The sequence below is a fragment of the Salvelinus namaycush genome, chromosome 12, assembly GCF_016432855.1.
Source record: "Salvelinus namaycush isolate Seneca chromosome 12, SaNama_1.0, whole genome shotgun sequence".
NCBI lineage: Eukaryota > Metazoa > Chordata > Actinopteri > Salmoniformes > Salmonidae > Salvelinus > Salvelinus namaycush.
Genome location: NC_052318.1, coordinates 41691220 through 41762890, shown reverse-complemented (window position 1 = coordinate 41762890; position 71671 = coordinate 41691220). Strand labels below are relative to the sequence as shown.

The window sequence follows — 71671 nt, the reverse complement described above, 5'->3', positions numbered from 1 at the left end:
TAATTATAGTAAAAATTCCCTGTCTTAGGTCAGTTAGGATCACCACTTTATTTTAAGAATGTGAAATGTCAGAATAATAATAGAGAGAATGATTTATTTCAGCTTTTATTTCTTTCATCACATTCCCAGTGGGTCAGAAGTTTACATACACTCAATTAGTATTTGATAGCATTTCCTTTAAATTGTTTAACTTGTGTCAAACATTTCGGGTGGCCTTCCACAAGCTTCCCACAATAAATTGGGTGAATTTTGGCCCATTCCTCCTGACAGAGCTGGAGTAACTGAGTCAGGTTTGTAGTAGAGGTCGACCGATTAATCGGAATGGCCGATTAATTAGGGCCGATTTCAAGTTTTCATAACAATCGGTAATCGTCATTTTTGGACACCGATCATGGCCGATTACATTGCACTCCACGAGGAGACTGCGTGGCAGGCTGACTACCTGTTATGTGAGTGCAGCAAGGAGCCAAGGTAAGGTGCTAGCTAGCATTAAACGTATCTTCTAAAAAACAATCAATCTTAACATAATCATTAGTTAACTACACATGGTTGATGATATTACTAGTTTATCTAGTTTGTCCTGCGTTGCATATAATCGATGCGGAGCCTGGCCATTTATCATTGAATCACAGCCTACTTCGCCAATCGGGTGATTTAACAAGCACATTCACGAAAAAACACCTACTTGCACCAATGTGTACCTAACCATAAACATCAACGCCTTTCTTAAAATCAATACACAAGTATATATTTTTAAACCTGCATATTTAGTTAATATTGCCTACTAACATGAATTTCATTTAACTAGGGAAATTGTGTCACTTCTCTTGCGTTCTGTGCAACAGAGTCAGGGTATATGCAGCAGTTTGGGCCGCCTGGCTCGTTGCGAACCGTGAAGACTATTTCTTCCTAACAAAGACAGCCAACTTCGCCAAACGGGGGATGATTTAACAAAAGCGCATTTGCGAAAAAAGCACAATCGTTGCATGAATGTACCTAACCATAAACATCAATGCCTTTCTTAAAATCAATACACAGAAGTATATATTTTTAAACCTGCATATTTAGTTAAAAGAAATTCATCTTAGCAGTCAATATTAAACTAGGGAAATTGTGTCACTTCTCTTGCGTTCATTGCACGCAGAGTCAGGGTATATGCAACAGTTTGGGCCGCCTGGCTCGTTGCGAACTAATTTGCCAGAATGTTACGTAATTATGACATAACATTGAAGGTTGTGCAATGTAACAGGAATATTTAGACTTATGGATGCCACCCGTTAGATAAAATACGGAACGGTTCTGTATTTCACTGAAAGAATAAACGTTTTATTTTCAAAATGATAGTTTCCGGATTTGACCATATTAATGACCTAAGGCTCGTATTTCTGCGTGTTATTATGTTATAATTAAGTCTATGATTTGATATTTGATAGAGCAGTCTGACTGAGCGGTGGTAGGCAGCAGTAGGCTCGTAAGCATTCATTCAAACAGCACTTTCATGCGTTTGCCAGCAGCTCTTCGCAATGCTTCAAGCATTGCGCTGTTTATGACTTCAAGCCTATCAACTCCCGAGATTAGGCTGGTGTAATCGATGTAAAATGGCTAGCTAGTTAGCGGGGTGCGCGCTAATAGCGTTTCAAACGTCACTCGCTCTGAGACTTGGAGTAGTTGTTCCCCTTGTCTGCAAGGGTCGCGGCTTTTGTGGAGCGATGGGTAACGATGCTTCGAGGGTGGCTGTTGTCGATGTGTTCCTGGTTCGAGCCCAGGTAGGGGTGAGGAGAGGGACGGAAGCTATACTGTTACACTGGCAATACTAAAGTGCCTATAAGAACATCCAATAGTCAAAGGTATATGAAATACAAATGGTAGAGAGAGAAATAGTCCTATAATTCCTATAATAACTACAACCTAAAACTTCTTACCTGGGAATATTGAAGACTCATGTTAAAAGGAACCACCAGCTTTCATATGTTCTCATGTTCTGAGCAAGGAACTTAAACGTTAGCTTTTTTACATGGCACATATTGCACTTTTACTTTCTTCTCCAACACTTTGTTTTTGCATTATTTAAACCAAATTGAACATGTTTCATTATTTATTTGAGGCTAAATTGATTTGATTGATGTATTATATTAAGTTAAAATAAAAGTTTTCATTCAGTATTGTTGTAATTGTCATTATTACAAATAAATGAATAAATCATTTTTTATTTATTTTTTAATCGGACGATTAATCGGTATCGGCTTTTTTGGTCCTCCAATAATCGGTATCGGTATTGGCGTTGAAAAATCATAATCGGTCGATTTCTAGTTTGTAGGTCTCCTTGCTCGCACACACTTTTTCAGTTCTGCCCACATATTTTCTATGGGATTGAGGTCAGGGCTTTGTGATGGCCACTCCAATACCTTGACTTTGTTGTCCTTAAGCCATTTTACCACAACTTTGGAAGTATGCTTGGGGTCATTGTCCATTTGGAAGACCAATTTGCGACCAAGCTTTAACTTTCTGACTGATGTCTTGAGATGTTGCTTCAATATAGCTACATAATGTTTCTTCCTCATGATGCCATCTATTTTGTCCCTCCTGCAGCAAAGCACCACCACAACATGAAGCTGCCACCCCCGTGCTTCACGGTTGGGATGGTATTCTTCGGCTTGCAAGCCTCCCCCTTTTTCCTCCAAACATAACGATGGTCATTATGGCCAAACAGTTCTATTTTTGTTTCAACAGACCAGAGGACATTTCTCCAAAAAGTACGATCCTTGCTGAGCGGCCTTTCGGGTTATGTTGATATAGGACTTGTTTTACTGTGGACAGAGATACTTTTGTACCGGTTTCCTCCAACATCTTCACAAGGTCCTTTCTGTTGTTCTGGGATTGATTTGCACTTTTTGCACCAAAGTACGTTCATCTCTAGGAGACAGAACGCGTCTCCTTCCTGAGCGGAATGACTGCTTCGTGGTCCCTTTGTGTTTATACTTGCGTACTATTGTTTGTACAGATGAACGTGGTACCTTCAGGAATTTGGAAATTGCTCCCAAGGATGAACCAAACTTGTGGAGGTCTACCATTTTCTTTCTGAGGTCTTGGCTGATTTCCTTTAATTTTCCCATGATGTCAAGCAAAGAGGCACTGAGTTTGAAGGTAGGCCTTGAAATACATCCACAGGTACACCTCCAATTGACTCAGGCTAATTGACATCATTTATCAGAAGCTTCTAAGGCCATGACATAATTTTCTGGAATTTTCCAAGCTGTTTAAAGGCACAGTCAACTTAGTGTATGTAAACTTCTGAACCACTGGAATTGTGATACAGTGAATTATAAGTGAAATAATCTGTCTGTAAACAACTGTTGAAAAAATGACTTGTGTCATGCACACAGTAGATGTCCTAACCGACTTGCCAAAACTATAGTTTGTTAACAAGAAACTTGTGGAGAAGTTGAAAAACTAGTTTTAATGACTCCAACCTAAGTGTACAGTCATGGCCAAAAGTTTGAGAATGACACAAATATTAATTTTCACAGTTTGCTGCTTCAGTCTCTTTAGATATTTTTGTCAGATGTTACTATGGAATACTGAAGTATAATTACAAGCATTTCATAAGTGTCAAAGGCTTGTATTGACAATTACATGAAGTTGATGCAAAGAGTCAATATTTGTAGTGTTGACCCTTCTTTTTCAAGACCTCTGCAATCCGCCCTGGCATGCTGCCAATTAACTTCTGGGCCACATCCTGACTGATGGCAGCCCATTCTTGCATAATCAATGCTTGGAGTTTGTCAGAACTTGTGGTTTTTGTTTGTCCACACGCCTCTTAAGGATTGACCACACGTTCTCAATGGGATTAAGGTCTGGGGAGTTTCCTGGCCATGGACCCGAAATATCGATGTTTTGTTCCCTGAGCCACTTAGTTATCACTTTTGCCTTATGGCAAGGTGCTCCATCATGCTGGAAAAGGCATTGTTCGTCACCAAACTGTTCCTGGATGGTTGGAAGAAGTTGCTCTCAGAGGATGTGTTGGTACCATTCTTTATTCATGGCTGTGTTCTTAGGCAAAATTGTGAGTGAGCCCACTCCCTTGGCTGAGAAGCAAACCCACACATGAATGGTCTCAGGATGCTTTACTGTTGGCATGACACAGGACTGATGGTAGTGCTCACCTTGTCTTCTCCGGACAAGCTTTTTTCTGGATGCCCCAAACAATCGGAAAGGGGAAATGACTTTACCCCAGTCCTCAGCAGTCCAATCCCTGTACCTTTTGCAGAATATCAGTCTGTCCCCAATGTTTTTCCTGGAGAGAAGTGGCTTCTTTGCTGCCCTTCTTGACACCAGGCCATTCTCCAAAAGTCTTCGCCTCACTGTGCGTGCAGATGCACTCACACCTGCCTGCTGCCATTCCTGAGCAAGCTCTGTACTGAGGGTGCCCCGATCACGCAGCTGAATCAACTTTAGGAGACGGTCCTGGCGCTTGCTGGACTTTCTTGGGTGCCCTGAAGCCTTCTTCACAACAATTGAACCGCTCTCCTTTAAGTTCTTTATGATCCGATAAATGGTTGATTTAGGTGCAATCTTACTGGCAGCAATATTCTTGCCTGTGAAGCCCTTTTTGTGCAAAGCAATGATGACAGCACATGTTTCCTTGCAGGTAACCATGGTTGACAGAGGAAGAACAAGGATTCCAAGCACCACCCTCCTTTAGAAGCATCCAGTCTGTTATTCGAACTCAATCAGCATGACAGAGTGATCTCCAGAGAATCACTGACATGATGTCAGCTGGTCCTTTTGTGGCAGGGCTGAAATGCGGTGGAAATGTTTTTGGGGGATTCAGTTTATTTGCACGGGAAAGAGGGACTTTGCAATTAATTGAAATTCATCTAATCACTCTTCATAACATTCTGGAGTATATGCAAATTGCCATCATACAAACTGAGGCAGCAGATTTTGTGAAAATTAATATTTGTATCATTCTCAACTTTTGGCCACGACTGTATGTAAACTCCTGACTTCAACTGTATATAGACACACCTATATAAGGTTCCTCAGTTGACAGTGCATGTCAGAGCAAAAACCAAGTCATGAGGTCGAAGGAATTGTCTGTAGAGCTCCGCGATAGGATTGTGTCGAGGCACAGATCTGGGGAAGGGTACCAAAAAATGTCTTCAGCGTTGAAGGTCCCCAAGAACACAGTCGCCTCCATCATTCTTAAATGGAAGAAGTTTGGAACCACCAAGACTCTTCCTAAAGCTGGCTGCCCGGCCAAACTGAGCAATCTGGGGAGAAGGGTCTTGGTCAGGGAGGTGACCAAGAACCCGATGGTCCCTCTGACAGAGCTCCAGAGTTCCTCTGTGGAGAAGAGAAAACCTTCCAGAAGGACAACCATCTCTGCAGCACTCCACCAATCAGGCCTTTATGGTAGAGTGGCCAGACGGAACCCACTCCTCAGTAAAAGACACATGCCAGCCTGCTTGGAGTTTGCCAAAAGGCACGTAAAGGACTCTCAGACCATGAGAAACAAGATTCTCTCGTCTGATAAAATCAAGATTGAACTCTTTGGCCTCAATGCCAAGCGTCACATCTGGAGGAAACCTAGCACCATTGGTCGGCGCACTATTGTCCCAGCATCGTCCGGGTTTGGCCGGTGTAGGCCGTCATTGTAAATAAGAATTTGTACTTAACTGACTTGCCTAGTTAAATAAAGGGTACATTTAAAACATTTAAAAATCCCAACGGTGAAGCATGGTGGTGGCAGCATCATGCTGTGGGGATGTTTTTCAGTGGCAGGGACTGGGAGATTAGTCAGGATTGAGGGAAAGATGAACGGAGCAAAGTACAGAGAGATCCTTAATGAAAACCACTCCAGAGCACTCAGGACCTGACTGGGGCAAAGGTTCACCTTCCAACAGGACAACAACCCTAAGCACACAGCCAAGACAACACAGGAGTGGCTTCGGGACAAGTCTCCGAGTGTCCTTGAGTGGCCCAGCCAAAGCCCGGACTTGAACCTGATCTAACATCTCTGGAGACCTGAAAATAGCTGTGCAGCGACGCTCCCCATCCAACCTGACAGAGCTTGAGAGGATCTACAGAGAAGAATGGGAGAAACTTCCCAAATACAGGTGTGCCAAGCTTGTAGCGTCATTCCCATGAAGACTTGAGGCTGTAATCGCTGCCAAAGGTGCTTCAACAAAGTAAAGGGTCTGAATACTTATGTAAATGTGATATTTCAGTTTTTGCTTGGTCATTATGGGGTATTATGTGTAGATTGATGAGGGAAAAAAACAATTTAATCCATTTTAGAATAAAGCTGTAACGTAACAAAGTGGAAAAAGTGAAGGGGTCTGAATACTTTCTGAATGCAATGTATATCTAAAACATAGGAAAATCATATTTTTGACTGCAATGGGCCTGTAAGAAGCCATAATGTACAGACTATGTAAACATAAATGGTACCATAGATCTTTCAGAATACAAGTGTATGCGTGAGATTGAGATAACGAGCAGCACAAGTTCCGGTGCTTTTGACAATCACGATTTTGCAGGTGTTAGCATCTTTCGAATTTTGGAAGGGGAGGGGACAATTGGCCCATAGACTTGTCTGTAACTTACAAAGAGAGAGAGTGGAGCTCTTCGTTCCGGTTCCGAATCCTCGTTCTATTTCTTATCTTTACACGTATGGACACAGAACTTAATCGAGCATCTGACCAATTACACATGAAGCAATAATCCCATTTTGCAATTAACCTTTCACCAGTCTGAGATAAGTGGGCAAGGCCCACTTCTGCTGTCCTCAATGTCTCCACAGTGTGGCGCATGCAAAGCTTTCATGAACTTTATATATGTCATACTCCTCAGTCCTCACTTACACAGAACAACAGTTGTGCTGTAATAGTTCTTACTCTGAGATAAGGAACATTTACATACAGTTCCAGTCAAAAGTCTGAACACACCTACTCATTCAAGGGTTTTTCTTTATTTGTACTATTTTCTACATTGTAGAATATTAGTGATGACATCAAAATGACGAAATAGCACAAATGGAATCATGTGGTAACCAAAAAAGTGTTAAACAAATCAAAATAGATTTTATATTCTTCAAAGTAGCCACCCTTTGCCTTTATGACAGCATTGCACACTCTTGGCATTCTCTCAACCAGCTTCACATGGTTGAAGGAGTTCCCCCATATACTGAGCACTTGTTGGCTGCTTTTCCTTCACTATGCGGTCCAACTCATCCCAAACCATCTCAATTGGGTTGAGGTCGGGTGATTATGGAGGCCAGGTCATCTGATGCAGCACCATCACTCTCCTTCTTCTCCTCTTTGTGAGACGCCGAGTAGGTGAACGGATGATCTCCACGTGTGGTTCCCACTGTGAAGCATGGAAGAGGAGGTGTGATGGTACTTTGCTGGTGACACTGTCAGTGATTTATTTTGAATTCAAGGCACACTTAACCAGCATGGCTACCACAGCATTCTGCAGCGATACGCCATCCCATCTGGTTTGCATTAAGTGGGACTATCATTAGTTTTTCAACAGGACAATGACCCAAAACACACCTCCAGGCTGTGTAAAGGCTATTTGACCAAGAAGGAGAGTGATGGAGTGCTGCATCAGATGACCTGGCCTCCACAATCACCTGACCTCAACCCAAATGAGATGGTTTGGGATGAGTTGGACCGCAAGAAGAAGGAAAAGCAGCCAACAAGTGCTCAGTATATATGGGAACTCTTTCAAGTCTGTTGGAAAACCATTCAGTGTGAAGCTGGTTGACAGAATGCCAAGAGTGTGCAAAGCTGTCATGAAGGCAAAGGGTGGCTACTTTGAAGAATATAAAATGTATTTTGATTTGTTTAACACTTTTTTGGTTACTACATGATTCCATATGTGTTATTTCATAGTTCTGATGTCTTCACTATTATTCTACAATGCAGAAAATTGTAAAAATAAAGAAAAACCCTTGAATGAGTAGGTGTGTCCAAACTTTTGACTGGTACAGTATATAGTTAACTAAAAAAACGAATACCAGACAAAGGAAGTAGAGACAGAAGGGTCTTTTGATGATGCTGTTGACATTGTGTTTGAAGTGTCAACTGTCAAGATAGGTTTACTGTGCTCAGAGCTCACAATGGTCATTCAAAGCCTTTTTAACCTTTTCATAATGTACTAGATGAGCTATAATCATGCAGAACTTGTGTTAGTAAACAGATGACGCTATCTAGAAACTGTTTTAGACTTGTTATTTGTCTGTCGGGTAAACTGGATAGTTTTAAAGCTTCACTTTAGATTAAACTAGTGTGATGCGTGTGAACAATAGTTATGGCACTGTGTCATATCCCAAAGACAAGTATTTTTTTTACCTCAAATATGAAAATGTAAATCAGACATGTAAATCAGAGATATTTTATAATTATATATTTTACCCAGTAATATACCCATTTTGTCATCTTATCCCCTAACATTTCTTCCAATATTTGTTTTGCCCCCTTCTCTCAAAACTTTGTGAATTATCACCCAATGTAAGCCTTGTGTGTGTGTGTGTGTGCATGTGTGTGAGAGAGGCAGAATTGCAGTTACTCTATCTGTCCTTCAAGCTTTCCTGTGACTTTGACCTTTGGAATGTGTTAGAGGGTGTGAGTAAGGGGGAGGGGTGGTTGGGTGTAGTGTGCAGAAACATGTGCTTGAGTGCTTGTATGGTAATGAGAAAAGGCTACTGCAATGAGCTAAATTGTGCCTGTGAGAAAGACAAAGCAATGGTTTCGACTTCTGTCAGCAATTTAAACCAAATGGTGTTGATGAAGAGAACAGGACAAAGTGTATGATACAGTCACTCAGTTATACCTTACTATTTGGTTTAGAGATAAGGAGTAGCTTAGTAGTTTTACAAAGCTTGTCACAAATCTCTGTAACTCTCTTTCTCCAACACACACTTTCTTGGCTAAACATTTCCATACCCTAATAAGCTTGAAACACCTAGACAGAGTGCTTAAAATATGATTGAGCCCTCTATGACAAGGATGAATGCTAGCATCTCCAGGCTTATGTTGGATAAAGCAACCATTATGTATAGTGTTGGAGTTAAGATTTAGAAAATATAAAGTCAGAATTGGGAGACCAAGAGTTAATGTGTTATGTCCTTGTCCTGTGATACACTCTTCAGGACACATGTATTTTGAACATGCACATAATAAGACATGGCGTGAGGAGAAATCAGTAAATGTTTTGTTTGCCTTCTTAGGTTTCCTAATAATTGGACTGTTCTACCCAGACCATTGCCACAATTCTAAACCAATAGAAAGTGAGTGGGGTTACCAGCAGAAGAGACCAATAAGGCTTTCCTGCAGCACAGCACACAGGTAATTGCTTTTTCTATGGCCTTTAATCAAATCTGAACCACCAATAATTATGGATGTAAAATAGCCAGTGATCTAAATATTGCTGTTGTGAAGTTGTATGCTGAAACTATTTTGAAGATATGGTCAAACTGATTGATTTTAAGCACTAAGATAAAGCGTTGGCCTATACACTCTCAGCCTGTGGATAAACTTTATACAATTTTGAGGAGTTGAATTATTTCACAGATCAGAAGGTAAAGTGTTTTTATTTTTTCCCCCTGCCTTTTGTCATATGCAGCGAACTGTAGTAGCCACTATCCCATTACTGTGTCACCCTTGTCTGTCATTGAAATATTATTAGCTACTTCCTATCATGCAAGAGACCTCCCATCTCCCAATCCTGTCTGAAAACCAACATTTGAATTCGACACGTTTTTAGAAGCGTTATAGCGCGTTAGCTACGTTGTGTATCCTGTCAACACAAACGCCCGTGATAATATCGCCGAGGGCAACCAGATACTTGGGGAACTCAAGGTACCTTGAGGGAGTTGGCTAGTTAGTTTGGTAACTAACTAGCTAGCTAGCTAGAAGTAAGTTGATGTCACCTGATGAGGAAAGCCAACACATACTAATGGCATGCTAGCTAGCTACTGCCTGGTTATTTTCTTTAGCACTTAAACTTGTGATTAACTAACTTTAGCTACCTAGCTGTTAACTAACTTAAATGTACGTTTTCCATTCAGCTAAATACCTGAACATTCACACAGATCTTAATAGTTAATATTTGCCGAAAGGCTAGTTGTCTTGAGGATGTACAAACGCCACACATGGAACTTCAAACAACGTCCTCTCTGGACAGCTTTAAAAATAAAGTAAAAATATGTTTGATGTCCTCTGTGCCCATATGAATAACCCCTATGATGTAACTGGAATGATGAGATAGATGTTCTTCTTTTATGTTTTTGTTTTATTATTTCACTGCCATACTGTGTTCGATCTTATATAGCCATCTTGTCTCAAGAGGACCACAATGGAAATAAGTCCCAGACTTTATTGTGTGTTATCCTCGATGATTTCATTCATGTGCATGTATGGCTTTTAAGTTTTATGTGTGTTTGTTTTTTAAAATGGTCGAATTAATAAACTAAACTAACGGCTAACTGTGATAACTAGCTGTAACGTTAGCTAATTGTATAGCCAAATTCGTCATAAATTCTAGCAACATAATAGGGATGTGGCATTAATTTTCTTATTATCCTCACTCTTTCCTTTACCTGCTCGGTGGCATTCATTTTGTTATTGTCCTCACTCTTTCCTTTATCTGCTCAACCTGCCTCTTTCACAATCTCACGAATGGCTTTGCCCGGCTTCAAGTACATTCAAATAGCTAGCAAATGCATTGCTGCTAACACCTTTAGCTTGCTACCTAGCTAACTCTTACGTACACATTTCTCTTACGTACACAAATGCCGGGGGCGTGAAGACCTCCCGGCATTTGTCAGATCATTTACATGTCTGTTTTGGCACTTCAAGTCTAAGACATGTTAATTTGTGAAGTCTGGAAAGTATTTTTTATCTGTAGCTAGGGATCATCATTATCAGACAATGTTAATTATTGAATATCTTCACAAATGATGGGGAATTAATACATGGGAAATAAATTGTCATCCATGCCAAATGTGGGAGCTACAACAGCCGTACAATCTTTACACTGTAGTAGGGTGGAGTAGTAATATAAACGTTGACATGTTATGTAAAGGCGTAAAGATTACAGGCCAGAGTGTACAGCGTTTGAGAAGCATTGGGCCACTGAACCAACAGAAGTACTATGTCCCACATTTCACCACCTGCTGAATTGTGGAAAGGAGGAGTCGGGGTAAACCCAGTGGCCTACAGTCTAGAGTTCAGACAGAAATTCCCCGTTTCACACTATCCCTGTCTGTGTGCTGTCATAATCCCAGAATCTCTGTATTTGAAGTTACATTTTTACATTGCATTTTGAAAGTGTTCTCTTTCTTCAATTGTTCAGATGATTAAGTGAATTGTACAATCGCCCTTGCAAAAGTGTCATCATTCAATAGAACACAGAATTGCCTCTGATGCTGTCTCTAGGTTCTGGTGGGACATAATGGAGAGTCGTCCATCTCCTTACTGGGAATTCCTTATGTGGGTTTCATCAAGGGATTGCTGCTCTTCTGCTGTGGATTAATTACCCTAATCTGGAGAGGGCAGAGTAGGTTGGAGCTGGGATTATGGTCTCTCGCACAGCACTTAGCACAAACATACAGTACTCCCACACGCACGCACAAACACTCTCACTCGCCCTTCACTCCCCATTCTCTGTCTCTTCAAAATATCCCATTATTATTAGGTCAGATTATGCTTTGCAGCAGCCATTTTTCTTATAGGCTACTTGTTGTTGCGCAGTATATTTATTTATAGGGCGGCAGTGGCATGTCAGTTAAGAACAAATTCTTATTTACAATGACGGCCTAAGAACAGTGGGTTAACTGCCTCGTTCAGGGGAAGAACAACAGATTTCGACCTTGTCAGCTCGGGGATTCGATCTAGCAACCTTTCGGTTACTGGCCCAACACTCTAACCACTAGGCTATCTGCCAGGATTGATGATTGTCCTGGTTGTCTAGAGGGGTCTATTGATACTAAAATGGAATGAAAGGGTGGCACATTAGAAGTGGGTGTGTGACAGTCTAATACCTCTGTCTCACTTTTTTCCCTCCCTCCCCCTCCCATCTCTCTCCCTCCATCTGCAGTGATCATGTCTTCCAGGGAGCGTCGGTCAGACCTGTACATCAAGGCAGAGCCCAGCAGTCCAGAGGGAGGTGGTGGGGGCCGGGCCAGCCCAGGGGGAGCCTCCTCAGACTCCTCCCAGAGTGGTGGAGGTGGAAATAGAAGAGACGGGGTTGGGCGCTACTCACCCCCTCTGTACACCCCAGCCCTGCGCTGCCACTTCAAGGAGGAGGGTGGGGATGGGGCGGAGGAGGGATCCACAGGTAGCGGAGGAGGGCGGTGCAAGTATGCCCTGAGCACGCTACCTAAGAGACTGTGTTTAGTATGTGGAGACGTAGCCTCTGGCTACCACTACGGTGTAGCCTCGTGTGAAGCCTGCAAGGCCTTTTTCAAGAGAACCATCCAGGGTAAGGATGCTTGTGGGGGTGAAGTTGAGTGTGTGTCAGTATAAGGATTGAAATGGGGTAGACCTTGATTGCTTTGACAAAAGTCTCATATCGCTGTTGTTTCTTCCTTCTCGTCTCTCCGTCCTTCTTTCCACCTCCTTGCCTTACCTAAGGTAACATTGAATATAGCTGTCCGGCGTCAAACGAATGTGAGATCACCAAGAGGCGCAGAAAGGCTTGCCAGGCGTGCCGCTTCACCAAGTGCCTCAAAGTGGGCATGCTGAAAGAGGGTGAGCGTATGATCCAGAGCCCTTAACTAGTGGACCGGTCTGGTCTGGAGGCACTGTTTGATGCCGTGTGACAAGTAGTTATTTGATTAAGATCTGCCTCTTTATCTCCATACTTCTCCAAGCAAAGGGAGCTTGTTTGTCTCTCTTTCTCTCTCCCCTACTCTCTTTATCACACTCTCTTCATTGTTGCGGTGTTGTGTGTCGCAGGAGTCCGTCTGGACCGAGTCAGAGGTGGGAGGCAGAAGTATAAAAGACGTCCAGAGATGGAGAGCGCGACCTATCAGAGTGCCCCTTTACCGCTTAGGAAGGAAGGAGAGAAAGGTAAGGAAGGGACTGAGAAGACCTTGTCAGGTTTTGTCTTGAAAGAACACAACTGTGGGCCTCCCGAGTGGCGCAGTGGTCTAGGGTACTGCATCGCAGTGCTAGCTGTGCCACTAGAGATTCTGGGTTCAAGTCCAGGCTCTGTTGCAGCCGGCCGTGACCGGGAGACCAATGGGGTGGCGCACAATTGGCCCAGCGTCGTCTGGGTTAGGGGAGGGTTTGGCCGGCAGGGATGTCCTTGTCCCATCACACACTAGCGACTCCTGTGTTGGGCTGGGTGTAGTGCACGCTGACACGGCTGCCAGGTGTATGGTGTTTCCTCTGACACATTGGTGTGGCTGGCTTCCTTGTTAAGTGGGCATTGTGTCAAGAAGCAGTGTGTCTTGGTTGGGTTCTGTTTCGGAAGATGCACAGCTATTGACCTTCGCCTCTCCCGAGTCCGTACGGGAGTTGCAGCAATGAGACAAGACTGTAACTATAAATTGGATGCCACATAATTGGGGAGAAAAAGGGGCAAAAAGAAAGAACACAACTGTGCAGGCAAGTTTTCTAAAGAGCCCTCATTTCCCAACAGAACCATTATATTAACAAAATATATTTAGTTTTATGGTAAATGTAGCTGTTGTGCCATAATGCTTGCTTTCTGTGTGTGTGACCCAGGATCCTCCAACATCATTGTGTCCCACCTCCTGGTGGCAGAGCCAGAGAAACTGTTTGCCATGCCTGACCCCCTGCAGCCTGATACGGCTCAGCGCACACTAACCACCCTCTGTGACCTCGCCGACCGCGAACTGGTCGTCATCATTGGCTGGGCCAAACACATCCCCGGTAAGGGGGGCAGGGAAGTGGGGTGGGTGGGTGAGGGAGACTGGCATGGGAAGAGAATGGAGGAGTGTAGGAATGTAGTATGGATCTACGGTGAAATAAGTTGGTTGGAACTAGCCCTCAGCACTTATCAGTAGCCCTGCAGTGGTTCACTATGTCTTATTCAGGGACTAGAATGCTGTCTCTTTGTATCAGCTGTCTGCCTAGTGATTGAGCAGTCAGTCTGCTCTAACCCTAACCCTCCCTCCCCTTCATGTGTCCACCCTTGCAGGCTTCCTGTCGCTGTCCCTGGCAGACCAGATGTCGGTGCTGCAGTCGGTGTGGCTGGAGGTGCTGGTGCTGGGTGTGGCCTTCCGCTCCCTAGGCTGTGAGGATGAGGTAGTGTTCGCAGAGGACTTTGTCCTTGATGAGGAGATGTCTCGCGTGGCTGGACTGACAGAGCTCAACGCAGCCGTCAGCCAGCTGGCCCGACGCTTCCGCTCCCTGCAGCTGGACCGGGAGGAGTTTGTCATGCTCAAAGCCATCGCACTCACCAACTCAGGTAAACTAGCTATACAGAAGTATAATCATAGAATATCCATCCAATCAGCATTATGTGGAGTGACAATACATGAAAATGTGATGAAAGCAGTAGGTGAGACTGAAATATCGAACCCTCCATATGTACAATTAGTTACTAATATGACAACATTCTTTATTTGAAGCACTACTCTACCTCAGTTTCATTTAGCAGATTGGTCCAAACAGTTTATTTCAAAGAAAATACACCCAACAAAAATCAGCGCAGACAGATTAGTAAAGATTTGTAATAACTCCAGCCCTGAGGGACTGACAGACGATTACTGTAAACAGCAAATTCACCCCCATGGTCTGCTTAGCGCACAAAGGCACTTTAAAAAAAAATATTTGTCATGTTATGGACCAGTGCGTCCTATTACTTAATCACCTACGTTTACTGCCAAACACAATCTTACAAAACCCTCTGTCCAAAAGGAAGCTTTTAGAAATAGACAGTCTGACCATGCTCCCCCTCTCCGCTGCCAGACTCTGTGTACATAGAGGACATGGAGGCGGTGCAGAAGCTGAGGGACCTCCTCCACCAGACCCTGTTGGAGATGGAGTGCCAGCGACGCCCCAAGGACCCCCAGCGGGCGGGGCGTCTCCTCTTCACCCTCCCCCTCCTCCGCCAGACGGCTGGTCGCGCCCTCACCACCTTCTATAGCATCAAGACCCGAGGCGGCGTGCCCATGCACAAACTCTTCCTAGAGATGCTGGAAGCCATGATGGACTCGCCCTAGAGAGAAGGGAGGAAAGCCAAGGAAAGAGGATGCAAGGGCATGAGGAGAGACGGGGAATCTGCAAAGAGTGAATGGCTGGCTGGTGTGAATGGAAGTTTTTATTCGATTTTGATAATGAAGAATGTGGAGATTATCTCTGGATAGTTTTTTTTTTTATCATCGCCTCTTCAGAGATTCAACTGTGTTTAAAAACAGAGAAAACCCATATACATGTATTAGATCTCCTCTGTGGAGGTTGATGGTGGAATATAACTCCTTAATACATGACCGCCAAACTTTGTTGAAAGACTCCAAGACTCGGTCAGTTCAAATATGGGAATAAACTACAGCCAATCAATCTGAATGCCAGAATCATATTAGATGCCCACTATCCCTAACCTTCAGATGATAAACCACTGAAGGACTGCAGTGAGATGTCTAAGACCAGACTGTAACCTTGTGGCTTAGACTTTATTGCGAACGATGCAAGATCTCCCTCCACACAAAAGCCATACTAAAATACCAGACAAAGAAATAGCCATTGACAAAGACTGCAGTATGGGGTCAGACCGACATGCACCCATAAGAGTATTGTTAGGTTTGTCTACATACACAGTCTTACAATTCATTCATATGAATTACTTGCAGTATGTTTTTAAGCAATACAATACTTTACACACAATTAATGGCAAGAAAAATAATAGTTGTGACTCGTATGGCAATGACTGGCTATACATATAGGCTTAGGTGGCCAGGTGGGTGTGGAAAAACTGCTTTATAAAAGGCTGTGCAATTGATTATTAGTCCAAGAAAAGGGAGTATTATGATTGTCAACAAAATGTTGACGTGTCTCTTTACTTGGAAGTTGTTAGGTTTTATTTATACTGTAAGTAGACTCAATAGGTACACAAACAACGGAATACTGCTCAAGTAGTTGTGCGCGAGACAGAAGGGAAGGTTTACTGCAGTGTTGGCACCACACTGAAGCAATGAAGGTGCAGCAAAATCGGGGGGGAAAGCGACAGTTCTACTTTTTGGAATAATTGATTCTCCAGATCTCTTCGCTAGTTCTCTTTAACCCGTCTGATTCAGATGGAATGTGCTGCTTAAAACCGTTAGTTTGATTAACTGAATCTGCCATTATTAGTGATCAAATTGACTTGGGGCTAAAATTAGGAATTTAAACTGTTATATTTTACATGTTGTACCAGCGGAACAGATTGCTGCAGCTCTTGCAGCCGCTGAAAGACTGAAGAAAGGGACCTCTGTTGTTTTGACCTGGAGGTCCTCGTACTGTGTATGATCTTTGAACTGCAAGCATGTTGGTGCCCAAACGGGGCATTGAATGCAACACATTCAGCCTCATATGGGAAGCTACAGCCCAGTCTGACTGATACCATAGTTTTAATCCTTTTCAAACCCACTGAGCACACACTGGTTGAATCAATGTTGTTTCCACGTAATTTCAATGAAACAACATTGAACCAACGTGGAATAGACGTATTACTAGAAATAACTGAAAACCGTTATGATTGTGTGTTTTCACTGTTAAAGAAAACGTTTGAACATGCCAATGAGAGCTGAAGCCTGTAAATATGGGAGATGGTCCCTGACATGAATGATGGAATAGATTAGACTCTTTGCCACTGTTAATTGAAATTCATGCTTGAGTATCTGGATTTTCCACCGTAGTTTTTTCTTTCTTGGATTTTAAGGCTATCTTGCATTTCAATTGTTACACTTGGCCTCAGGTTTGGTACTGAAATAAAGCAATCCATTGAGAATGTTGTGATTGTTATGTTTTTCAAATGGATTTTAGTATGAATTTGTTTCTTCTGACAATGCATTGAATCTGTGAACAAAACCATGTCCTTTAGGAATTGTTACACCGTTACTGAATTGCCATACTCCCCTCTTAAGGACCCCACCTACATTATCTGTCAGAGATTTTGCAGTCTGTAAACTCTCCCAAACAAATGTTCTAGGTTTATAATGTACCCGTTAATTTCTGTTCTTCACGGCTGTGGATGTTTGCATTTGACGTTTTGATTTGTGACTATTTTAATTCTGTTTTTTTTCTTCAATTGAACAGTAGCATTAGGTGACAATTGGCTCAACTCTGTTCTATATCTTGCAGTCTGATTTGTGCTTTGTTCTATCATTATTTGTACATTTTGTTTCTCAAAGGCGACTTGGAATTTTTGAAAATGTGTAAACAAACATGGATGCCTGGGTCCAGTTTAAGAAAGTTGTAAAAAATGTAAATGTTTGTGTCAATAATAACTAATATAATAGTACAAAGGTAGTGTTTTCAGAAGGATACGCATTATGTAATGTCACTTTGTCTGTCATATATAGGTACGGTTCGGGGGGGCATTTAGAGTATCACAATTTAGAGGATATAAAATCATTGGTGGTTGTTGTAAAATGAGCAATACAAGAAATTACCAAAACTCTGTTTCACATTTCCTTGTATAGTCACAATGTAAATTAAACATAAACAGTAATAATAATAAGAATAACGACAATTAATAGTAGTACTAAAGCTTATAACATGGAAAAGTTCAAATCAATATTTGTATTTAAAAGATTAAATTCTATTTTTTACTCAATTTGCTGATATTTGTTGATACTCATTTTATCTTTTGTGTGGGTTTAAGTCTAATGGCTGTGAATGTCTGTGTGTGTGTGTGTGTATGTACTGTTTTTCAGTAAGCTACAATGGTTATTTTGATGTGACTGTCTAAACAAAATGTTCATAATTAAATTACTATGAAGAAAAGACAAATGCTACACTGAATTAAACAAGGGGTAGATTCAAATATTGTAGGTGCTTTGTGTTTTGTAATAAATGAACACACACCATCACATTTCATTGGTCTCGTACGTCTTCTGTCATGATTTGTTTGTTAGAATGTTTGTCTGTCTGCTGCTGTCATGTTAAACTGTTTCCTGTCCTGCTCACCAAAGTTCATGAGTCAGATATAAACACAGAGATCCTCTTAAATTAGTTCTAATATGCAATTCTATGGATTGTGCCTTCAGAAAGTATTCATATCCCCTTGATTTATTCTACTTTTGGTTGTGGTACAGCCTGAATTCAAAATGGATTACATTCTACACACAATACCTCATAAGTAAAAATGTTTTTCGAAATGTTTGTGAATTTGAAAATGTAATACAGAAATATCTAAGTATTAACACCCCTGAGTCAATACTTTGTAGAAGCATATTTTTCAGTGATTACAGCTGTGAGTCTTTCTGGGTAAGTCTCAGACTTTCCACATCTAGATTGTGTTATGTTTGGGGCAAATCCAATACATCACATCACTGAGTACCACTCTCCATATTTGAATTCACCTTTCAGCAGGATAATAACCTAAAACACAAAGCCAAATCTACACTGGAGTTGCTTAGTAAGAAAACAGTGAACATTCCTGAGTGGCCGAGTTACAGTTTTGACTTAAATCTATTTTAAAATCTATGGAAAAACCTGAAAATGGTTATCTGGCAATGATCAATAACCAATTTGACAGAGTTTGAAGAATTTTGAAAATAATAAATGGGCAATTGTTGCACATTACAGTTGTGGAACGCTCTTAGATACCCTGACTCACAGCTGTAATCACTGCCAAAGGTGCTTCTACAAAGTATTGACTCAATGTGAATACTTATTTAATTAAATATTTCTGTATTGTCAATCAATTTGAAAAATCTAAAAACATGTTTTCACTGTCATTATGGGGCATTGTGTGTAGATGGGTGAGAAAAATATATATTTTATCCATTTTGAATGTGTAATAAGTCAAGGGGTGCACCTAAGTTCAATTTTGAGTCTCATAGCAAGGGTCTGAATACTTATGTAAATAAGATAATTCAGTTTTATTTTATTTGATAAATTAACCAAAATTTCCAAAAACCTGTTTTTGCTTTGTCATTATGAGGTATTGTGTGTTGATTAATGAGGATTTTTTATTTATTTAATCAATTCTAGAATAAGGCTGTAGCACAACATAATGTGGAATAAGTCAAGGGGTATGAATACTTTCTGAAGACACATTTGGAAACTGTTCAGACCCCTTGACTTTTTCAACATTTTGTTACTTTACTGCCTTATTCTAAAATTGATTAAATTTAGTTTTTTTCTCATCAACCTACACACAATAACCCATAATGACAAAGCAAAAACATGTTTTTAGAAATGTTTGCAAATGTATTAAAAATAAAAAACTGAAATAATTATTCATCCCCTTTACTCAGTACTTTGTTGATGCACCTTTGGCAGTGATTACAGCCTCGAGTCTTCCTGGGTATGATGCTACAAGCTTGGCACACCTGTATTTGGAGAGTTTTTCCCATTCTTCTCTGCAGATCCTCTCAAGCTCTGTCAGGTTGGACGGGGAGCATCGCTCACAACTATTTTCAGGTCAACTATCTATTTTCAGGTCTCTCCAGAGATGTTTGATCGGTTTCAAGTTCAGGCTCTGTCTGGGCCAATCAAGGACATTCGGAGACTTGTCCCGAAGCCACCCCTGCGTTGTCTTGGCTGTGTGCTTCAGGTTGTTTTCCTGTTGGAAGGTCAACCTTCGCCCCAGTCTGAGGTCCTGAGTGCTCTGGAGCAGGTTTTCATCAAGGATCTCTCTGTACTTGGCTTCGTTCATCTTGCCATCAATCCTGACTAGTCTCCCAGTCCCTTCCGCTGAAAAATATCCCCACAGCATGATGCTGCCGCCACCATGCTTCATCGTAGGGATGGTAACAGGTTTCCTCCAGATGTGACGCTTGGCATTCAGGCCAAGGAGTTCAATCTTGGTTTCAGCAGACCAGAGAATCTTGTTTCTCATGGGCTGAGAGTCCTTTAGTTGCCTTTCGGCAAACTCCAAGCGGCTGTCATGTGCCTTTTACTGAGGAGTGGCTTCCGTCTGGCCACTCTACCATAAAGGCCTGATTGGTGGAGTGCTGCAGAGATGGTTGTCCTTCTGGAAGGTTCTCCCATCTCCACAGAAAAACTCTGGAGCTCTGTCACAGAGTGACCATCGGGTTTTGGTCACCTCCCTGACCAAGGCCCTTCTCCCCTGATTGCTCAGTTTTGCCGGGCAGCCAGCACTAGGAAGAATGTTGGTGGTTCCAAACTTCTTCCATTAAATAATAATGGAGGCCACTGTGTTGTGTTCTTGGGGACCTTAAATGCTGCAGAAATGTTTTGGTACCCTTCCCCGGATCTGTGCCTCGACACAATCCTGTCTCGGAGCTCTACGGACAATTCCTTCGATCTCATGGCTTTGTTTTTGCTCTGACATGCACTGTCAAGTGAGACCTTATATAGACAGGTGTGTGCCTTTCCAAATGTCTAATCAATTGAATTTACCACAGGTGGACTCCAATCAAGTTGTAGAAACATCTCAAGGATGATCAATGGAAACAGGATGCATCTGACCTCAATTTTGAGTCTCATAGCAAAGGGTCTGATTACTTATGTAAATAATTTCCAAAAACTTGTTTTTGCTTTGTCATTATGGGGTATTGTGTGTAGATTGATGAGGATTTTTTTTTTTAATCAATTTTAGAATAAGGCTGTAACATAACAAAATGTGGGAAAAGTGAAGGGGTCTTAATACTTTCCAAATGCACTGTACATATCTCTGGATCTAGGGCTATACCTCAGCCCATCACCATCTACACTACAGCATGGTGAACATTATCTATCTATGTGGATATTAGAGCAGCGGTAACTTACCAGAACTACCAGCAGTACGACCAAGAAAATGACTTCCCTGAAGCAGATCCTTTGTTCGCTCTCCCCAGAAAAATTTAACTTATTCCAGAGGCCAACCCAAAACATCACCGGCGGAAGAGAGGCACTCGAGGTGGCCAGCTGGTTCGACTGGTTCGGCGGGCACACCACCCACCGCTTCCGAGTATATTACTCGCTAATGTTTTAGTCTTTGGATAACAAAGTTTATGAGCTCAGAGCAAGGATTTTTTTTCCAGAGAGACATCGGGACTTGTAACATACTTTGTTTCACGGAAGCATTGGTTCTCTCGGGATACTCTGTTGGAGTTGGTAAAGCCAGCATGATTATCAGTACATCGTGCAGACCGGAATAAATATCTCTCCCCGGGAAGCAGAAGGGCGGAGGGGTGTGTTTCATGATTAACGACTCATGGTGTAATTCTAGGAACATACAGGAACTCAAGTCCTTTTGTTCACCCGACCTAGAATACCTCACAATCAAATGTGATCTCCCAAGATCCCAAGAGAATTCTCCTCCGTCATTGCCACGGCCGTTTACATCATTCCTCAAGCCGATACCACGACGGCCCTCAAAGAACTTCACTGGAATTTATGCAAACCGCATATCCTGAGATTGCATTAATTGTAGCTGGGATTTTAACCAAGCAAATTTGAGGACCAGGCTGCTGAAGTTCTATCAACATATCGACTGTACTACTCGCGCTGCTAAGACTCTCAACCATTGCTATTCAAATTTCCGGAATGCTTACAAGGCCCTCCCCTGCCCTCCTTTCGTCAAATCTGACCACGACTCCATCTTGCTCCTCCCTTTCTATAGGCAGAAACTAAAACAGGAAGTACCCGTGCTAAGGACTATTCAACGCTGGTCTGACCATTCGGAATCCACGCTTCAGGATTATTTTGATCATGTGAACTGGGATATGTTCGGGGAGCTTGCGAAAATAATCTAGATGCATACACGGATACGGTGACTGAGTTTATAAGGAAGTGTATTGAAGATGTAGTACCCACTGTGACTATTAAAACCTACCCTAACCACGGTAGCATTCGCGCGAAAATGAAAGCGCGAACCACCGCATTTAACCATGGCATATTCAATGTCTCCCTATCCCAGTCTGCTGTCCCCACATGCTTCAAGATGGTCACCATTGTTCCTGTACCCAAGAAGGCAAAGATAACTGAACTAAATGACTACCGCCCCGTAGCACTCACTTCTGTCATAATGAAGTACTTTGAGAGACTAGTCAAGGATCATATCACCTCCACCTTACCTGCCACCCTAGACCCACTTCAGTTTGCATACCGCCCCAACAGGTCCACAGACGATACATTCGCCATCACACTGCACACTGCCCTATCCCATCTGGACAAGAGGAATACCATGTAAGAGGGATGTTCATTGACTACAGCTCAACATTCAACACCATAGTACCCTCCAAGCTCATCATTAAGCTTGAGGCCCTGGGTCTGAACCCCGCCCTGTGCAACTGGGTCCTGGACTTCCTGACGGGCCGCCCCCAGGTGGTGAAGGTAGGAAACATCACCTCCACTCCACTGTTCCTCAACACTGGGGCCCCACAAGGGTGCATGCTCAGCCCCCTCCTGTAGTCCCTGTTCACTCATGACTGCGTGGCCAAGCACGCCTCCATCTCAATCACCACGTTTTAGACCCAAGTCACCCCTGTACCCGGACTTTGAACTACTCCCCTTTGGGCGCAGGTATAGGGCACCCCTCAGCAGGAAAAACAGAACTAGACAATCATTTGTGCCAGGTGTGATATCCCTCCTAAATAGCTCAGGCTAATGTTCCTATCAACTCAGTAAGGCCAGCGGGCTAGTCTTTTATAAAAAAATGTTTTATGTTTATTGGTATGTAACTGTTGTGAAAGTTGTATTGTCAATTTTGTTTTGTATTTAAACGCCACTTTAAACATGTACATGACACTGCAACAAAATTTCCCCATGGGGACAATAAAATCAGTAAGTAAGACGACACAACAGTAGTAGGCTTGATTACCAACGATGACGAGACGGCCTACAGGGAGGAGGTGAGGGTTCTGGGAGTGTGGTGCCTGGATAACAACCTCTCACTCAACGTCAACAAAACAAAGAAGATGATCGTGGACTTCAGGAAACAGCAGAGGGTGCACCCCCCTATCTACATCGAAGGGACCGCAGCGGAGAAGGTGGAAAGCTTCAAGTTCCTTGGCATACACATCACTGACAAACTGAAATGGATCACCCACACAAACAGTGTGATGAAGAAGGTGCAACAGAGCCTCTTCAACCTCAGGAGGCTAAAGAAATGTGGCTTGTCACTTAAAACCCTCACAAGATTTTACAGATGCACAATTGAAAGCATCCTGTCAGGCTGTATCACCGCCTAGTACGGCAACTGCACCGCCCGCAACCGCAAAGTTCTCCAGAGGGCGGTGCGGTCTGCACAACGCATTACTGGGGGCAAACTACCCGCCCTCCAGGACACCTACAGTACCCGATGTCACAGGAAGGCCAAAAAGATCATCAAGGACATCAACCACCTGAGCCACTGCCTGTTCACCCCACTGTCATCCAGAAGGCGAGGTCAGTACAGGTGCATCAAACCTGGGACCGAGAGACTGAAAAACAGCTTCTATCTCAAGGCCATCAGACTGTCAAACAGCCATCACTAGCACATTAGAGGCTACTGCCTATAGGCATAGCCTAGAAACCACTGGCCACTTTAAGGAATGGAACACTAGTCACATTAATAATGTTTACATATCTGGCATTAGTCATCTCATATGTATATATTGTATTCTATGCTATTCTACGGTATCTTAGTCACTTAATGTTTACATATCTTGCATTACTCATCTCATATGTATATACTGTATTCTATACTATTCTACGCAGTGGCGGATTTAGGTATGGGCGACATGGGCAGCTGCCCAGGGCGGCATCTTGCTGGGGGGGGCACAGGAAATAGGAATGGTGACATTTGCGCGATCGGTTTTCTATCGCTCATTTGCACGTCACGTCAATGATATCATGTCACTGTGTGGGACTGTGGGTCAATTAACCTTGTCGGAGTGGGCGCCCTGATTCTAGTTTGTGAGCTAGGCAGGCTACTGCCTAGGAAGATCTCCCACTCAGAAGTACGAGATGGGGAGGGAGGCGGGGGTAGGTTGACCTCATGTCTCCCCACTGGAAGCCCGAGGTAGGGTAGAGTTGGGGGAATATATCAAATACCGCACCTCTAACTTTGTACAGTACTAATGCAATTAGTAAAATCAGTCACACTATGAAATGCTACCAAGTAAACCACAATTCATTCATAATACTTTGAATATATAGTTTCACAGACATATTGTTGCATTTTTTTCTGGTTTGTGTGAAATCGTTAAGGATAATATAAAACAAGTCTGCACACCACCAAGGTGAATTGGTTAAGTCTTGATTCTTGGTTGACAGTGTTTGGAGATGGGTAATGTATTGATGCTCCAGTGCCAAATCAAAAGAAATTGATAAGAAAAGGTCTAAGACATCAGATGCCCAGTTTAGGAAAAAGAGGAAAGAAGAGAAACGCGCAAAAGATAAAGGTATGCAGTTATATCACCTCTTTATGAGTATAATATTATGCATATAATGGAATAGGCTAGTATAACACTTATGCTTGTTAGCCTATGTTGCTTGCTATGCCACTACACATAGGGCGACAATATTCTGTTTTCTGTCCAACTAGCTTACATAACATTGGATATAATTTCACACAGTTTCAACATGATAATGTTGGTAGCCTGCAAGAAACCATTACAACCTAACTAGCACATTATTGATTTGGTTAACTTTTTAGATATCTGTCATCACTCATCTCATATGTGTATACTGTTATCTATACTATTCTACGGTATCTTAGTCACGTAATAATGTTTACATATCTTGCAATACTCATCTCATATGTATATACTGTATTCTATACCATTCTACTGTATCTTAGTCCGTTCAGCTCTGACATCGCTCATCCATATATGGATATAGTCTTATATGTACAGTTGAAGTCGGAAGTTTACATACACTTAGGTTGGAGTCATTAAAACTCGTTTTTCCACCACTCCACAAATTTCTTGTTAACAAACTATAGTTTTGGCATCTACCTTGTCCATGACACAATTAATTTTTCCAACAATTGTTTACATACAGATTATTTCACTTATAATTTACTGTATCACAATTCCAGTGGGTCAGAAGTTTACATACACTAAGTTGACTGTGCCTTTAAACAGCTTGGAAAATTCCAGAAAATTATATCATGGCTTTAGAAGCTCCTGATAGGCTAATTGACATAATTTGAGTCAATTGGAGGTGTACCTGTGGATGTATTTCAAGGCCCACCTTCAAACTCAGTGCCTCTTTGCTTGACATCATGGAAAAATCAAAAGAAATTAGCCAAGACCTCAGAAAAAAAATTGTAGACCTCCACAAGTCTGGTTCATCCTTGGGAGCAATTTCCAAATGCCTGAAGGTACCGCGTTCATCTGTATAAACACCATGGGACCGCGCAGCTGTCATACCGCTCAGGAAGGAGACTCGTTCTATCTCCTAGAGATAAACGTACTTTGGTGGAAAAAGTGCAAATCAATCCCAGAACAACAGCAAAGGACCTTGTGAAGATGCTGGAGGAAACCGGTACAAAAGTATCTGTATCCACAGTAAAACGAGTCCAATATTGACATAACCTGAAAGGCCGCTCAGCAAGGAAGAAGCCACTGCTCCAAAATCAACATTAAAAAAGCCAGACTACGGTTTGCAACTGCACATGGGGACAAAGATCGTACTTTTTGGAGAAATGTCCTCTGGTCTGATGAAACAAAAATAGAACTGTTTGGCCATATTAACCATTGTTATGTTTGAAGGAAAAAGGGGGAGGCTTGCAAGTCGAAGAACACCATCCCAACTGTGAAGCACGGGGGTGGCACCATCATGTTGTGGGGGTGCTTTGCTGCAGGAGGGACTGGTGCACTTCACAAAATAGATGATATCATGAGGAAGTAAAATGATGTGGATATATTGAAGCAACATCTCAAGACATCAGTCAGGAAGGTATTGGAAAGGCAATAGTAAAGGGCTTACATGTGTTACATATATATACTGTATCACAAAGCCCTGACCTCAATCCCATAAAAAAATTGTGGGCAGAACTGAAAAGGCGTGTGCGAGCAAGGAGGCCTACAAACCTGACTCAGTTACTCCAGCTCTGTCAGGAGGAATGGGCCAAAATTCACCCAACTTATTGTGGGAAGCTTGTGGAAGACTACCTGAAATGTTTGACCCAAGTTAAACAATTTAAAGGCAATGCTACCAAATACTAATTGAGTGTATGTAAACTTCTGTGATAAATGTGATAAAATAAATAAAAGCTGAAATAAATCACTCTCTCTACTATTTTTTCTGACATTTCACATTCTTAAAATAAAGTGGTGATCCTAACTGACCTAAGACAGGGAATTTTTACTAGGATTAAATGTCAGGAATAGTGAAAAACTGAGTTTAAATGTATTTGGCTAAGGTGTATGTGAACTTCTGACTTCAACTGTATATAGTCTTATATGTATATAGTCTTATGTTGTGTAATTTGTTAGATATTACTCACTGTCGGAGTGTATTAGCCATCTGAGCTAAAAATCAAGGCATATTTTCACTAACACTAATGAAACCGAAATATGTGTGATGGTTAAGTCTCTCGGGTTTGATTGGTTGGATCAGAGAGGACCCTGCTGAGACTGTCCTCTCATTGGAACGCTGGAAGAAGTGCAACAGCTTTTGCTTACCCTTCGCAGTGCTTTAATGACATATAGTGCCGCATTTTAAAAAGGTATAATGGAAAGGGGATACCTCGTCAGTTGTACAACTGAACGCATTCAACTGAGATGTGTCTTCCGCATTTAACCCAACCCCTCAGAATCAGTATAATTTGTAATGATCATATAAATATAATTTATCAATGTGTTACGTGATTCATATGTAATGTAAGGTTTAGTGTAGTATTTATATGTGCTTTTTTCAATTTCATGAAATAAAAATAGTTAAATGGGTAAAACAGTTCATAGCGGAGCGGTTGGAAAGGCAGTGCCAGGTACCTGCCAGGTGGAGAGACGGAAGCTTTAAGTATATCCCTTGCAACCAGACAGACGCTCGAGTTAGCCTGGGGTAATATCAAAGATTTTACCCCATTTTATAACTAAACCAAGATAGACCACAGCCTGTCGTTTCCAACGGGAACAAATGAGTCATAGTGGGCAGAACAATCAATGAGTTTGGCAGAGCCAAGCAAGAGCTAGCGAGATCCTATTGGCCCGTTCTAGTGACATCCCGTTAGGGAACGACTACTCTGTGAAGTGCGCATGTGCAATAACTTAATTCGCTTTTGCACTTCTTCTAAACAACGCGATTTTTTAAAACGTTGACAAAGGGGAAAGTCTACAAAACTCAGTGCACTCTGTTAGTAACAGATTTCTCGTTTTGGGAACAGAAAATGTAGATAAAATATTTTATCGATGAGAACATTTGCAGAATATCGGCCAAAATCCATCTCCTTCCATATTCTCCCACTGCCGGCCACTGGGCTTCCTCTACTACCATATTTGGTAGTGAGTGGAAACGCCAAGCGGATGATTCACATTTATACATCCGGTGAATATCTGTCTCATTGTTCTGTCTGTGGTAACATTTGTAAGCCAATTTTTGTGACAGCCACACTGAATTTGCGGCAGCCAGCCAGTCTGTCCTCTGCTACCACTCGAGCAACGTTAAAGGGGCTCGTCTCAACATAGGCCAATGATTTCCAGCTCAGCATTTCTCAAAGGGACCCGTGCCGTCCAGTGCTTCAGACCGCTACACACCACACTCATTGCCAACATGCCTATCAAGGTAAGAAATGCCGTCAGAAAAATGTTTGATCTAAAAATAACGCTCCTTCATGACCTTGACTGCAAACTCTTTATTCAGAGTTTTTTTTAAACACGTGATTTTTCTATTTATTCTCGGTGATGCATACAGCCTCCATGCTCAAGCCGCATTATCTAACGTTTCTCGATGGCCATAGTGCCCTGGTGATGGATGGGTAAAGCATGATCGACTGATGCATTAAATCAGTGAGCACGGTTACATGCACACGCAAACGCAAGAATAAAGTTTTCCTTAATAATCCTGTATACATGACACATCTGTATACATCTGAAATCAGGCTGAAGTTACATGATGGGACTTTTTAATACATTCAGAAAATCGCCAAGCCAAATAAAAGTTATACTACACACTGACCATGTTATTTTTGCGAAGTCTATTTGATTTTAAATTCGGACATATCGTTTTCACATACACACTTTATATAAGATGCATATACTTTCCGAACTCACTTCACTTGAGCATAATACCCACCAGATGCATGCGTTTTGTTTTGCCAGATGTCTAGCCCGCATTTAACCTTGATTTTCAACTAGCTAGCAAAGCGGAAGAGTGCGGCCCAACTCGGCGGAAAATCTATTTCTCTCCAGCAGGAAGCGTTTTTTTCATTTGGCCCACCAAACAAAGAGTTTGTGTATGGAGGTCAATCAGTGTCAGTTTGGTAAAAAAAAATATATTGCTTATTTGCTACATAAGGTTTATTTGATCGAATAGACTTTCATAATGCTTAAGTTAAAAGTGTACTTATATAAGTAGGACACGTGACACCTTGGCAACTTTGAGAGAAAAACACTTTATTGGAGTTGCCTCGAGATGGCTATGCATATTCATAATATGAGGCAAGTAGCATAGCATCTCTCCATTGAATACAGGCAGTTGATGTCAACAACCCTCATCGAATATTCAAAAAATTATTGCAGTAATGAGATGTATCCACCAATCCAAACAGGATACGCGTGATGCTGTACAGTCTGCCATGCCGCTTTGTGGACAACTACTCCCATTATTAAGTGTCTTGTCAGTATATCTATAATCTTTGACGCTAGCAAATTGGAGTCTGTGTGTACTTCCGTTTGTGCCACGGTGAAGCCAACACATGACTTGTTGAAAATATTGAACACAAGCAGTACACAGAACGAGGCTTCATGCCTCATGTCCACCAGATGCATCGAACTCTGCGTTCCAGTGGAAGTCCATACATTGTCAATGGAGCAGTCCGCAAAGCTGCGTTGGGGGTGCCGCATTAGGCTGGGGTGTGTTCTGTGTACATCATGCGTTCAATATTTTCAACTCGTGCGTTGCTTTATTGTGCGGGGGTACAAACGGAAGTACAGACCCCAACTAGTTATCTTTTAAAACCGAAGCACATGCCCGTCAAGTATGGAAAATCCGAGCTAGACATCTGGCAAAACAAAACGCACATTCATCTGGTGGGCATGAGGCTTTAAGCCTCGTTCACATTACCACTAAGTGTTCCGTTGCGCTGGATGTCATGCATTTCAATGATGACGTCCACAACGCCCCTTTGCGGTTGAATGCTCCATTGCGAGATGGATGATGTTGCATACTTTGAAATTGTTCAAATTTTGCATCTTCAGTCCAGCCAGAGTCCGTCGAAGAACTGGAAGTTACCAAAGTACAGAAGATGATGAAAATATGTGGTTTTCGGTGATGGGTTTTAATGGGATAGCTAGCAACTTGGAAACAATGACCCATTCCTATAAGTGAGTACTATTTTAATAGTAATGTTAAATAATACACGTTGGCTGTTAAGCTAATTATATAACTGTTGCCTCCCGTTTGAAGTTTATTGTGATGGTAATGGCGTTTGTTTTTGATCATCATTAGGTGGAGGTCGCTAGCTACAATGGTATCTTCAGCCTAGCTTTTAGCTAGCTAGCTGCTCTGCTGCGCAAGCTAGCTTGATTTGCTATAAAATAAAAAACGGCTGAGGAAAAGGTTACTAAACAAAACATGTTTTATTATCACCTGAAACAATATATTTATCATGTCTTGAATGACAAGGTCATATTTGGCAATCTCCCAAAATAAATGCTTTCTCTGACGAGAGGCAGTGTGTTCGGTGTGGTGCATACGTTGGATTTATCGAACGTATGCGTCAAACTGTATGTGTAGACAGCTCGACAGAAATGGTAGCAGAAGGTGAATGTTGCATACATATCCAGATGATGCTGCGTACTATTTTGCGCAATGACGATCGGTGTGTTCGAAGTTTTACGCTTCGAACACACCGACTGCGTCATTGCATCACTGCTGCATAACATTTTGCGCAGCTAGGCAACTATACTGATGCAGGTACCTTTTGCAAATGGTCGCATGCGGTTGGACACATGGAAGAGAGAATCATTTTCGCAGTATCCTCAAAACCGTGTCTTTTTGACACAACTGCTGACAGCTACAGGGACATAAACACAAAAAAATGCTGCTTGGAGACAAGTGTCCACGATAGTAGGATTGCCAGGTCAGTTTAGTAGTGAGCTTGTGCTAGATGTGGCTAGTTAGCGTTAGCTAGCTAACCTAGCCAATGAGGTGTGTGTGAAAGAAATAGTCATACCACCTTCCTCAAGGTTGGTCTCATTGTTGAAAGAGCCTACTCTGCCTATCTTGACAATTTATTATTGCATTTCGCTCCAAAACTGCATTTTGGAGGGAAATTATATTATAGGCTCTCACAATTAATTTGAGGATGTCATCGAATAAATAATATACTTGGCAAATAAATAAATAAAAAATGTAAAGAAATTATGCAATCAAACTGTTTTTATGTAATCCCAAATTTTTACTGAATGTGTGCAAAAAAAAAATCTACATTCATATTTTGCTACTTTCTGTCAAGTCCACTCATACAATTTGATGCATACGTTCGATTTATCGAACGTATGCACCACACAGAACGCACTGCAACTGCCTCTGCAACGCAATGCTGCAAGGCAAATGCAGCGTTCCATTGGAAATGAATGTACTTCTGGTGTATCGAAACGCAATGACGCAGTCGGTGTGTTCGAAGCGTAAGACTGATTTTGACCTTACGCCGATTTAGATAAGGTGTTTACATGACTGTCATACTCAGCCTTCAGTTTAATATTTTAATTATTAGTGTGAATGTAAACATACTCAGTCTACTTTTTTTTTTTATATAGGTGCAAGATTAGATAACCGGACGGGGCAGGTTTGGAAACTGTGACCACATCATTTGTAGGGAATCAGATCTGATGTATAATGGCATGAAATCAGCTTTTCTGTCAAACATGCTTTCTACTTACCACTTTAGACCCCTGTCCATAGATTTACCCCAACATGCCATTTGTATTTGTGGTAATATAGCTGAGTCAGTGGTAGACATACCAACACTGCGCATGACTGAGCCAGCTGCTGTTAGTGAGTGCCCCGGAGAGCACTCTGCTTTTGGCTCTACACATTCAGCGAAGTCACGATTCTCCAGTAGTAACGTTTCAAGGCCATTGTGGTGGCAAAATATCCATTACCACTCCCTGCAGGTCCAATACATTATTCAAATGCTGCTATACAGAGTCAAGTTCCAAATTCAGTATCTGTGACTAATAGAATGGGGGTTGCAGAACAGAATATGATTTTCAGCTTTCATGTATAATTTGATTGACCATCAACAGTGTTTGACTGAATGCTTCACACTCACTAGGTTGGAGAAAAACTTCCGGCAGTGGAGGTTCATGAGAATGAGCCAGGCAATAAGGTGTCGATGGACCAACTCTTCAAGGGGAAAAAGGGAGTTCTCTTTGCTGTGCCAGGGGCTTTCACTCCTGGGTGCTCCAAGGTAACCTCCATTCAGATCATCCTCATTTCAATGAATTTACCTGGATGTGCATTCCTCTATTTATTTTGTTTGTTCACCATGTACTTTCTGCATGCATCATCTGAAACCACTGTTTCACCGCAAGTCCTTGCTCTTATCCCTCAGACACACCTTCCAGGGTTTGTGGAGCAGGCAGCAGAGCTGAAGAGCAAGGGTGTGCAGGAGGTCGCCTGCATCTCCGTTAACGACGCATTCGTTATGGCTGCCTGGGGGAAGGAGCATGGAGCAGGCGGCAAGGTGCAGAATGCTGTTTGAAATTAACAAGCTGATGCCTTGACCTTCAGCCTTCTAAATTGTCTGTTCTTGTAGTCTACATGGTGCATTCTTCAGTCCTGGGCTGAATATCTCCCTTCTGTTATTCTGGTCTCCAGCACTTGACTTGGTACAGGAAATCTTAGTCATCTGGTTGCAAGTTTTTGTCCTAAGTAATCAATCTGCAGTTGCTACATACATTTTTAGACTTTTAATTGAATTATATGTACCCAGTGATTATTGAAAAATATAATTTACAAATGCCTCATGAGCTTATTTCTACTGTCCTATACTATCAGAACCCCAAATATAACCTTGTCTTACTCCATTGTTGATAAACAATGTAATTGTAAACAAACACTCTATAGGCTGAAAACTTGGTTAAAACTATCATTTTGAGCTCATAGATGGCCTTGCATTCATAGCTGTCTAGGAATTTGAATGGTTACATTTCCCAAGCCCCATCCCTCAGCAGTTTACCAAAAACAGTGGCGGGGTGTACCGCTTTGATGTTTTAACTGCAGATTGCCTCTTTAACATTCATTGGAAATATCTTATTTCCCTAACAGAGACATTATTACAACAAGACCATAACTGGTTGAATTACAGTACCAGTCAAAAGTTTGGACACACCTACTCATTCAAGGGTTTTTATTTTGACTGTTTTCTACATAGTAGCATAATAGAAGACATCACAACTATGTTGTGACATCATGTTGTAACCAAAAAAAAGTGTTTAACAAATCCAAATATATTTTAGATTCTTCAAAGTAGCCACCCTTTGCCTTGATGACAGCTTTGCACATATGCTGAGCACTTGTTGGCTGCTTTTACTTCACTATGCAGTCCAAACCATCTCAATTTGGTTGAGGTCGGGTGATTGTGGAGGCCAGGTTATCTGATGCAGCGCTCCATCACTCTCCTTGGTCAAATAGCCCTTACACAGCCTGGAGAGGTGTTTTGGGTCATTGTCCTGTTGAAAACCAAATGATAATCCCACTAAGTACAAACCAGATGGGATGGTGTATCGCTGTGGTAGCCATGCTGTGCCTTGAATTCTAAATAGATCACTGACAGGGTCACCAGCAAAGCACCATTACACCTCCTCCTCCATGGTGAGAACCACACGTGGAGATCATTCGTTCACCTACTCTGCATCTCACAAAGACACGGCGGTTGTAACCAAAAATCTCACATTTGGACTCATCACACCAAAGGACAGAGGTCTAATGTCCATTGCTCATGTTTCTTGGTTCAAGCAAGTCTCTTATTATTGGTGTCCTTTAGTAGTGGTTTCTTTGCAGCAACTCAACCATGAAGGCCTGATTCACGCAGTCTCCTCTGAACTGTTGATGTTGAGATATGTCTGTTACTTGAACTCTGAAGCATTTATTTGGCCTGCAATTTCTGAAGCTGGTAACTCTAATGAACTTGTCCTCTGCAGCAGAGGTAACATAGGGTCTTCCTTTCCTGTGGCGGTCCTCATGAGAGCCAGTTTCATCATAGTGCTAGAAAAGTTTTTACGACTGCACTTGAAACTTTCAGAGTTCTTTGAAATTGTCCGGATGGACTGTCATTTATCTTTGCTTATTTGAAGTTTTGCCATAATATGGACTTGGCTTTTTACCAAATAGGGCTACCACACCTACCATGTCACAACACAACTGATTAGCTCAAATTAATGAAATTCCACAAATGAACACCTGTTAATTGAAATGCATTCCAGGTGACTACCTCATGAAGTTGGTTGAGAGAATGCCAAGCTGTCAAGGCAAATATTTTGATGTCTTCACTATTCTACAATGTAGAACATATTCAAGGGTTTCTTTTTTTTACTGAATAGGTGTGTCCAAACCTTTGCCTGGTACTGTATATTGAGATCTTTCAGTCTAGACATGTCTGATAGCTGTGGCATTGAGTTCCTGTCACTTACAGAACGTGTTCTTGAACATCTTGCATCTCGAGTGTTAGGCCAGGAATCAATCCGACTTTTAAAGGCAATATTACGTTTGCGAAGATTGCGTTCAAGGTTAAAGCTGCAGACGTCGGCTCAATGCTCAATTGGAAATGACCTTTTAATTAAATGTCATGAATGCTACGGCTTGGGTTAGGATTGAATCCCAGCCCTAATCTGCGCAGGAGTGGAACATAAAACATGTATGCAAGCATGAAATGAATATACCGTTTGTAGTTTAATCATACATACAGCTACAGTGTACCCAATTTATACTTGTGTGCTGTCTACGGCCCGTCTTTTGCAGGTGCGAATGCTGGCTGATCCTACTGGCGCATTCACTGAGGTCAGATACATCTTCAAAGCCTTGATTTCATTAGTTTACACTTTGTACATTGTGTGAATGTAACCCCCATTTTATTTACAGGCAGTGGACCTGTTGCTAGACAACGATCAGATTGTTGCTGTGCTTGGAAACAAGCGCTCCCAGAGGTGAGGTCTTTTCTCCTATATCAGTGTTAACTTGCTGCAACAGACTGTAGACAGTTAACATTTGTTTAGTCTCATCAACATTTGGATTTCACACTGCAAAAAGCATAATCAACCCCAATAAAGTAATTGCCACATTCCTTATGTCTCAGGTACGCTATGTTGGTGGAAGACGGCGTTGTGAAGAAAATCAATGTGGAGCCTGACGGTACTGGTCTGACATGCAGCCTGGCCTCTAACATGCTCTCTGAGCTGGTGTAGGCCTGTTAGGACTAGCTCACTCCAACCAGACAGCAGAAGTCTAACCTTAAGTTACAATGCACTGTCATACTACTTCACCTGACCCTTGTCACATGCCTGTGAAAATAGATGTGGTTCAATGTAGACATTGTATGGTTCATAAACTGTGATTAAAGCAAAACATGTAGACTGCAAAGATGTTCCTTGTTTTTTTTCCACCTGCTTGGGGACTTTCTGGATAATGGCAGGGCAGTCCCACTTGATGTTACTGGAGATTCACTAATTGCCAAATTCAACGTATAAAATTAACTCATCATCCTAGAGTTTTAGATATGCTTTAAAAGGCATGGCAGTTAATTTGAATCCATAAGGTTTGTGCAATCAACAATGCAAAATGACTACAAGCAGACATGAATACGTTCACTTTTAATTATAAGAATGACAGAATGAAATATGCTTTTGTTATCTAGTAATCCAGGAGGGGAATTATAAGAATCAAAAGGAAATAAGTGACAATTTAAAAGCTCCACAATCATTCCTAATCACTTTATGAAAGCGACATCTGGGATCTTTCCATGAGCCTGAGGAGAAACAGAAGTTCAGTATGAAGCTTAAAAGGGTACATAACATCTTAGACATTCAGTCAAACGAAAGCAACACACATTGCTCCATTAGATATACTAGGATCAAGCATTTACCTTGAGGTCTGTGAAGACCTGCCCTGCTCGGTTGAAATCCCACTCATTGTCCTGCAGGCATCTGAAATACATTGATCAAGTAAGTTAAAACTCAACATGAATTGAACTTCATACGAAGCTGTGTTTGTCACTACTTGAGCCCACTTAGAATCTAGGCCGAGGCTGCAGATCCGTAGAGAGAAGGCACCCAGTGTCCTGTCTGAAGCATGAGCGCTACTGCGTTGCAACCTAGCAGTGGCAAAAGTCCTGGTGTGCCCATGTAAATTACAATAGGCCCTCCCAAATGTTTTTGGCTCTAAAATTATATTTAATTAAATAGGTCTGTTTCAGCATGGATCACTATCACAGGCCGGCATGCTATGAGTTGACTCGGGCAGTATGAAAATGACTACGTCGACCATGACCCTTTGCTAGTTACGGCCACTCTCACCATGATTTTTGTTGGTACCATTCAGAAACATGGCACACTTTAAATTCAAATGCTTAATGCGCCATCGGGAGTTTTCCATAGGAACAAGTGGATGACGTCAGCACTACCACTATCTACTGGTTTTAGTGTCTGTCCACCCCCAGATCCCTTTTCCCCAGAGCTGAAGATCCTAATCACATTCTGCGCATGTTTCTTTAGATCTACTTTACACACATTGTGGTCCCACTGTCAATCGAGAATGATGCATATTACCAGTGAAACGTCCATGCAGCATCTGCATACCAACCATTTGATCTCAGTTTCACGGGGAGATGCTTTAGAACGTCTTGAGTTAAACAGTGTGTTTCAAATTATGTACAGTGAGCAACCTTTACAGCAAATGGCACTAAACTGTAGCATAGCCTACCTGGGTTTAATTTAATAAATGTACATATTTTGCATAGTGGCACGCTGTTGAGTTCTGCCTACATAATTACAAAAATTGACCATTCGATCATCCTCAAAATTAGGTGTTTTTTTGTCTTACAGTAACGTTATGCTATTATATTGGGTTCTGTTATATACAATACTATCATTATGTGATCTTGCAGACATTGATTCAGCTTTGATCTAACTTTATTAGACGAGCAGCATTCACCAGAGTAGCCTGTTCTCTAGAGCACAGACTGCGTAAGTAGAGAATCATTCATAGACGCTTCAGGGCCTTTAGCTATCGGGAAGAGGGTCCAGAAAAGTCAGATCCGCAGCCACTCTGTAAAATCTAATGCAAGGTAACTGTGTGCCACTCACTTCTGGGACCATTCCAGGTTCATGCCGGACTTTAGAGAGAAGGCAGAAAGCATCTCTTGCTGGGGAGCTGAGAGGGTGGGGACAGGGCTGCTGGATGGTGTGGGGGCGGGTGCAACAAAGGCACGCCGGATCTCCTCAGTCGTAGCATTACGGACAAAAAGCTCGTCGTTTACTATGCAAAGACTGTTGAAACAAGACAAACACAAGAAAAGACAACATTACACATTTCCATTATCTTTTATTATACTGAGTTACAGTCAAGACAAACATCTAGCAGAGTTGTCAATACACTACATGACCAAAAGTATGTTGACACCTGCTCGTCAAACATCTAATTCCAAAATCATGGGCATTAAGATGGAGTTGCCTCCACTCTTCTGGGAAGGCTTTCCACTAGATGTTGGAACATTGCTGCGGTGACTTGCTTCCATTCAGCCACAAGAGCATTAGTGAGGTAAGGCACTGATGTTGGACGATAGGCCTGGCTCGCAGTCGGCGTTCCAATTCATCCCAAAGGTGTTCGATGGGGTTGAGGTCAGGGCTCTGTGCAGGCCAGTCAAGTTCTTCCACATCGACCCCGACAAACCATTTCTGTATGAAACTCGCTTTGTGCACAGGGGCATTGTCATGCAGAAACAGGAATGGTCTTCCCTAAACAGTTGCCACAATGTTGGAAGCACAGAATCTAAGGGCCTAGCCCAAACCATGAAAAACAACCCCAGACCATTATTCCTCCTCCACCAAACTTAACAGTTGGCATTATGGTAGCGTTCTCCTGGCCTTCGCCAAACCCAAATTAATCTGTCGGACTGCCAGATGGTGAAGTGTGATTCATCACTCCACGGAACGAGTTTCCACTGCTCTAGAGTCCAATGGCAGCGAGCTTTACACCACTCCAGACAATGCTTGGCATTGTGATCTTAGGCCTGTGTGCAGCTGCCCGACGAACAGTTCCTGTGCTTCCAGAGGCAGGTTGGAACTCTGTAGTGAGTGTTGCAACCGAGGACAGAGCGCTTCAGCACTCTGCGGTCCCGTTCTGTGAGCTTGTGTGGCTACCACTTCGCGGCTGAGCGTTGTTGCTCCTAGACGTTTCCACTTCACAATAACAGCACTTACACTTGACCGGGGCAGCTCTAGCAGGACAGAAATTCGAACCGACTTGTTTGAAAGGTGGCATCTTGTGATGGTGCCACGATGAAGGCCAGTCTACTGCCAATGTTTGTCTATGGCGATTGCATGGTTGTGTGCCCGATTTTATACACCTGTCAGCAACGAGTGTGGCTGAAATAGTTGAATCCACTAATTTGAAGGGGTGTCCACATACTTTTGTTTACATAGTATATTGAGGAACCATCTCTAGCTTGTGGTCTGGTACAAATGTCAAGGCCTACCTTGTCCCTCCAGCCGGCACTGTGATGAACACCCGAGAGAAAGCTCTGACAGAGTCTCGGGATTTACCTTCAACTAGGGTGAAAGAGAGAGAGAAAAAAAATACATGGTTAATGACTTTTTTGCTAATGAAAATGTGGGAAACAGTATAATTTTGCATTATAATAAGTTTGAAAAGTTTTTAAAAAACATACCTTCTTTGAACACTCCAGTGACTGTGAACGACAGTAACGTGTTCTGTAAAAGTGGAGAGAGAGAAGAGATTGAAGCTATGAAATCAAGGATGGTCATGCATGTGAGTTGATGGTTAGGAGTGAATTCTACTCACGGTGAAGGTGTTGACGTCCACATTTAGCGATGCAGTGTCATGGTGCGTTTTGGGAAGTTCGTTCAGGAAAGCCACCACATTCAGACGAGTGTGCTTCAGTAAGCGGAATCGTGTGGCTGAAAGAACAGAGGATTTATTTAAGAACAAATATGTTACTCAATGTAGTCTTTTACTTTAATATGAGTGACTTTCACAACCAAGAGGTTTACTTTATTCAGAGACTAAATGTGCACTGAAAGAGATGACATAATGACATCAACCATTACTTCTCAAAACTTTGAACTAGAGAATCAGAAGAGACTCACATGGATCTTTGAGCTTTTTCAGGTTGCGAGTGTCTTTATGGTAATCTCCGAGACTGCACCTAGAGACAGTGACTGACTATGTTAGAAACAGGTGAAAAATACAGTTGAAGTCAGAAGTTTACATACACCTTAGCCAAATACATTTAAACTCAGTTTTTCACAATTCCTGACATTTAATCCTAGTAAAAACTCCCTGTCTTGTCTTAGGTCAGTTAGGATCACCACTTTATTTTAAGAATGTGAAATATCAGAATAATAGTAGAGAGAATTATTTATTTCAGCATTTATTTATTTCATCACATTCCCAGTGGTTCAGAAGTTTACATATACTCAATTAGTATTTGGTAGCATTGCCTTTAAATTGCTTAACTTTGGTCAAATGTTACAGGTAGCCTTCCACAAGCTTCCCACAATAGTTGGGTGAATTTTGGCCCATTCCTCCTGACAGAGCTGGTGTAACGAAGTCCGGTTTGTAGGCCTCCTTGCTCGCACACGCTTTTTCAGTTCTGCCCACAAATTTTCTATAGGATTGAGGTCAGGACTTTGTGATGGCCACTCCAATACCTTGACTTTGTTGTCCTTAAGCCATTTTGCCACAACTTTGGAAGTATGCTTGGGGTCATTGTCCATTTGGAAGAGCCATTTGCGACCAAGCTTTAACTTCCTAACTGATGTCTTGAGATGTTGCTTCAATAAATCCACAATTTTCCTCCTCATGATGCCATCCATTTTGTGTAGTTCACCAGTCCCTCCTGCAGCAAAGCACTCCCACAACATGATGCTGCCACCCCTGTGCTTCACGGTTGGGATGGTGTTCTTCAGCTTGCAAGCATACCCCTTTTTCCTCCAAACATAACAATGGTCATTATGGCCAAACAGTTCTATATTTGTTTCATCAGACCAGAGGACATTTCTCCAAAAAGTACGACCTTTGTCCCCATGTGCAGTAGCAAACCGTAGTCTGTCTTTTTTTTATGGCGGTTTTGGAGCAGTGGCTTCTTCCTTTCCTCCAGCACCTTCACAAGGTCTTTTGCTGTTGTTCTGGGATTGATTTGCACTTTTCACACCAGAGTACGTTCATCTCTAGGAGACAGAACGCGTCTCGTTCCTGAGCGGTATGACAGCTGCGTGATCCCATGGTGTTTATACAGGTGAACGTGGTACCTTCAGGCATTTGGAAATTGCTCCCAAGGATGAACTAGACTTGTGGAGGTCTACAATTTGTTTTCTGAGGTCTTGGCTAATTTCTTTTGATTTTCCCATGATGTCAAGCAAAGAGGCACTGAGTTTGAAGGTAGGCCTTGAAATACATCCACAGGTACACCTCCAATTGACTCAAATTATGTCAATTAGCCTATCAGAAGCTTCTAAAGCCAGGACATAATTTTCTGGAATTTTCCAAGCTGTTTAAAGGCACAGTCAACTTAGTGTATGTAAACTTCTGACCCACTGGAATTGTGAGACAGTGAATTATAAGTTAAATAACCTGTCTGTAAACAATTGTTGGGAAAATTACTTGTGTCATGCACAAAGTAGATGTCCTAACCGACTTGCCAAAACTATAGTTTAAAAAAAAAAAATTGTGGAGTGGTTGAAAAACGAGTTTTATTGACAAGTTTTAATGACAACCTAAGTGTATTTAAACTTCCGACTTCAACTGTAGGTGCTGCTGAGTGTGTTTATAATACACTGTTTATGCTGCTGGAGACATTAACAACTAGCCGAGGGGGTACCTGGATGGGTTCTGCATGGTGATGAACATGCTCAAGGAGAAGGTCGCTCCATCATGATAGGCATCTAACAAAGGTTGTCTGTCCCCGGAGTCATACACACTGTAGTATCTAAAAAAACGTTTATTTTATTATTTAAAGTTACATCAGAAGAAACATACAACTTACATTTCCAGTCAGTACAGATAGATGTTCTACCTATTGCAGATCAATGTCTTTTAAAGAATAATCCAAATGACATCAAATCATTCTCCCCTTTTGTTAAAACAATAATATATGTTGTAGTGAGTCAGTGTTTTGGGTTCAGGCTTAGTGTGTACAGTAATAATCTGTATCTGTGGATTCCTTTGTCTTCCCCTGTTACACATATAAAGAGCTAAGTGCAAACTCACTGTTGTAGGAAGGCGAGGATGGGAGTCTTGATCTCTTCTGAGCAGAAGTAGCTGGCCTGTGACAGCAGTTAAAAGTAAAGAAATTGTAAAGTAAAGAAAAATCTATTTTGACAGAGGTGGTTACATGCACAGCCACTCATGATAAACAATTGGCTGTATGTATTACCTTGCAGGGTGGAAGAGCAGCAGGAGTCACCTCCACATCAAAGACTATAGGAGGGGGGAGATCCTGACCATCCTAGTGAGAGGCAGAGCGAGGTCAAGGAGAGAACTAAAATAACTCATTAAAGAGTTGTGCTTCACAAATAGAATTATAATAATATCAAAAACGAGTTGGGGAAAAAATTAACTTGAATGGAAAAGGATGCATTTAGAATCCTTACCAGTTTGAGAAGCCTGGGGAACCTCTCTCTCACCGTGCTGTCCGACATTCACAAAAACACAGAAGATACAAGAGACAGGAGTTAGTGCTGCTGACCAAATATAAGAGACTCGGAGTCATCCCCCTGAATACCATTTAAACCACACACACACACGCTCATGCACTCATCCATGGATAATAATCTCTAATAGCTGCCCAACTGTTGATATAATCCCCGTACAGACAATTAACTAAAATTAGGGGAGGAATTTGGCCAAAGACCAACGGACTTGATTCATCATTATCAGGGTGGTTTGAACTTCATATTTGATTGTTCAGGATAGACCACACCCATGCCTGATCATGAACTAATCAGCTCTGCATATCAGTGAAGAGGTACTTAAATGCTACACGTCCTCATGTACTAATATGAACAGGGATACAGATAATACAGATAAATCAAATGTAAAATAAATCTACGGCAACAGCCCCGACTTCGCCACCCACCCCGGCCCCCTTTCCTGTGGCAATGTACTCACCCCTTTGTGATACTCACCGTCCCCCCTACACGCCGAAACACACTGACACACGCTGTCTTGGAAGGGGTGGTAGGGGTAGGGTAGGGGTGTGAACGTTGGTTGTGAGCGCTCATACCAACAAGAGAAAGATCAGTGCTTTTCACACGCATAGGGGAGTGGACTGGTGATTCAGACGTGTGATGTGGCCAATGTGATTGGTAGAGTCTACAAGGGTGGTACCGTGGTAAAACTAGATGTTGCAAGTTTGAGCTGTCCGACACACACGTCATAGAACCAAGAGATAGTGAAATGGAATCTAAAGACTGCAGGGATGAGATGTAGAAGTGATGATCGAGACTGTTGGAGATGACTGAATTCCATGAAGCAGTGTTATGAGGGGTTAATCCATTACATTAAGGCTGGTTAAAGTTACACCATGTCGTTTCATGTAGAAAGCAACTACACACTTGCCATCAGTGTATTTCACCAAAGCCATAGCGATATGTAGAACAGAGGGGGATGAGGGAAGCGCTAGACTTATGGTAACATAGAACAAGACAGAGTCGCCGTATCAAACCAAAACAGCAAAGGGGAGTTCACGAAAAGCTTTGATAGATGATGCAATGTCACTAGTAGAAAACGAGTAAGTTGAGGAGACCATGCACAGCATCCCCTTCAGATGAAGAAAATACACACAAATAGAAATGAAAAGATAAACAGAGTGCTAGAGAACATGAGTTGGGCCCTGAGCACCACTACAGACAGAGCACTATTGGAAGTAGCTCTTTGTTGCTTGCATTGATTGACGTAAGACTGATACTGCATCTCACACAACGCATTTTGTACCAGAATAAATTATAAATTACATTTTGGACCCCACTTCAACTTTAACATTCCGGGGGTGGTTAAAAATAAATAAGGCATTCAAGCAAAGGTGTTTTTGTTTGATATTTTTAGGGAAACATGTTGAGAGCGATATCTGAGGACTTGATCAGTGAAGATTCTGACATGACTGCATGTCGTTATGCCCACAGAAGAAACTTTAAGAGTCATATCCTTAAAAGGAAATCAACTTCCTATATTGAAATCCCACTAATTGAGTGTTTCTCAATAAATGTATCTTTGTGTCCCTCATTTTCAAAGCCTCTCCTCCTCTCTGGCTGTTACATTCTGAGGACGTGTCCACCAACCTGCGAAAATCAAACAAGCCTTGAAGTAAAGGCATGTTATATTTAAGGGAATTATGAGAAAGCTTGTATTTGGGGACTCTGCTTGGCTTTGTGGAAACCTCTCTCCCTCTCCAACCCCAGGCCTGTAGAGCAAATCATCACCTTCGTTTTCTTCTTCACTTCAATGTCTTCTTTGTTCAGCATATACTGCATGTACGTGCGTGCGTACGATGTGGCCAGATGCACGGCTGTGCCTGTCTTAGGTTGTCCCGGTATCAAAGGTGGGATCTTACCCGTCATTGGCTAACCAGCCCTCTTCACTGGCCACATTTCAGGACCCGTTATAGGGGAGGATGGAAGGAGGTACCATCAGCCCAATCAGCATGTAGCACAAGCAGATAGTAAATACCATGTTTCCCATATGAATATTTAAGGAATCCCTTTCCACAATGCCATTTTATTAATCCAAGCTCTTCCCAAAGTATGGGTCTCAATGACTACTAGGGGTCAAAATGCTGTGGTCAGTATTATCCAAGATAAGTGTGTGTGTGTATGCTCGAGCGAATACTTCTTGACATTTAAATTATATGGATTTCCTTTTTTTATGTAAACATTTTATACAGAGGTGTCTGTAGGGGGCACAGGGCCATCTCCACTGCAGAAAACAGATTGAAGGTAAAGATGAGCTGCAGAGTTTCAGAGAGGTAGAGCGAGACAGACAAAGAGCACTCAGACAGTTGAACATGCAACTAGAAGGGGGGAGGGGTGGAGAATATTTAAAGTGATAGATGTAGCAATTATCCTCAAATACACCATGTGTTAAGCTAGTTAATGTTGAGGTATATGGCGTGAAGAGGTTAATGGTTTGATCATGTCAAAACTTCGGCAGGTATGGCATGCATGGACCTTAAATTAAAAGAATCATAAAGGTGGCATTACATTTGAATTCTGGTGCTTCCCCACAAGCATGGAGTAGGGTATTTGTAGGATTCCAACATAAACCAAAACAATGTCTAAGAACAGATCATCTGAAATCTTAACTTCTTCACCACATATGTTACTGTAGTAAAGTGGGAGGGCTCAGTGAGAGACTCTCTGATAGGATGGTGTTCACTAAGCCACTCCAGTTCTTTCAAATTTGAGCGGTGCGTTACTAGTACCACACCAAACATGTTCAGTAGTACCACACCAAACATGTCCTTCCTGGATCATATAATCCATAAATAACATGTCATTTCCCACAGCACGGGAATTTTCTGAATAGATTCAAGTTCCCCCCTGAAATACAGGGAATAGAGCTAAACTACACCCCCCCCCCCTACACCTCACAACACACTGTCAACATCATACTATTACCCACCCACCCATCCTGAGCACAGACTGACCTTATGTAAGAAGCCTGGTCCTTGAAATAGTCACAAAGGGGATTCCTCTCCAGCCATAGCTCCACCAGCTTAAGACCCTTGATCCTATCCAGCTCACGCTCTGTCTTTAACTGGAATGGTAGGGACAATAAAATCTAATCAAACAACCACTAGCCTAATTGATACTCTGAAGACCTGACAGAGAGAGAACTCCTAGTCCCCAAGAGCAGTCAATTTACGAAATGAATTATGTGGATAACTGAAAAGCAACGAGACTTTGTGCAGTCCCAGTAAAAATCAGTGTTTGAGTAACAACCCATTGTGCCTCAACCAGACCCGGTCTCCTCACCTCATTATGAGAAAGATTGAGTGTCTTCAAGTTTGGAGCCTTGTTGACCAGCTCTGACAGGTCATCCAGCCGAAACAGCTTGTTGTTGCTGATGTTCAGACAAACAAGCTGTGGAAGGAAACAAGTAGGGATCAGTGGAAAGGAAAGCATACATATTATTTGGCTACAAGTAAGGACCACATCCATACCTCTGGAATGTTCTCCTCAATTATCTTTATAACAGCGTGCATAGAGTTCTTTCTGTTCAATGTCACATCAATGTTCTGGGAAACCAGGTCTGTGAAAATCAGGGAAGTGTAGGAGTGTTAGATGGCACTACCAGAATCCATGTCATATAATGTAAATGTACAGGGAAAAACATTTGATGTGACTAACTGCTCTTGCCGTGTGCTTACCTGGGTCTATCCGGATGTTGTTCAAGTCCAGGGCTTGTTGAGAGCCATCAAAGCGTTTAGCCATGCATTGCTAATGAGGGGAAAAGGGTTTTAATAGACATTCAGCCCATACATCTCTCCATACATAATAATATACTTTATTAAAACCCATCACGCCATCTCCTATTCGTTAACAGCTGGTCTCCTTGTCTTACCTTTAGGTGCTCCAGATCAGCTGGCTTTAGTTCAGACTGAAGAAAGGAGGGTGGAGGACAGGGATTCATCAGTACAGTCACCTGGAAAAGATGGAAGTTGGAGGAGTGAATGGCATGTCTTCTAATGAGTATCCCCAAGGGGAAATGGTTGTACTTGAATTCCGATTGGAAGCCCTAATCATTAACCACCACTTGACCCCTTCTCAAGATCCTATTGATGGTCCTATCCTTACTGATTTGCCATCCTCAAACCATTAACCCTGGCCCCAGCTGTTTTTATATCAATATCAAATCATTTCTGGGTAACAATTAAGAACCGTACTGTAATAATCTCCATTAAAATGGGCAAAAATAGCCTTTGAGCGAAAAACTATTTATCAATAAATCATTTTGCTATAGGACTGCCTGGCTGTGGTGTGAGTTGAGAGGGGAAAACTGAAAACTAGCCGTTATTTGGACGTCTTTGTTATTGGTCTAAAAAACTAAATTTACCGCATGGTGATGTCACCATGCAAAGCCGAAACTCCCACCCATGCAAATCTGCTGATTAGTAGGTCCTATGTAGACCAGCAACTACCCGGAAATAACAGATTTTTTTTTTTTCATCTCACTTTTACAGTGTTAGTTTCATCAGATGTTGTTGTACAATATGATATAAAACTAGGGCTGTCCTTGACTAAAACAGAAAGTTCTGTTCTTTTGAGCAATCGATTGGTCAAAAAATTTTAAACATGTACGTGTATTTCTCCATATACACACACCCTGTGTTTTAGTAAATTCAACTATATGTATTGAGCTCGCGGTTTGATGAAACAAGACAAATGCCTCAAGGGGGTGCCAGAGATCTAGATAACCAGAAGAAAAAAAAACTTAACCTGACCCAATTTTTCTCCTCACTCAGATTCTGCCATTACGCTCCTGAAGTTGACAGTAATAAGCTACGCGATGAGTCGGCAACCTTTCTCATGTGGAATGCCAATTCATCTTACCATTTCTACAGGTCTGCATGCCAGTTATGGTTTTCAGACAATGACTAAATTGACAAAACTCGTAAATGGAATGAAATAAACCAAAACTTGTTTCTCACAAGTGTAGCATACAGTGGTTCCTCCTTTAAAAGTTGCGTCATACTGCGGCACACCTTGTGTGCTTCCGCAGCACGTCATTTAATTCTCAGCCATTTTTCCTGTTACTGCAAGTTTGACAACCAGAGGGCATCTTTAAGAAGCGTTTGATAGTATTCCGTATTGGCATTACCAGAGAATGTAAAACCTTTTTTGTAATAACATAGTATATGGGATTGATTTTAAGAAATGTGGCTTAATTAATTTGATTAATATTATGGTGTTTCTATTCAGAGAAAAACGAAACCCTCAGGGTGGAATGGAAAATATGGTGATGTACAACATGACTGTCGGGAGTAGGCTACAGGATTGGAGGATTCTAAATTGTTCGCCTTCATTAGACAACTTTTTTCCAATATTTCTGTAAATCAGTGATATTTATTCCTATAGTAATTCGTTATGGATCCATAACTAAATCAACATCTGCATTTTGAAAGTATTTATCATTAATTTATTAAGGAAATGTGTTTATTTGTTTATTAGGCTACTGTGCAGTCTACAATGCATACTATAGAAAACAAGTCCCTAATTCCTTACATAAGGGAGAGCAGGCCATGTCTGTACAACATAATGCAGGGCACGCGGGAGACCGGGGTTCAAATCCCCATTGGGGAGGAAGGAGTAGGCTGTCCTTGTACTGATTCCATAGTTGTTATTTCATAGTTGTGATTTCTTCACTATTATTCTACAATGTAGAAAATAGTAAAAATATAGAAAAATCCTGGAATGAGTAGGTGTGTCCAAACTTTTGACGGGTACTTGCTGGAACGGAAAATGACGGTCGGCAGTACAGTACTGGGCTATTTACGAGGAAGGAGTAGGCTGTCATTGTAAATAAAAATTTGTTCATAACTGACTTGCCTAGTTAAATAAAGTTTACACTAAGAGCATAACATTTCTACACCCTAATTTTCTAATTCTTGTCTAACCAATACCCAAATGGAGATTAAGTGAAAAATAAACATCCACATTTGAATGTCCTTTTTTCTCGTTATTTTATTTACGAAAGCATAAAGATGTTGATGAAGAAATACTGTACTGCTGTTTTGAGTTAGAAACGTAACACTTTAGAGTACTTAAGCATCGAATACATTGCAAGTTGAGGGATTTTCACAACAGTAGCCGGGCTATAAAAAGTATATTGTCCTGCTAATAGGAAACATTTGCATGATGGGCTACATTCTTTATTGTAACCACAATGTCACACATCATTTGTATCTATCTTTCCAATTACTTTTAGAGTTTGGGAATTACAAATGTGCGCTTTCTTTTTAGTTACACTGTTTTAGTTAGAACGTGCAAACTTAGACTCCAATTAAGCCAATTAAGGCCTCTTGTTGTTTGTAAAGTTAAATTCAAAAAGGCACTCGCACATCTGAGCTATCTTTTTTGCAGGTGCATGGCAACAGCCGGATAAGATGAGGAAAAAGAGGAAGGAACCCGCACACTGCTCTTGATATTATCACTGATCTTTAATAAGCTTTACATATCGGCCTCACGGCCTTCGCCAGGGCTTTTGTGAGTTTTTTAAATTAGCACCGTTATGTAGACCTAGCCACACCCACATCCGTTCCACGCATCGAAAGGGGTTGGAGGCGAAGGAAAAACAAGTAAGTGCTACCAAATATAACAACATGCATTTCATAAATATTCAAATAAAGGGTGTACATAAAACGTATTAAACACGTCTGTAAAACCACAATGGGGACATCGACCTACCAAGCAAGTTTTCATAAATCCTTGGGTACAGTGTAAGAAAAACATCATAATTCATGTTCAAATTTACAACATAACATACATATGCATTTCATCATTAAGACCTCTAGGAAATCATGTCTGGAGGGTGAAAATCCAAAAACATTCTGGCTGATTTTCTTTTGTGGCTGGCAGTTGGCACGGACCAATTTATCACGTAAATAAAACATGCCAGTGTTTCTTGACCGCATGTCCCACTTTTTGCGAGTTCAAAGTATATGTGGTTGTGAACATTATAGAGTGTTCTTTAGCGGGTCTTTTTTGTAGCAGTTCATCTCGTGTTTTCCCCAATGCCAAATTAAGAGCATCCACACATTGTGGAGAATAGCCTCTTCTTAGAAACCTATTGCGCATCTCTGCTGCTTTTTCTAGATAGTCCTGAAAATGATTTGTTCCAAGTTGGGGAGGAGGGCGGTTCACACCTCGCTCGGCTATTAGACAATTCTTTAGTAAAGGTTGAATAGTCTATTGTTCAGCTAATAGCCCATCCTGCTACGCTTGTGAAAAGCGAATAATAATACTTTTCCCCCTTTCCACGTTAAAGATTCCAATTGATAGTGTTTTTAGCTACAATCGGCCCCAACCCCAATTAATAAATTTGGGCACCGTCCATAGCGTGCTGGACTTCAGGCTAGAATTTTGAGGGTTCGAAACCTGCTCCCTGCTTGTTATAATGATACACCTGTTATTGGATATGGCTGGGGAAAAACTTGCTAAATAGGGATTTTAGTAAATTAACTTTATGACAAAATAATATGCACAATCGTTTGCCTCTACATTAACTAACATATTCCTCTCAATTGCAATTTTTTTGCTGGACTCGTTATGACGTTATAACTACATACATTTGCTTCCCTGTAATGTTTTGTCAGCCATCTTTGCTGAAGTCACACTCGATATGATTGGTCATATAAAAACCTTGGGACCCAAATGCATAATGAGTGCTCTAACTCCCCCTTGTGGTGGTCTGGAGCAATGAAGCCGTGATGCTGAGTACCTCTAAGTCCCGCAGTGTAAGCTCGCAACTTTTAAAGGAGGAACCACTGTAGGTTGTGCACTCTGCCAACAATGTGTCCACTACGACAATGATAACAGGAAGACTGGAATAATAATATTGAATGAATTGAGAGAAATTACCAAAATCAAAGTAACAAACACTGTAGATTAGAAATTATAGGAATTAACGGTAAATGTACAACTGGTGATATATGTAATGGGGAATTGAATACACTAACAATCAAACACAAGCAATTCACACAATGAAGTTATGAAACAATATACGTGCACAAATTGGTGGCAGAGAGCGCATTCTGGAGAGAGAAGTGGTATATCCGACATCTGCACTGGCCATGCAGCATTTATGGCGATACGGCCTCAGCAGAAGTCAGGGCATTCATACTTCTTGAGCTTTGTGGAGCAGTTGTCAATGAAGTGAGTTTGCGTTTTCTATAGGATAAACCGCCCACCTCTACCGTCAACCAATCATGTCAATGCAGAGTTATACAGAGCCCTCCGCATTGTTACAAAATTTGGGAGGTGCAAGGTGATGGGGTACAGATCTCGATTTGGCCTCTGCAGGCTCCGCAATTACTTCACACCCTGCATATGGCGCATCCGACCACATCTTCGGATCAAACATAAATTGTCTTTTAGTCGAGGCCTCCGCAATGGATTAGTTTACTGAGATGGGCGCATATATATATATATTTGTTACTGCTCGACTAAAACAATCGTGGTCGACTAACGGCCTAATGACCAAACAATCGACAAGTCGACTAATTGGGGGTCAGCCCTATATAAAACACAGGAAAAATACAATTGACTGCACTGGGCCTTTAATAAAACAATTCTGATGACATAATGTGTCTTCATGTCTGGTTCCCAGTCTGCCAAAATGTCCCACTTAACACTAATTGATAAAACTGGCAGAGGTCTTGTGGAAAGAGAAAAAAAAATAGTACCTTGTAGCCTTCTTTGTCTGTGATCTTCCGTGATACCTTTAACAAGGCATTCGCAGTGGTGGAATCGTCAATATAGAACTGTGCTCGGTTGCCCTCTACTTGGTACTTTGGAAAACAGAGGTGTAGAAAGAATGTAGTTTAGGTTATATTAAAAACAATAAAATGAAACAATTTCAAGGGACATGGGAATTAAACTATTTATGGACTAACCAAAAGAACCATTAGGCAGTGGTCACTTACATGTACTGGGGTGAAGGGCATGGAGCAGATATTCTGCAGAGCTGTTATGAGCCAGTCTTTGTCATATTTCTTTCCATAGGGGACCTGTAAGAGTCACAATTTAGCATTAGTTAATTACAATCCAATCAATGACAGCTTAGTAGATCAGTAAAGCCACCCAATTCATTCACAATGTTGACTCACAAATATCTTGAACCAGGTATTGCGGCCATCTCCACCTCCATCCCCTCTGTTATTACTACGACCCCTGTGACCTCCTCCACCGCCACCTCTGCGGCCACGATCAAAGCGGTCTTCACCACGGCGATTCGGCCTTCCGTAAGGGTTACTGGAAAAGGTAAAACCATGAGAGAGTTAAAAGGATAACTTCCAAGATAAAACCTATAAACATGTTAAATTAAATATTCTCCCGAATTTGCATGACAAACCCACAATCTGTGTTGGGAGGACCCATCTTGGGAGTTGCTGTCTGTCATTGCCACGTCTCCATCCTCATCATCGAATCTCGCTCTGGGTCCCTGGCCGCCACCGCCTTTTTGGCCACCACGATATCTTGTTCTTGTCCCTGGTGCTCCTGGCCCCTGGTCAATATACATATGGGCCCTAAAAGGGCCCCTGCCTTTGCGGTTGCGAAACGTTTGTCCTCCAACTCTGTCATCATGATCTGATGGACAAAGTCACCAAAATTAGTTTTTGGTTTTTGCTTTCACAGAATAAGTACTTAAACAAGGTTACAGCAATTAGCCTGGTAATGGCCCATATTTATTGTCATCGTCGTCTGTTATCATGCATGTTTGGCAGAAGCGCTAGCTAATGCACTCTTTTACTACGCCAACACGTTCAGACTTGCAGCCACGTTACGATGTAGTTAGCTAGCTAGCTATGGAATCACTCAACGTTGCTGTTGGCTAGCTAACTAGTTACCTAACGTTACTTATGTCACACAAGAGGTGTGAATGTTAGCTAGCCAGATATATATGCTGTCAGAGTGAGTATCAGCACGCGAGCCATGGGTCCAGTGTAATAAAATAAAAACAATGCTAGCTAACTTATAAACCACACATAGATGGCTGGCTAGCTACAGTATCTAGCTGCTTTCTGCGGCTAACCCCTAACGTTCGCTGGATAACTTGTTTATGTAGCTAGTTAACGTTAGCTACCTACGTATCAATTGATAGTTACTGTCGTATTACATAGTATTACGAAAAAACTTTAGCTGGCAAGGAAGAACATTGCTGTTTACAGGTTTGTTAGCTAACGTTAGTTAGCTAAGCCACAACAGCTAGCTAACGCGTTAGCTAACTAACCTCATCGTACCGTTGTGGTAACGTGAATCGTCGGCTGTTGACATAATCAGGAACCGAACACACACTTAACACGAAGACGTAAGTTCAATAATACTGGATATTATCACTTCTATATGTAGATCAATTCGAGTGTATCATCCGTAGCTAGCAAAGACATTCGCTTTGTTCGTAGCATGCAATGTATGACCCCGCAGTCTGAGCATGTGCATTCGATTTGAACTCGTTTTGCTCACAACACTCTCTGATAATGACGTCATGAAAACTTATTTCTCTAACATTGTGAAAGGTTCTCACACATGTTCATGATATGTCTTCAATACAAGTATTATGTGTGTGTGGTCGTCAGATGTTGGATCTCACACTGATCTCACTGTGTGCGTTTTTTTATGTTTTGTTTCATAGTAGGCCTACCTGGGCCCATATTCATAAAGCATTTCAGAGTATGTGCTGGGCTGGCCTAGGATCTGATGCCTAGTTAAATAAATAAACACATTAAGAATCCGTTGGCCTTTAGATTATTATGAATGAACAGGGGGTACCTGATCCTAGATCAGCACCCCTATTCTGAGATGCTTTATGAAAACGGCCATGGTCCCAGATCTGTTTGTGCTCTTGCCAACTCCATTGCTCAGTGTCAAACCAAAGCTGAAGAACATACACACATCAAGGTACTTTCCGCAGGTGCTTGAGTTGTAGGCAAACTCATGGAAAACACTGCACACTGCTGCTCATGCTCCCAGGTGATATTTATTAACAATGTCAACCCTTAGGTCTTCATCAGGCATCCATATTTCAGGTGGGAGTGGAATGTCCTGTATATAGGGGCAGTACTCAGTGACATCACTTCCTGCAACATGAGGTATATTTTTAAAATGTATAACAGTTTCACAATATTAACATTCAATGTATCAAAATATATGATCATGCACAGGGAATGTGATCAATATTTACAGTGATATACATACAATATTCAATTATGATTTTAAAAAACAATTTAGACATATTGAAACTATAAAAACGGTTTCATGTCAAACTCCTCATTAAGGCCAAGAGGAGACAGTGTGTTGAGCCTGTGGATCCAGAAAGATTCCCTTTGAAGAAGTTTCCTCTAGTTGTCTCCTCCCCTGCGTGACATCTTGACCATTTCTATTCTAATGTATTTCAGAGAACTAATAGGATGTCCTGTTTGTACAAAATGAGCAGCAAGCAGATTTTTTGTCTCACCTGTCCGTATATTAGTAAATAGGTGTACATTATGACCATCAATGGGTTATATGATACTGTAAACTAGAGGCTGCGTCTTTCAGTTGTGGAAAAAGTACCAATTTGTCATGCTTGAGTAAAAGTAAAGATACCTTAATAGAAAATGACTCAAGTAAAAGTGAAAGTCCCCCAGTAAAATACTACTTGAGTAAAAGTCTAAAAGTATTTGGTTTTAAATATACTTAAGTGTCAAAAGTAAATGTAATTGCAAAAATGTACTTAAGTATCAACAGTCAAAGTCAAATTATAAATAGTCAAAGTAAAATAATAAATAATTTCAAATTCCATATATTAAGCAAACCAGATGGCACTATTTTTTATTTATGAATAGCCAGGGGCACACTCCAACACTCAGACATCATTCAGAAACAAAGCATTCGTGTTTAGTGAGTCACCAGATCAGAGGCAGTAGAGATGACCAGGGATGTTCTCTTGATAAGTGTGTGAATTGGTCCATTTTTGTCCTGCTAAGCATTGAAAATGTAACAAGTACTTTTGGGTGTCAGGGAAAAGGTATGGAGTAAGAAGCACATAATTTTCTTTAGGAATGTAGTAAAGTAAAAGTATTCAAAAATCTAAATAGTTAAGTAAAGTACAGATATCCCCAAAAACTACTTAAGTAGTACTTTAAAGTATTTTTCTTAAGTACTTTACACCACTGGCTTTTTTCAACATTGGTGTGAACTAGGTACAAAGAAACCCCTGTCATATAAACACATTTCACATCAAAAGCCAGGAAGTTACAGAGCAACATCACTGTTTTTCATACTGGAATAACAATACAGACTACCATCCTACTGCTAGGACAAAATGAACTAAAACTACTTCACCAGAAAATAACCTCATATTTGTTGTCTATCCTTAACATACACATGTATGTATCAGCTTCATTTTACCTGATTAATAAAGATTGAATGTATTGCCTTTCATTTATTAAGTTGGGCATTAAAGCTGACAAGTTATATACTGATAAAATTCACATTATCTTGAAGACATTTCAAATAACAACCTTTTATTCATACTCAAGTCAAAACATATTCCATTCATTGCATTATTACCCTCATTAACATTTGAATTAACATCACCAATGAAATTTGACACACACACAAACACATATCAGACAATATCTTATTTATTTTCTATAATACTCTTAATGATCGGCTATGAAAAGCCAACTGACATTTACTCCTGAGGTGCTGACTTGCTGCACCCTCGACAACTACTGTGATTATTATTATTTGACCATGCTGGTCATTTATGAACATTTGAACATCTTGGCCATAATCTGTTATAATCTCCACCCAGCACAGCCAGAAGAGGACTGGCCACCCCTCATAGCCTGGTTCCTCTCTAGGTTTCTTCCTAGGTTTTGGCCTTTCTAGGGAGTTTTTCCTAGCCACTGTGCTTCTACACCTGCATTGCTTGCTGTTTGGGGTTTTAGGCTGGGTTTCTGTACAGCACTTTGAGATATCAGCTGATGTAAGAAGGGCTATATAAATAAATTTGATTTGATATAATACTTTTTACCTATACGGGTACTTTTCAACAAAACTCTACTAATTGTAACTTCACTTATCCTTCATTGCTCCTTGAAACATTAAGTTATCTAAAACATTAAAAAATACATGTATTTAAAAGCAAAGTAAAATCGTGGACCACTTTGGAAACAAGTGTTTAATAAATACTTTTAAGTGCTATCCTCTGGGAATACAATGTACATCTTGCTGTATATGTTTCGACCCAAATAAATTAATTTAAATTCCATTCAACACGTGGTGGTCCTTGTAACAGCTCTAAAAAGCATATTTGCTCAAGGAAAATCATACAATAATGTATTGCAAAGGTGTAAACATAATGCATGTTCCTTATGTTTAAAAAGAACAACTATACTGCAAGAAATGGAGAAACATTACATTTGTAACAGTGTAATCTTCAGGGTCAGCATTCTGCAGCTCAGGGCACTCTGATTTATATGGTAACCATAATCAATCAATCAAATGTATTTATAAAGTCATTTTTACATCAGCCGATGTCACAAAGTGCTATACAGAAACCCAGCCTAAAACAGCAATCAATGCAGATGTAGAAGCACGGTAGCTAGGGAAAACTCCCTAGAAAGGAAGAAACCTAGAGAGGAACCAAGCTCTGAGGGGTGGTCAGTCCTCTTCTGGCTGTGCCGGGTTGAGGTTATACCAGTACATGGCCAAGATGTTCAAACGTTCATAGATGACCAGCAGGGTCAAATAATAATAATCATCACAGTGGTTGTAGAGGGTGCAACAGGTCAGCACCTCAGGAGTAAATGTCAGTTGGCTCTTCATAGCCGAGCATTCAGTGTTAGAGACAACAGGTGCGGTAGAGAGAGAGAGTCAAAAACAGCAGGTCCAGGACCATAGGCTTCAATCCCAGGCACCAAGACATTCTCAACTATGTTGGTGTACCTGCTCAATCACATTCCTTAAGACTCATAACACATAGACGTACTTGCATATTTGCCAGCTATGCCACTCCTTGTTGTTGTTGAACCATGGGAAATGCACAGGAGTATACTCTCCCGTTCCAACCAGAAAGCCCCAGGTCCTCACCTCAGTGGCAGATTCATCAAGTAATTTATGTTGAAATATCCACCCCCCTGACTGACATATTCAACACCTCCCTGCGTGAAGGAGTGGTTCCACATCAATGGGAGGAGGCAATAGTGGTCCTCCTGCCGAAGATTAATCCACCAAGCATTGACCAGATATGGTCCGTCTAGCTCACGCCCCTTCTGGCAAAGGTGTGAAGGTTTTGTTGCTGAATGGGTGACACAGGATATCCAAAAGAACATCTCCAACCAACAGTTTGGCTGCCTCAAGGGATGCTCAATCACCCAGTGCCTTGTAAGCATGGCAGACCAGTTGTACAGAACAGAAGACACCAGAGTCACCTCCAGCACATGGGTCCTGACAGACTACAACAAGGCCTTTGATCTTGTGGATCACACCATTGCAATGAAACACCTTTTGCAATTATCTGTCCGACCAGAGATCGTGCCATGGGTTTGTAACTTCCATTCCGGGTGTAGCAATACAGTACCATGAGACTCCTGTGACCTCCCCCAGGGCACACAGCTTGGTCCAATTGTATTTGTGGCTCACGTCAATGGTGCATCAGAGGTCACCCTATCCAACTCCTGGGCCTTTGTGGATGACCTGAACCTCATCCAATCAAGACCCTTATGTGGCACTTCCACCATACAGCAGGACCTCAACCAACTAGCCGACTGGTCAGATCCAAACAAGATGAAGGGAACCGAAGGTTCTTCATGATGAACCATCTTCACCACTTCCATCTCCCGCCGAAGACCTGACAGTCTACACCTGCTTTGTCCGTCCAGTGCTCGATTACGCCGCTCCAGTATGGCACCCAGGTCTCACAACACAACCAACTTGACATGATCCAACGACGTGGAACCAAAATCATTATGGGCCTCACCTACAGCTCCTACAACTCTGCATGCAGTGACCTGAGATTGCAGTCCCGCCGCACCCATCGCTGCAGATCCTCTGCCCAGAAGCTTGCAAAACCCCAAGAATAGAAATGGCTGACAGTGGCAGATCTACCCAATCCACCCAATCCAGTCACAAACTGAACCTTCCCCCTACTCTGATGGACAGACACTACAACAGCCCGATGTCATACTTTGTGAGTCCGCTTAATGTTACTTAACTGTAATATTGTATACTACATCAAATTTGTTCAATTCATTTACTTGTGCTGCAATTCAGCTATTAGCTGCATATGTGTAAAATTCTAAATAAACATTAAATATAACAAAGGCTGTACAACTCTGTCATTGCTACAATGATTCAGGAAAGGGAATTAAGTAAGCATTTCAAGACTGGAGTGTCACGTTGGCATAAATTATTCGGGAGACAGACGCAGGAATGCGTAATAGGGTTTTTTATTCAGCCCAAATTACGACGTGCGGTGTAAGGGAATGAAGACCAAAAAACACGTAACAAGACACACAGGATAGAAACCCAAAACAAAAGAGCGAGTACCTCGAATAAATAACACACGCACAATGATTAAACACACGGGACGAGACCCGTAATCTGCGCAATCCACAAGCAAAACACACAGCACAGGTACTCACACACACCACCAGACATTGTGACAATAATCGACCCCACCATGGTGAACAAAGGGCATATAAATACAAGCAGTAGGAATATGGGCCAGGTGTGCGCAATGAAAGTTCCGGACGGGCCAGTTGTGGCTGCTGAAGATGCCGTTGTCTGACGGACCCGTTGTGGCGATGTCGACGTCGGACGGCCCAATTGCAGCTGCCCAAATTGCGGCAGCGCCGGACAGACTAGTCACAGCGTCGGACGGGCCATTCCCGCTGTCTCCCTTAATGGTCGATTATTATGTCAAGTTGGCATGAATGATTTGGGAGACATTCTTTTTAAAATGTAGCCCAAATTACGGCGTGCCGTGTAAAGGCACAGGGACGAAGACCAAACAAACCCGTAACAAAAACACAGGGCTGAAACCCAAACAAAAGAGCGAGGAGTGGTGTTGAACATTACAGAGTGTTTGTGGGTCTTTTTTGTACGAGTTAATCTCGTGTTTTCCCCAATGCCAAATTAAGAGCTTCATCCACACATTGTGGAGAGTAACCTCTTCTTAGAAACCTATTGCGCATCTCCGCTGCTTTTTCTAGATTGTCCTCTGTGGAGTGGTCCTCTTTTTAATGGTTCCGGGTGGAAGCTGTCCCCCTGTAATATAGTATTTCTGTCTGTTTCTTTTCTATACAGAGTTGTCAACAGGGTTCCATTTGATTTATCAATCCACATATCGAGGTAATGAACACGTTTAGTATCACAATCAATAGTGAATTTGAGATTGGGGTCAATGTCATTGAGTAATGCCATAAAGTCTGACAGCTTTTCTCCCGTTCCTACCCATATGCAAAAAAAATTCGTCAATATATAGATACCATTTCAGGAATTCAAAAATTGATTTTCGTTTAATGTTAACAAAACGTTCTTCAAAAAGACCCACATAAACGTTAGCATAGCTCGGAGCGAATGTGGAGCCTATCGATGTTCCATTCGTTTGGAGGTAGTATTCATCATCAAACCTGAAATAGTTATACATCAAAACATATTCAGCCATATTGTATCTGTCTCAAATAGTCAGCTAAAGCTTCTGGTATGTGGACTCTCGACATATGTGACCAAAATATAGTCTTCTGTTAATCCCATTATTGGTGAGATCTTGTTTATGAAGTCTATAGTCTTTCACATATGATGGCAATGCTTGCACGTGAGAAAAGATTCTACGAAGTTCGACAATGGCTCTAGCATTGAGCCTATTCCTGCAACCACTTGTCTGCCTGAATAATTCAATCAAATGTATTTATAAAGCCCTTTTTACATCAGCCGATGTCACAAAGTGCTAATTGCCTTTTGTTTTAGGATTGTCTAATTTCGGCAAAATGTACAGGCATGGACATATGGCACATTTGCAGCAAAGATATTCATATTCAGGTTTTGACATAAGGTTATTTAATAGGGCTTGCTCCAGATTAGAGCATATATCCCTTTGGAACACCTGTGTGGGATCAAAACTTAATTTTCTATAGAAACGTCCATTACCGAGTTGTCTCTGAATCTGTTCTTTGTATTTTTCATAGTCTAAAAGGACCACAGCACTCCCCTGTCTGCAGGTTTGATAACCAAAGATGAACCTTTCATTAGTTCATTAAGGGCCTGTTCTTCTGAATGCGTTCGACTAACCAATAACAGGTATTAATCGAGTTGTTAAATATAGGACATCATTTGCTTTTGGGTTTAAAATGGGTACCAGTTCTTTGTTGGGTTTTTAGGCCCAAAACAGTGTTTTGAGAAAACATGTGCTTAAGTTTAATCTTGCAAAATAATTGAAACAGATCTACTTTCGTATTGAATGGTTTATCTGTACATGTAGGTACAAAAGAGAGGCCCTAAGATAAGACTGAGACTTACACATCAGTGAGCTCTTTTTTGGAGAGGTTAATTACCGCGTCCTGCTGTAGCTCCGTGTCCACGGCCTGTGTTCCTTGTCCCCTCTTTGACCGCTTGCCTCTCCCACATTGTTTATTTTCTGTCGTGGAGCCTTGTTGAGCTGCTTTCGGGCAACAACAAAAAAACAGTGTGGTGCGATGGTATCTGGAGTCGCTGTCTGTAGGGAATTCACTCTCAGTGGATGCCCCTGTGTCTGCGTGAAAGGGAAAGGCACGTCGAGGGACCTGTGAGTGTGTAAATGTGAGCGATGATCCATGGTTCAGAGACTCATCCAGGGTCCCCGTCTCTGACGCAGCATAGAGTCCCCTAGCTGAGGCACCTGGGGTCCCGCCACTGCACCTCTATCCTGCAGATCAGCAGGCTCCTCTTCACTTGCATCGGTCTCATAAATCTGAAGAGCCTCCAGGAGCACTGGGGGCTCATCTGACGACGACTCTAGAGCCGATACAGCCAGGCAGAAGAAGAGACCGTTTGAGTTAGGCTGAATGAAATGAGGCACCATCATCTACTTTTAAGGTCATTAAATAACTGTCAGAAGATAATGACGAAATTATCATAATAGTGAAAAGGTTCCTACAAACGACTCAAGAAGTTTGAAAGAGTCTGTTACCTGTTTGACACTGGCAAACCCGAAGGCTCCTTCAGTGAACCAATCACATCTGGTGTTTCCAGCTCCAGACAGAATGCAACGATAAAATGTGAACAGCAACTGTGCTGAACATAATAACAGTACGGTAACATTCATAGCATGAAGTTACACAAAACATAAACAGAATCCACAACTACTCTTCAAGTACAAACCCACAACACAGCGTGTGGCTAAACTAGTAATCTAACACATTGTGAGACGAGTCAGATTTAAATTGAATCAACATCAGTTTATTTAAAATTGCTGGTTTCTAAAATTCTAATAGTTTGCCTAATTTCAGTGTATGTGATAAAACAAGCATTGAGAAAGTAGAGAATCATTGTACCATCTAAATCACTGAAATATCCCAAAATATTATATTTTCAACAATAATTTTGTTGCCTGTTTTGCCATCAATACATGTCACATATCAGTTTGCAAATATTGTTAAAACATTTTTTTTTAAATCTATGAGTTAATAAAGCCATATACAAACATGGTCTCTTTTTCCTTTCTTGAGTAAGGCAGCTCCAAAATGCAGGTGTTTCAGCCTAGCTCAGTGCTATCTCTGGTGGTGGGGAAAATACAGAGCGTAGGGGTTGGTAATGTTGTCTAGTTGTGCCGTGATTGGCTCAGTGTTCTGTCACTCATGGGGATACTACGTCATCACAAAATCTACATAGCTCAAAAATGTAAGCTCCTTGGGTGCTACCACATATTTACATTAGAAGTGCCCATCCAAGAAGGCTCAAGGTCATTGGCTACAGATAAAATGACGTCAAATCACGTTATATCTACCGTAGCTTTGATTGGACTGATTCTTTAAAAATCTTAGCTAGCAAGCTAGACTAGCAGTCATCATCATGAATCAAGTTGATCATTTACTGGCAAATCCTTTTCAATCCTTGTCATATGAAGAAAAATTATAGATAAAACGTATCGGTGCTCATCGGCCATTGGACATAAACATTAGACAACAAGTTGGAAATCACAAATTCAACAATGAGTGGTGTGGAAGGAATCAATGGCTAACTGCAACCGTTGCAAATCAATCACTAGCCTGCTACTCAGTGGAGAGGGTGTGTGGTCCATGTCTGAGTTTAAGGGTTTCTTTTCCAAGCTTTAAAGGATAAACATTCACATGCAATACCATAGGCCAGAAAAGGTTGAATACATTGGCCATGTTGTCAATCCAGCATGACTTCTGACGCATCCAAAGCAACTGGAAACTCGGAACTGGGAAATCTCAGACTTCTGTGAGTTCACCTTCCTGTTCAAGTGAGCACAGCACAACAAGGTGAGTCCAAAAATGTCTTGTATGCTGCTTCATAAATTATGTAATATGCCGGGGAGATATGTATACTGTAGCTATGAAAGTAATACTAAATGTTTGTTGTGTAGTAAGCTGTTAGTAGCCCATGTGCCTCACCCTAATAATTTGGTCCCTTTCACACTCATAACTTAGACTTCTGTTCTGACATGGTGGTGCACATGTAGCCTATAGCCTGTTGAATATTGTAAGAGCTTTCAGTGTCTGCTTATATGCCCCCTTTATTTGTCCTACGGTTCTGACTTGGTGTACAGGGAGAATACTGTAAGAAGGGCCCATGTTCTGAATTCTGTCGCTGTACATTTAAAAAATGCTGAACAAATAGTTATATTGACTAAGTCATTCTTAGCTTGCTTAATTGAAATTACGGATTGTCTCTTATCCGCGCATCGTTCCCTTATGCCATAGTTTGTACATCTCAAATGTCAGTAGAAAGCACATTTGTTTAAGCAAGTCAGCCATATCAGCTATGCTTTTTAAAAAGGCAGTAAATGAGGCTGAATTATCTGTTTCACTGCCAGACAAGGCTCCACTGATAGCCAGGTGTAGCGGTGTTAAGGATTCACTCCATGGTGCTGAAAAGAAAGCTCTGCTGTTGGGACAGCTTTATGTAGGCCCTAACAGTTTGTGGGCACCGTTTGTCACCCTTATAGTGCAATTAATGTTGCTAATGTTATGCAGTGGCTTTTCTGGCATGCATCCACATATTTGGGGGGGGGGGGGGGAGTTTTCCCCACCAAGATTTACATTTTAAAATCACCACTGCGCACAGAACAGATCTATCGCTTCTTAGACTTGCTTTCAATGAGAATTACAAATCTATAACTCACAATTCTATGTAAATTTGGTCGGGTTGCCAAAAAAGTTACATATTGTAGGTTTAATATATTCTTGTGTATACACTTTTATTCACACATTCACACCCTCACCTTTCTGTATTACTGATGCTTCTTGTCTAGGTTCTTCCAACTGCTCAGCAACATGATCATTGTCTTTCTGAGGAATTTTAGCTAAAACACATTCAGATGAACCATGTTATGTTTGTTTTACACAATGCGCGTGATGCCTGTTGTAGAGTAGAACTCACTCACTTTGTGAGAAGGACATGCGCTTCCGAGCCTCTTCTCTTCTCCACTGCATGCGAGTCGTGTCTCCCATCATAACCTACGGACAAGAAAAACAAAACAAAGTTGATGTACTGAGGATCACCTCACAGCAGTTATATTTTAATGTAAGATATATAGATGTACTGCATAGATGGGGAACGTTCTATTACAGAGAAAATTAGACCGAATCTTACCCTGACCTGCTCGGGAGGCCAAAGTCCCCCCCATATAAACTGCAGGTATCCAAAGAGCACAATGACACTGAGGAAGGCAAAGTTGCTGGCCACACCTATCACTGCAGACATCACCGGGAAATTGTACAGGAGGTATCTATTAAGACAAAGGGTTCAGATATAGGAATAGAAGAGGATGGGGAATAGGAGAAAAACAAAAAAGGAAGATACAACAGTAGGTAAGAACATCAATGACATTCCATGTATTTGACTTATTGGCCTCAAATAATCTGGATTTGAAACAGATTTTTTTATATATACTATTGGAATACATTGGAATACCTTACCTGATGCCAGTGAAGAAAGCATGGATCCTGAGCTGAGCTGAATAGACCTGCACCAGCCGAGACTGAATCTCAATGACAGCGCCAACAGTGGGTTGATACTGTAGCGAGAGAAATGTACAGGTAGAGAGAAGCAGAGATCAATAATAAGAGAGAGAAAAATATTTTGACCTTATTACCTAAAAAGACTAGTCTGAGTTGGCCAGTCTTGCAGCACTGAACAAATGCAAGACCAAGTGGTCTGGCTTGCAAGACAATTAAAAGTCTAATAAAATGGGAAACTCATTCTTACTTTGAGAGGACATTTTATTTCCGACAGGTTGTATTTGTCTGGACTCCTTAATAAATGAGGTCTGTCCAAGTACTGTTTAATTGAAAGCACATGAACAGCGAAAGCTGCTGAAAGGGAAGTATGCTTGGTCAGGGAGGGTTTCACACAAGTAAAATCGAATTTCATCAAATAAAAATGAAATGGGTTGAGTGGAGATGAAGGGTGGAACTAAAAATAACAAGATCACTAATGTAAAATACAGTGTCCGTAAAATGTATATAGGTTCAGAACTTGTGTGAAACAGCACAGTTGAAAAAGATATGACAAATAGGATCACGGCACAAGGCAAGACCCAAATGCAGACACAGGAGGCAGATGGTTGGAGTCTTACAATGTTTATTCATCCAAAGGGGTAGGCAAAAGAATTTGTCTGTCCACGACCAAAGGTAAAAACCAGATCGGAGTCCAGGAGGTACAGAGTGGTAGACAGGCTCATGGTCAAGGCAGGCAGAATGGTCAGGCAGGCGGGTACAAAGACCAGAAACAGGCAAGAGTTAAAACCGGGAAGACCAGAAAAAGGAGAATGCAAAAAGCAGGCGAACGGGAAAACCGCTGGTTGACTTAGAAACATACAAGACAAACTGGCACAGAGAAACAGGAAACACAGGGATAAATACACTGGGGAAAACAAGTGACACCTGGTGGGGGTGGAGACAATAACGAGGTCAGGTGGAACTGATCAGGGTGTGACAAATAGAAATCTAAACTGGATGGTGATGGGACCAAAGAGAACTATTGTAAAATACACTGTGTCCGTAAAATGAATATAGTATGTATAAGCTGGAAGTAGAAGCCTAAGTGTTGTTGTCCATTAGTTAACTCCAATTGGGGAAGGGGTGGAAGGGTTAGGGGAAAATAATAAAGGAAAAAATATACATTTTATATATTTACAAAAAAATATAGATGATGCAGAGCATTACATTGATGGAGCCACAATCTATCTGCAATATTAAAGCTGATCTACCACCCCCACTAAAAAAAAATATATACAGATAACTTGCAAATGGTAATCACAAGATCATGATGATCTGATTCAGTAAGAGGGCACAGTGAACTAAGTGCAAGCTCTGTGGGAGAGGAAAACAGATTTGACATGCACAGGCAACCACAAACAGCACTTACAGAATTGGCCTTGTAGTCTGAGAAGAGCTCAACCTCAACGAGCTGCTTCTGCTCCGTCATCCCAGTCAGCAGGAGAGGAGAGAACAGTAGAGTATTCAAGGTCTGCAGAAGACCAGAGCGGTAGTGCAACATAGCCTGTTGGAGAAAAGAAAACAGTCACTGTCAGAGGGCCCCACAATAATCAAATACATCACATTGTGAAGTGTGAGAGGATATTTTATGTGGGAGGAAACGGAAGGAACGGACACGTTATGTTCCACTAAGAACAAACTGGCTCTGAAATGCTTGGAGAGGCTCAATAGTGGGGTTTGGTAGGAAGACAAAACAGAATAAACTTGGCACTTTAGCACTCACAGAGCGCACCACAGCTGCAACTGTCTGGTCATCGTTGGTGTAGCAAGACATCTTAATCATGAACATGCCAAGCTGTTTGTTGACAAGCGACTCAGGCATTTCCAGCTCTAAAGAGATTCGATATGGCTGACCATAGATCATAACCTAGGAAAGACAATGAGGGATAGAATACTGTGAGAGACAATGAGCATACCTGACTACAGCGATCATTTCTTAGCATATTGTAATTATATTAGCATCTACCTCAGGATAGACGGGGTGAGGGAAACGATGGTTATGTGTGAAGAGCATACCTGGTCTTTGCCATTCTTCAGCAGTGAGATGTTAGCCACAGGGAAAGAGCAGAGGACTGAATTGGTAGCATCACAGTCGGAACTAGAACAAACAGCGGCCAGGAAAAAAGGTGTGACGTTATGGGCCTATGCTTTTTACCTTGACATGGTACTAACAGCACAAAATAAAAATCATGTGCAACAGCATAGAGCATTTTGTTAAGTGTAGCTAAATGCAAATGCAAAAGCAATTATTTGAAAGGAGTAGAAAGACTGGATTTTACTTCAATTTGAAGAAAAAAAGGCACCAAACAAACTTTCCATGATGTCTCCCAGTACCTGTAGTGGTAGTGCACTGGTGTAGAGAAGCTGACGGTGGGCATATAGGAGTAGTAGAAGCTACCATAGAGGAAGACGGCCACCCAGACCAGCAGCGCTAAAACGCAGAAGAGGATGGCAGCCTGCAGTAAAGTCCGACGGGCTCTGTGGAGAGTTACCCCCAACACAACTTGCAGCCACAGGAAAACTGGTCCCGTTACACCACCCATGGTGACCAACCCAGCACTGACTCTTTCCAGACGTTCCACACCACTCGCTGAGATCTCACTGCCTTTTATTCCTGTGGCTTCTGTTAAAAGCCCCTCGCTATCTCTTTCTGTCTCTCTCTCTCTCTCTCTCTGTTTACTTGGAAAATTAGTTTCTATTTTGAAGGTTATGGCACCCTGTTCATTGGAAGACGCCCACTCAACAATGCCAACATTGGCCCGCTCATTTAAGTGAACTGCTGTACGGAATAATATCTATATATTTGTCACATCCCTTAATATGACATTACTTTCTTAGCTAATTTACCTTTTCTTTGTCTACTGCAAGTTTAAAATCTGATAATGAGCTGTTGACAGGTCTTTAATATTATTTCTGTAACAAGCTGTAAAATAGAAGAGAATAGCATTGAGACTTTAATGCAGATGGATACGGAATACAAAAGCACCATTCAAATCTACATCACTCGGAAGATAAAAATCATTCTGCTTTAGGAATTTCTAGGAATATAATTTCTAGCGCATCATACAATGAGTTTTATGAGTTTTTTTCTACACGGCCAATGGACATGTGAGAGAGCAATTAGACATACACACACACAAGACAGATATGAAACTGTAAAATATAAAGGACTAGGGACTCATTCTATGACAAAACATTAAGTATAGCCTCATAGCTAGCTACACTACAAGACCAAAAGCATGTGGACACCTGCTCGTCGAACGTCTCATTCCAAAATCATAGTCATTGATATGGAGTTGCCTCCACTCTTCTGAGAAGACATTCGACTAGATCTTGCAGTAACATTGCTGCAGGAACTTGCTTCCATTCAGCCACAAGAGCAATAGTGAGGTCGGGCACTGATGTTGGGCGATTAGGCCTGGTCGACGTTCCAATTCATCCCAACAGTGTTCGATGGGGTTGAGGTCAGGGCTCTGTGCACGTTCTGTGAGCTTGTGTTGCCTACCACATCATGGCTGAGACGTTGTTGCTTCTAGAATTTCTAGGAATATGGGTTCTAGTGCAGCAGCATACCACCCTGCATCCCACTGTTGGCTTGCCTCTAAAGCTAAGCAGAGTTGGTCCTGGATGGGAGACCTGATACTGCTGGAAGTAGTTTTGGATGGCCAGTAGGAGGCACTCTTTCAACTGGTATAAATAAAAAATCCCAGGACAGTGATTGGGGACATTGCCCTGTGTAGGGTGCGGTCTTTTGGATGGGATGTTAAACAAGTGTCCTGACTCTCTCTGGTCACGTGGCACTTATCATATGAGTAGGGGTGTTAACTCCGCTGTCCTGGCTAAATTCCCAACTGGCCCTCATACCATCATGGCCACCTAATCATCCCCAGCTTCCAATTGGCTAATTCCTCTCCCCTGTAACTATTCCCCAAGTTGTTGCTGTAGATGAGAATCTGTTTTCAGTCAACTTACCGGGTAAAAACTATTATAGGCCTATTTCTATTTTTCCCTGTTTATCAAAAGTGTTTGGAAAAACTTGTCAATAATCAACTGACTGGCTTTCTTGATGTCTATAGTATTCTCTCTGGTATGCAATCTGGTTTCCGCTCAGGTTATGGATGTGCCACTGCAACCTTAAAGGTCCTCAATGATGTCACCATTGCCCTTGATTCTAAGCAATGTTGTGCTGCTGTTTCTATTGACTTGGCCAACGCTTTTGATACGGTAGACCATTCCATTCTTGTGGGCCAGCTACGGAGTATTGGTGTCGCTTAGGGGTCTTTGGCCTGGTTTGCTAACTACCTTTCTCAAAGAGTGCAGTGTATAAAGTCAGAGAATCTGCTGTCTCAGCCACTGCCTGTCACCAAGGGAGTACCCCAAGGCTCGATCCTAGGCCCCACGCTCTTCTCAATTTACATCAGCAACATAGCTCAGGCAGTAGGAAGCTCTCTCATCCATTTATATGCAGATGATACAGTCTTATACTCAGCTGGCCCCTCCCCGGATTTTGTGTTAAATACTTTCTTAGTGTCCAACAAGCTTGCTCTACCCTTAACCTTGTTCTGAACACCTCTAAAACAAAAGTCATGTGGTTTGGTAAGAAGAATGCCCCTCTCCCCACAGGTGTGATTACTACCTCTGAGGGTTAGAGCTTGAGGTAGTCACCTCATACAAGTACTCAGGAATATGGCTAGACGGTACACTGTCCTTCTCTCAGCACATATCAAAGCTGCAGGCTAAAGATCCTCTTTCACCCCAAGCTGCCAAACTAACACTGATTCAGATGACCATCCTACCCATGCTAGATTACGGAGACATAATTTATATATCGGCAGGTAAGGGTGCTCTCAAGCAGCTAGAGGTTCTTTACCATTCGGCCGTCAGATTTGCCACCAATGCTCCTTATAGGACACATCACTGCACTCTATACTCCTCTGTAAACTGGTCATCTCTGTAAACCCGTCGCAAGACCCACTGGTTGTTGATTATTTATAAAACCCTCTTAGGTCTCACTCCCCCCTATCTGAAATATCTACTGCAGCCGTCATCCTTCACATAAAACACCTGTTCTGCCAGTCACATTCTGTTAAAGGTCCCCAAAGCACACACATCCCTGGGTCGCTCCTCTTTTCAGTTCACTGCAGCTAGCGACTGGAACGGGCTGCAACAAACACTCAAACTGGACAGTTTTATCTTAATCTCTTCATTCAAAGATTCAATAATCGACACTCTTACTGACAGTTGTGGTTGCTTTGCATGATGTATTGTTGTCTCTACCTTCTTGCCCTTTGTGCTGTTGTCTGTGCCCAATAATGTTTGTACCATGTTTTGTGCTGCTACCATGTTGTGTTGCCACCATGTTGTTGTCATGTTGTGTTGCTACCATGCTGTGGTGTCATGTGTTGTTGCCTTGCTGTGTTGTTGTCTTAGGTCTCTCTTCATGTAGTGTTGTGTTGTCTCTCTTGTCGTGATGTGTGTTTTGTCCTATATTTATATTTTATACATTTTTACATTTTTTATCCCAGCCCCCGTTCCCGCAGAAGGCCTTTTGTCTTTTGGTAGGCCGTCATTGTAAAAAGGAATTAGTTGTTATCTGAGTTGCCTAGTTAAATAAAGGTTAAATAAAATTACAAATTGTTTTTAAAAACAATGAGTTTTAAGAGTTTTTTCTTTACTTCCAATCGACATGTGAGAGAGCAGTTAGACATAACAAAAACATTAATGCCTCTACTGATCCTACAGCTATTGTAATTAGTTATACTGTTAACAGTTATATTGTTAGCACTGAGGCAGTGTGCCCTAGTAGGAAGTCCACTGTGTGCAGCTCACCCTGCACAAACATACATAGCATGAACATGTCTACTTCTGCTAAGCTTCCCAGTAAAGCAATGAAAACAAGCAAGCATCCCAGAAAAGTGTGAAAAATAGCCCACGTTAACATATGTAGCTTAAGAAACAAGGTTAATGAAATCAATAATTTGCTAGTAACAGATGACATTAATATTCTGACGATCTCTGAAACTCACTTAGATAATACCTTTGATGATACAGTGGTAGCAATACATGGTTATAACATCTACAGAAAATAAAGAAATGCCAAAAGTGGAGGTGTTGCTGTTTATATTCAGAACCACATTCTGGTAAGCATAGAGAGGACCTCATGTTAAATCCTGGTGTAGTAATAAGGCTACAGGTTCATCTGCCTCACCTAAAGTCCATTCTGGTGGGAAGCTGCTATTGACCACCTAGTGCTAACAGTCAGTATCTGGATAACATGTGTGAAATGCTTGATAATGTATGTGATATCAACAAAGAGGTATATTTTCTGGGTGATTTAAATATTAACTGGCTTTCATCAGGCTGCCCACTCAAGAGGAATCTTCAAAATGTAACTAGTGCCTGCAACATGGTTCAGGTTATCAGTCAACCTACCAGGGTATTTACAAACAACGCAGGAATTAAATCATCAACATGTATTGATCACATTTTACTAATGCCGCAGAAATTTGCTTTAAAACAGTATCCAAATCCATTGGATGTAGGGATCACAATATAGTAGCCATATCTAGGAATACCAAAGTTCCAAAGGCTGGGCCTAATATAGTGTATAAGAGGTCATAGAATAAGTTTTGTTGTGATTCCTATGTTGTTGATGTAAATAATATTTGTTGGTCTGTGGTGTGTAATGAGGAGCAACCAGATGCTGCACTTGACACATTTATGAAATTGCTTATTCCAGTTACTAATAAGCATGCACCCATTAAGAAAATGATTGTAAAAAATGTTAAATTCTCATGGATTGGTGAGGAATTGAAAAATGGTATGGTTGAGAGGGATGAGGCAAAAGGAATGGCAAATATAGTGCATTCGGAGTATTCAGACACCCTGACTTTTTCCACATGTTGTTACATTACAGCCTTATTCTAAAATTGATTAAATAAAACAAATTATCATCAATCTACACACAATACCCCATAATGACAAAACAAAAAAAAATATTTTTAAATGTTAGCAAATGTATAAAAAAACAAAAACAGAAATACCTTATTTACGTAAGTATTCAGACCCTTTGCTATGAGACAACAACATTGACGTATACGCTGACTCGGTGAGCGAGTTTATTAGAAAGTGCATCGGTGATGTTGTACCCACTGTGACTATTAAAACCTTCCCTAACCAGAAACCGTGGAATGATGGCAGCATTCACGCAAAACTGAAAGCACGAACCATCACTTTTAATCATGGCAAAGCGACTGGAAACAAGACCGAATACAAACAGTGTAGCTATTCCCTCCGCAAGGCAATCAAACAAGAAAGCGTCAGTATAGAGACAAAGTAGAGTTGCAATTCAATGGCTCAAACACGAGACGTATGTGGCAGGGTCTACAGTCAATCACGGACTACAAAAAGAAAACCAGCCCCATCGCAGACATCGACGTCTTGCTCCCAGACAAATTACACAACTTCTTTCTTCTTTGCTCGCTTTGAAGACAATACAGTGCCACTGACACAGCTCACTACCAAAGCCTGTGGGCTCTTTTAAATGTGGGCTCTTTGTGGGCTCTTTTAAATGTGTTAACCCTCGCAAGGCTGCCGGCCAAGATGGCATCCCTAGCCGCGTCCTCAAACCAGCTGGCTGGTGTGTTTATGGACATATTCAATCAATCCCTATCCCAGTCTGCTGTGCCTACATGCTTCAAGATGGACACCATTGTTCCTGTTCCCAAGAATGCTAAGGTAACTGAACTAAATGACTATCGCCCGGTAGCACTCACTTCTGTCATCATGAAGTGCTTTGAGAGACTAATCAAGGATCATATCACCTCCACCTTACCTGTTACCCTAGACACACTCCAATTTGTTTACCGCCCCAATAGGTCCACAGACGACGCAATCGAGCATCACACTGCACACTGCCCTATCCCATCTGGACAAGAGTAATACCTATGTAATAATGCTGTTCATTGACTACAGCTCAGCATTTAACACCATAGTACCCTCCAAACTCATCATTAAGCTCGAGACCCTGGGTCTCGACCCCGTCCTGTGCAACTGGGTCCTGGACTTCCTGACAAGCCGCCCCCAGGTGGTGAGGGTAGGAAACAACGTCTCCACCCCGCTGATCCTCAACACTGGGGCCCCACAAGGGTGCGTTCTCAGCTCTCTCCTTTACTCCCTGTTCACCCATGACTGCGTGGTCATGTACGCCTCCAACTCAATCATCGAGTTTGCAGACGACACAACAGTGGTAGGCTTGATTACCAACAACGAAGAGACAGCCTACAGGGAGGAGGTGAGGGACCTCGGAGTGTGGTGTCAGGAAAATAACCTCTCACTCAATGTCAACAAAACAAAGGAGATGATCGTGGACTTCAGGAAACAGCAGAGGGAGCATCCCCCGATCCACATTGACGGGACAGTAGTGGAGAAGATGGAAAGTTTTAAGTTCCTCGGCGTACACATCACGGACAAACTGAAATGGTCCACCCACACAGACTGCGTGGTGAAGAAGGCGCAACAGCTTTTACAGATGCACAATCGAGAGCATCCTGTCTGGCTGCATCACCGCCTGGTACGGCAACTGCTCCGCCCACAACCGCAAGGCTCTCCAGAGGGTAGTGCAGACGCACAACGCATCACCGGGGGCAAACTACCTGCCCTCCAGGACACCTACAGCACCCGATGTCACAGGAAGGCCAAAAGATCATTAAGGACAACAACCACCCGAGCCACTGCCTGTTCACCCCGCTATCATCCAAAAGGTGAGGTCAGTACAGGTGCATCAAAGCTAGGACCGAGAGACTGAAAAACAGCTTCTATCTCAAGGCCATCAGACTGTCAAATAGCCAACACTAACATAGAGTGGCTGCTGCCAATATACAGACTCAAATCTCTGGCCACTTTAACAATGTTAATAAATGGATTTAATACAGGCATCACTAGTCACTTTAAATAACGCCACTTTAATAATGTCTACATATCCTACATTACTCATCTCATATGTATATACTGTATTCTATTCCATCTACTACATCTTGCCTATGCCGCACAGTCATTGCTCATCCATATATTTATATGTACATATTCTTATTTATCCCTTTACATTTGTGTGTATAAGGTAGTCATTGTGAATTTGTTAGATATTACTGCACTGTCGGAACCAGAAGCACAAGCATTTCGCTACACTCACATTAACATCTGCTAACCATGTGTGTGTGAC

General features: G+C 41.7%; 4 protein-coding genes across 6 annotated transcripts in view; 2 read left to right on the top strand and 2 right to left on the bottom strand.

The window, feature by feature from the left end:
* The window catches only part of LOC120057243 (steroid hormone receptor ERR1-like), a 20778-nt gene extending 2724 nt beyond the window's left edge, over positions 1-18054 (top strand). The window contains exons 2-8 of one of the 3 annotated variants that reach the window (XM_039005786.1): positions 9239-9356; positions 12109-12492; positions 12645-12761; positions 12969-13082; positions 13743-13910; positions 14179-14448; positions 14952-18054. In XM_039005786.1, the coding sequence (XP_038861714.1) occupies positions 12114-12492; positions 12645-12761; positions 12969-13082; positions 13743-13910; positions 14179-14448; positions 14952-15205 (1302 nt within the window). In that variant the 5' untranslated portion in view covers positions 9239-9356; positions 12109-12113 and the 3' untranslated portion in view covers positions 15206-18054. Of the gene's footprint in view, positions 1-9238; positions 9357-9723; positions 9926-12108; positions 12493-12644; positions 12762-12968; positions 13083-13742; positions 13911-14178; positions 14449-14951 lie in introns of those variants that run through there. The other 2 variants (XM_039005787.1, XM_039005785.1) reach the window with 2 other exon arrangements.
* A 9595-nt stretch (positions 18055-27649) lies between these two features.
* LOC120057244 (peroxiredoxin-5, mitochondrial-like) lies at positions 27650-34868 on the top strand. Its single transcript, XM_039005788.1, has 6 exons — positions 27650-27848; positions 31564-31698; positions 31843-31974; positions 34251-34289; positions 34371-34435; positions 34585-34868. The coding sequence occupies exons 1-6, from the start codon at positions 27756-27758 to the stop codon at positions 34691-34693; spliced, it is 573 nt and encodes a 190-aa protein (XP_038861716.1). The 5' UTR covers positions 27650-27755; the 3' UTR covers positions 34694-34868.
* A 211-nt stretch (positions 34869-35079) lies between these two features.
* Positions 35080-51674, bottom strand: LOC120057242 (nuclear RNA export factor 1-like). Its single transcript, XM_039005784.1, has 21 exons — positions 51481-51674; positions 50596-50827; positions 50347-50491; positions 50164-50247; positions 49924-50028; positions 45084-45164; positions 44890-44959; positions 44683-44771; positions 44495-44602; positions 44167-44276; positions 41117-41153; positions 40900-40971; positions 40734-40789; positions 40345-40452; positions 38612-38670; positions 38307-38422; positions 38173-38215; positions 37981-38053; positions 36590-36772; positions 35371-35431; positions 35080-35253 (listed from the first exon to the last, which is right to left on the bottom strand). The coding sequence occupies exons 1-21, from the start codon at positions 51512-51514 to the stop codon at positions 35215-35217; spliced, it is 1905 nt and encodes a 634-aa protein (XP_038861712.1). The 5' UTR covers positions 51515-51674; the 3' UTR covers positions 35080-35214.
* Positions 51675-59045: 7371 nt separating this feature from the next.
* LOC120057551 (seipin-like) lies at positions 59046-64994 on the bottom strand. The gene is made up of 8 exons (XM_039006139.1): positions 64786-64994; positions 64468-64549; positions 64175-64318; positions 63821-63955; positions 62371-62468; positions 62021-62180; positions 61836-61908; positions 59046-59221 (listed from the first exon to the last, which is right to left on the bottom strand). Exons 1-8 carry the CDS (start codon positions 64992-64994, stop codon positions 59046-59048), a joined length of 1077 nt encoding a protein of 358 aa, XP_038862067.1.
* Positions 64995-71671: the final 6677 nt, after the last annotated feature.

What these genes read in the sequence shown, in the direction of transcription:
- LOC120057244 (XM_039005788.1), top strand. Translation starts at nt 27,756, where the DNA reads ATGATTTCCAGCTCAGCATTTCTCAAAGGGACCCGTGCCGTCCAGTGC. An exon ending in TTGCCAACATGCCTATCAAG is followed by an intron (nt 27,849 to 31,563) that starts GTAAGAAATGCC and finishes CACACTCACTAG; the next exon opens with GTTGGAGAAAAACTTCCGGC. An exon ending in AGCATGGAGCAGGCGGCAAG is followed by an intron (nt 31,975 to 34,250) that starts GTGCAGAATGCT and finishes CGTCTTTTGCAG; the next exon opens with GTGCGAATGCTGGCTGATCC.
- LOC120057242 (XM_039005784.1), bottom strand. Translation starts at nt 51,514, where the DNA reads ATGTCAACAGCCGACGATTCACGTTACCACAACG. An exon ending in CGATTCACGTTACCACAACG is followed by an intron (nt 50,828 to 51,480) that starts GTACGATGAGGT and finishes TTTGTCCATCAG; the next exon opens with ATCATGATGACAGAGTTGGA. An exon ending in GAAAAAGCTCAAAGATCCAT is followed by an intron (nt 38,423 to 38,611) that starts GTGAGTCTCTTC and finishes CTGTTCTTTCAG; the next exon opens with CCACACGATTCCGCTTACTG.
- LOC120057551 (XM_039006139.1), bottom strand. Translation starts at nt 64,994, where the DNA reads ATGGGTGGTGTAACGGGACCAGTTTTCCTGTGGCTGCAAGTTGTGTTG. An exon ending in TTGCAGCTGTGGTGCGCTCT is followed by an intron (nt 63,956 to 64,174) that starts GTGAGTGCTAAA and finishes TTTCTCCAACAG; the next exon opens with GCTATGTTGCACTACCGCTC. An exon ending in GCGCATGTCCTTCTCACAAA is followed by an intron (nt 59,222 to 61,835) that starts GTGAGTGAGTTC and finishes TATCGGCTCTAG; the next exon opens with AGTCGTCGTCAGATGAGCCC.